General features: G+C 40.1%; 1 protein-coding gene across 5 annotated transcripts; it reads right to left on the bottom strand.

Annotated features, from left to right (window-relative positions):
• Positions 1–19280: 19280 nt before the first annotated feature.
• Positions 19281–66845, bottom strand: epha5 (EPH receptor A5). Of its 5 annotated transcripts, none has more exons than XM_029516597.1 (18): positions 66786–66845; positions 58130–58850; positions 45120–45275; positions 44657–44999; positions 37159–37267; positions 36483–36572; positions 36217–36295; positions 35953–36055; positions 33351–33418; positions 32093–32218; positions 30823–31008; positions 29553–29614; positions 26213–26280; positions 25976–26117; positions 24618–24767; positions 21435–21662; positions 20098–20201; positions 19281–19505 (listed from the first exon to the last, which is right to left on the bottom strand). In XM_029516597.1, the coding sequence occupies exons 1-18, from the start codon at positions 66822–66824 to the stop codon at positions 19394–19396; spliced, it is 2886 nt and encodes a 961-aa protein (XP_029372457.1). In that variant the 5' UTR covers positions 66825–66845; the 3' UTR covers positions 19281–19393. The 5 variants fall into 5 exon arrangements, with proteins under 5 accessions (XP_029372457.1, XP_029372455.1, XP_029372456.1 ...); XM_029516595.1 differs by having other exon boundaries at positions 20098–20262; positions 21469–21662; positions 36208–36295; positions 37159–37283; positions 44661–44999; XM_029516596.1 differs by having other exon boundaries at positions 20098–20262; positions 21469–21662; positions 36226–36295; ... (1 more) ...; positions 44661–44999; positions 66786–66839.
• Positions 66846–69785: the final 2940 nt, after the last annotated feature.

Raw genomic sequence — 69785 nt, 5'->3', positions numbered from 1 at the left:
AGTTATCCAGAGCATCAAATTAATGTGGTAACCCTTTTTGTGTTTAATTCATACATTTATTAATTCCCTGACTTTCATAATATCATTATTTTTCGCGAAATGCAATAACGATAGTCAAAGTCCACAAATCATTCTTGGCTGCCCTTGCACTATCTTGCCATTACAATGAGCTGTCATCTTTTTTCCCTTTTTAAGAACAGTTAAAATCTCACATCAACCAATAACTTATTCACTCATCCAGACCGACTACAGCCAAGCAGGGAAAAAATAAAGCTGAATATAAACCCACAGCCTTCCTTTCCAGACATCGTATCTCTCAAAGAAAAAAAATAAATAAATAAATCAAGGGGAGATGATGAAACCTGGACTGTTGAGCACAAAGCTTGGCTGCTCCAGGATGTGGTGTCAAGGCTCATGTCAATATTTTTGACACTTAAAACGAATGTATGAGGGTTTTGGTTGTTTTTTTTTTTTTTTTTGGGTGGGAGTATGAGAGATCATTTCAGATGTTCACCTCTGGATGAACTCCCTCAATTGAAGGCATGATAGACGTGAGGAGGAGGAGGAGAACAGAAGGTAACAGAAATAGAGGAAGGATGAGGAGGAGGAGGATGAGGAGGAGAAAGCGAGACTCAGCTCCATGTAAATCATCTGCATTGTTCTCCTAATGCTGCTTGTAAGCACAATACACACACATGTATTGAAGCTGAAGCTGTCAGAACCCACACACACACACACACACACACACACACACACACACACACAGCCAAAGAGATTCTCAGCCTCAAACTTCCTTGTTCCTGTCTTGGTTTGTCCCTCATGGTGATGGCTTTTAATGCAGCATAATCCCTCTCTTTCCCCAGAACACATAAAAGAGATATCCTTCTATCTGTGTAAGTGGTTCTGACGGCCACCCGCTCGTCACAAACACACACACACACGCACACACACACACTTAGAGCATCCAGCTCATCAACATGCAGTTATTCCTTTGGCGCTGGATTGCAGGTTGTTAATTGGCTGCCAAGCAGAATGTGTCTGTTTTTGTGTGTGTGTGCGTGTGTGTGTGTGTACTGCAGAGCTGGGGTTGCTTAGACATTCCCGTCACGTCTCTGAGCCTCGATTAAGACGTTGCTCTAGTTTCGAACAGACAGACGTGTGGGGAGGAGGGGAAGCGAGGTAGAGAGAGGGGGAGAGAGGATACAGCGGGAGGGAGGAAGATGAGAGAAGGCGAGAGAGAAAGAGAGGTGATGAGGCGGGACATGGCAAAGAGGGAAAGAAGTGAAGGGCGAGTGAGAGAGAGGCAGTGAAATGCTGCAGCGGTTCTGTCTGTAGGACCTGCAAGTGATAACTCTCCTGTACTGCCTTCCTTGTCTGGGCTATAGTGTAGCACAGTAGGAGGAGGTATTCCAGACATGTACACCTCCACCAGTTGAAGTTGTTTTTGTTTTTCTGCAAAGGCAGTGTCTGCATTTCATCATGAACTTCTCCTGGTCTTACCTTCGTCACAAAAGAACAGCGTCTTTAACAGAATCCATCTGGTTCTTCAATTAAAAAGTCAACATTATGAGTGTCTGCATAAAATGTAAGCAGCCAGAAATCCCCGCTCTGCTTTAATTTGGCACAAATCCAGCAACTCTTCCAGTGTTTTTTTTATGCTTTGCTCTCAAAAGTTAACAGCAAATTTGCTCTATCGCTGACTCGCTTCTCTGTTGCAATTGTGACCCATCGGCAAAACAAACTGGTGGCTTATGACGGGACCGAAAGCAATGACAGCATCAGACAGTTGTTTATGTCCATGTGATACATCCCTCAAGCTGTTTGAGTAATGGCACTAGTCCACTGAGAGTTACAGCAGAAGTGTTGCGGCGGCATTGACTTTGCCTAAGATTGCCTGATTGGTGGTCAGTGGTGACTGCATGGGCGGAGCACGAGAAGTTGTACACGTTCTACTTCTGGAAGCAGGAGTTATCTGAGCAAACTTCCATCAAAGCCGCAGGTCAAAAGCTACAACTACAAAGCCTTTCGTTTTATTTACATGCAAGAGTGCTGCCCTTAGTATTTCAGACTGCAAAACCCATAGACGCAGTTTACTCATCCACATTCTGAGACATCTGGCACAAGTTCATGTTTGTTTGAAATTAAATTCGAGTCGAATCTAAGTACAAGGTAACATTTTGTGTTTCTTTTAGTTTTACTGACTGATTTTAATCACTAAGGAATAGTTCCAGAGAAGAGAGGTGCCTTGCTACCAGGAGCACGGGAAGAAAAGGAATGTAAATAGTCTTAAACCTTTCTTGCTGCTTAGATATTACAGTGCTGGCTTGCTGTAAGAATGAGAAGCTCAAGTAATCTGCTGTTCAGGATTATGGGTGCTGGCAAAGCCCAGAAATGGAGAAGCAAGTTGGTTGGACAGCTCACCAAATATTCAAACTTTTGTGTGTTTCTGTTTTCTACCAATAGTAATCAACTGCAACCATAACCACAAATTACATCAACCTTGACAAAGTAGTTTGTCCTTTTCTGTGCGTAAGCTTAACAAATCCTTAACCGTGCTGTGGCTCTGCTAACAACTTCAACTGAACTTCTGACTCATAGAAGCTGTAGAAGCGTTAGGAAACCATCACCAACCAGTTTCCAAAAATCAACCAGTATGAACTCTTGAACAGGCAAACATCACTGATCATGCTCAGTTCCGGCATCCGCACGTTCCAGGTTACATTTCTACTTTATTTCTTCTTTATGAATGGATAAGGAATGAATAGGTGGTAGTTGAATAATAGATCAAATGTGTGCAGCAGGTGCTGAATGAGGCAACGGTTTGCAATGCTGCAGATGAACTTTGCATTCTTGGCCACACCTAAACATATTTCTCAGAAATAGGTTGAAATAATTTAAACTAATGACATAAACATAGTATCTATAATAAGACACGAGACTGTAGTATCGAGCAACGCAGAGGACACCATTTAAAGTTAAGATTGGAATTCACAGAGGGGGAAAAGCACTTTCACAACAAGCACCTTTCCAATTCTTGAAATTTATAAGTGGCAAAGAGATGAGGTTAGAGGGGGAAAGTAAAAAAAAAAAAAAAAAAAGCAAAATGTAGACAGTGACTTCAGTGCATATCACCTGTTATGTAATCAAAGCAGAAAGAGAGACAGGGAGAGGGAGAGAGAGGACAGGAACCCCGGGCTTATCAGACACCAACAGACACACACAAACATGCACACACATTTCTCACAGCTGTCTGTCAGAAACCGACAGCAGCCATGTTGCTCTTTCCCATCTGCAACATCCAAGCGGATTGTTTTGATTTGGGGTTGTTGACAAGTCATCATCTCTCTAGATATTTGGATTCCAACCAGAAAATCGTCAATATTTGTGCTCAGTTGCTTTGTCATAGCTGATGAGCTGATGATGGAGCAGCATGGGGTTAAAGGCACTGTGAGCCTTCATAATCTTAACAAACACAAACTGAGCATCAGTAAGGGATTAAATAAGAGAAATCAAATAATGCAATTTTGCCTAATTGGCCTCATTTGCTCCCTTTTTTGAACCTTTCTGTTTTTCACTTCAGGTCAGGGGATAATTAGAGTATAACCTGCTGTCTTTGCTCCTTTGGGAGTCGATTAGTGTTTTTCTCTGCTTTGGATTTGCCTTCATTTTTTGTGACAGTAAAAGTGACCCTGCGCCTTTTGTGCACTCTGTCACTGTGCTTTTCGGTGTGTGTGTGTGTGTGTGTGTGTGTGTGTGGGTGGGTGTGGAGCACAGCAGTCTAAGTGATCTCAAGGTGCTATCATGTTTGTTTGAGGGAGGATAATCAAATAGGTAATAGAAACCAGCCTGCTCTCATCACTATCGACTCCTTTTCAACACACATGGGCACATGCAAGCACACACATACAACGACACACACACACACACACACACACACACACAACGCACGCACACATGCCTGAATCTCTTAAGCCCCTGGTCTCTAAGAGGAGATGTCTGATACTCCCACGTCAGCTATCAGCAACCTTTCATGTTTTAATGGGCCTGTTAAACCTAATCCACACTGGCCCCCATCCATCAGCCCCTTCCTCAACAAATTCTTGACATCAGTGGCAAATCCATACGCTGAGGCCCTCTCTGGAAAGTGTTTGTTTGATGAAAACCAAAGTGATAATCCTGCAAAACAGCATCCTTAACCACAAGTTTTTTGGTCTTTCTCTAAATCCTGAGGCTAAGCAGAGCCACAAAGAGGTGACTGAGACAGAGAAGGAGGATTTTAAACACTTTCACTACAAATGAAACTGTGACATCTCTGAGTAATAAGCTCAATAATTTTGCATTTTTTGAGCTGCTTTTGATTGGCATAAGCTATTTTTTTTGCAGAGAACAAGCACAACTCAATTGTTTGATTTGATCTCAACAGGTGCCTTTGAGAGAGGAAAAGAAGGGAAACTCCTACTTATCTTTTTAAGTGCAAATATTTAAATAATCATCGAAGTAGCACAGAATAAATTTGCCTTCCTCCCAACTCAGTGTTTAAGCCTTACATTTCTTTACATTCATACATATTTATTTAGAGTTTATATCTATAAATTTAGCATCATCTGTTGATGTGATGAAATGAAGCGCCAGTTTGCCTTTTCAAAGTGCATCATTTGATTTTACACAAGCATCACATTTCCCCACTCCATGTGCACCTTTGTCCCAACATGCTAGCGCCTTTGTTCTCCATAATGTGTATTGTTTGTCCATGTATCTGTATGACAATGATTAGCTGTGATGGATGATAGTGACCCAATAACTGTGACAAGGACACAACATTAACATTGAAACAGAGACAATGGCAGTGCAGCTGCATGGCCGCTGCATTATTCAGACAGGATGGATGGATGGCGAAGAAGGGGAGGGGGTGGGGGAGTGGGAACAAGAGGAGACAGGAAGGAGGGATGAGATGAGTTGGAATGGGAGTGGAGCTACATATAGAGCGATTTATGGAAAGAAATAGAGGTGTGGAGGGAAAGAGGGAGGGCAGATGGATGAATAGCAGTGGGGTGTTTGTAATGGCGAAGAGGTCCGGGGTGCGCCAACAAAAGCAAAAGAGAAGTGGACATGTCTGGCGTTGAGTAGGACGAGCAGCATCTGTGCAATTTTACTGAAAGCATTCGCTATATGGAGGAAAAGGAACCAGCTGTTGCATTTTTGATGGTTAAATAGCCCATATATGAATTCTTCAGGGATGATTCAGCACACGCAACTGAAGATTTACTGATAGAATATAAACGATCAGTTATGTAAATGTATAAACATGAGGCTTAACCTACCTTCTATCATTTTGAGGATACAAAAACAGAACACCATGGGATTAAACCACACAAAATAATTCTCAACTAACTAACGGTGGGTAGCAGTTAGTTTTTTTTCTTTTTTTTTTTTGTATTTCATGATTTAAAAATACACCTCCTCTAATTTTGGGCCATTGTGTGATTCTCAGACAGGAAACAGACTCGTTAGCGTGATAAGCTACAGCTACTGTGGCAACTCATTATTTCACCTAATCACCAGCGGTTGGCCCACACATCATGAGAAGATGTATTAAGACCACCACATGCCCATAGCACCCATCCCCCACCTTCCCTCCCTCTCTTCTGTAGTAACTATATGTAGAAACACCACAGCAACACATATACGATGGCTCTCAATACTAGAACACTGATCTGTAACCATCAATGTCTTTAACAACGAATAAGGCAAACAGGGCCTCGGGCCTTGGCATGTTTACTGAAGTCTACACTTCAGTTGCATGTATTGTATCCCCAGTTTAAATAGCCAAAGTTTAGAAGACCACTGGCCAAAGAGGTCAGAAGGTTCAAGATTGCAGCTCCTGTTTTTGGTCCTATCATGGTCTATTTTAAGTTTTGCTCTATGTTAAAATGTGTTCCGTCTTGCCTTTGGTGTCAGCGAGCTGATAAAATATGCATGGTTTGGACTTTTCACCTTTCCGATTTTTATTCCTTGTATAAATCAAAGGAAAATGGAGCCTTTTATGGTTGGAGCTCATCCATGTTTGATGTGCAGCCAGGAGGGAGACCTAGATAATAGAAGCTATCAGAGACATACAGTGTTCTGAAAATGTGTGTGTATGTGCGTGGACGTGTGTGTGTGTGTGTGTGTGTGTGTGTGTGCATGCATGCATCTGGGTGTGTGCACTTTTCCAGATTCTGTTTCATTCCCAGGCATTAATGGACTTGAATGTATTACGACACACACTTTCAGAGGGTCTGACAGCGAGCTAAAAGGGTTCACACACAAATGCATACACACATACTCATGTATTTAATGAACATATTAAAAAATTGACTACAGTAGAATGCAACAACATGAGAGAAAACCAACAGAACTGAATGAGGTCAAGCTGTCAGAATTTCTTTCCTGTCAGGCAGATGTTAAAGAACAGCGTGACAATTGAAATCTGCTCTAAAATGTATTTCATTCCTTATCCATTCAGACTCAGACACTCATTGAGCGTACAAAATAATATGAAAATAGCTTGAGGGGAGCATCACTAAGGGAAAGGCAGAAGGTGATCAGCAAAAGTAAAGTCATTCATCACAGAGAATTATGACTGATCATCTGTAAGGATAGTCTTTGTAGAAACTTCGCTCACATTTCCCTATGTGTCATTTAGTCAAGGCCCACGGCACGATCACTGTGGGATAAAATCAATAGTCGTTTTAGGAACATGACTTAATAATGACCTATTACATACATAAATGAGCACTACTGGTAGAGAAAGGTCAGTCTAAGAAACACTCCTTTGAAGATTTATGATCATTTGTAACTATTTTGCATTAGCTATAGATTTTTTTTTTACTTTAGGAATTTTTCTTAACCCATATAACATAATAACTTTCCAATTTCAATCAGGAAAGTTATTTAATAAAGACTGTTGTTGAAATCATCAGTTGAAGAGATATACAGAACAAGTCAAAAGGTTGGACACACTTTCCCATTCAAATTAATGGGAATATGTATATATATCTACCCTGTGGTAGATTTAAATGGGGCCTTGACACCAATTGTGGTGAGAGAGGCAAAGGATGCAATAACAGAAGAGCGAGGGGATATTTGTGAGGAGGTTTAAATATTGTATAATGAAGAGGATCAACGAATGAACCTAGTAAAATACTCAGATAACAGTTAAGATGGTTTCTTGCTGCTTGAACATGAACATGAACTTTCAGTTTCATCCAAGAGTATTGTGAATGTGGATAGGGATGTGTTTTCACCAGTGAATGATGTGAACCAACATTAAATTTAAACGTGTTCTGCCTCGGCCCACGCCCCATCGTCTCGCTGAGTTTGGGGGAGGTTGGTTCAGTGATCTTTGTGTAACTCTGCTTCCAAACAAACTAACCAACAAAAGCATTACCTGCTTTTGGGAAAGTTAATAAAGCCTTTAACGTCTTTTAAATTCCTGCGGTGTCAGACTTTCAGATGTTGATCTCACAAAACTTAAGACTGAAAGTATCTGCTACATGGACGGTGTTTGCCACAGCCTTTAAATATCGAAAAAGACAACGCTGATTTCTGAACACTCATGATCAGATGTTAAAGTGGCATAATTAGTATGTCAGCTCATCACACATTCATTTTTTCCCACGTCACATGATGTGATAGACATGCGAATTAGCCAGTGAGCATACCCCACAATTCAAAGTGAATGCTCGTCCAAAATCCAAAGAAATTAGGTTTAAATGTGAGTCGTTTCATCACACATGTATGATACATTACACGTTATATTAACAATTGTGCAGCAGATATAGAGGGAGACTGGCTGTGGAAGAAAATCTGTCACATAATCAAATCGTAGACACGCACACACACACTCACAGAGAGAGAAAGAAAGAAAAAAAAACAACAACACATTTTTATATTGAAATGCAATATCCAGGTGATGCATTGCAGTCATTAGTTTGTCTATGCAGAGCACAGTGAATATGAAGACAAATGGGCTGTTTTTTACAAACACCATGATATTTCCTCAGCCATTATCTCCAGTTTATACATATTTGAGGAAATCCACAAATTTGACTTCTCTATGAGAAGTGCTGGAATTATCCTCCGATGTTTCCACTTTATTGTAAGGGGAAGGATTTTCAGTGACCCCAAAACTGAAAATTATTTTCAATACCAACACTTTCTGGGATCAAATATTTTGTTATCTCGTGATATGACGTGGAATCAACTGTGAACTGATTGGATTATAATGAACAGACATTGACCTACTGCACTCCACTGTATTTAATTAAGCAGCTCTAAACTAAAATGAATTGAATTAGTTATTCATGTGTTGAATATGCAGATTTAAATGTCTCAAATGATGAAAATGAACAGATTAATTACTCAAAATGGCAATGTGCATGTCAAAACACAAGATTTTTAACTTCGCAAATCACTTGATCACACTGAGAGGAACATATTCCCCCTCCACTCCCTCAGGACTTTTTCACTGTGGGTTGTTGCCGCTTTGCATTTGCGTATGCAACATGTTAGACCCAGTCAGAATTATGAGTAGGTGAACTGTGCAAACCTCACTCTGAGGGATAAGGTTAATAAACAATCTTGTGTGGTTTAGCATGCAGAAGCAGCAGTGTTGAAGCTGCTCTGATGTAGAGGAGACAGCATCTCTAATGAAGCTCTCAGCCCCGTGTTTTAGTGAATTTTCTTCCTCACATGCTTAACCAGAAGATCCTGCATCCAGGACACGGTGACTCTGCAGCACTCCAACCACTGCTCTGTTGCTTAGCTGCCTTACTCCTTACCAAATAATCGACACCACTCGTCACAGTATATTTCTGCTGCATAACAAAACAAGTGTGCTAGGGTCATTTTAGGTTATTATACCAATTCATTTAGCAGGGAGAGCAGTAAGACCATTCCTTTATATTTTAATAAATAATACGGTGAAACTGCATTTCAGAATATGTTCAGTAAGTGTTATATGATTATTGAACTGAATCCTGCATCATTATTACAGCAGAAAGTAACATGTTATCCTCAACACATGTTGTACTCAGGCACTGTGCACGCTCAAACATATCCATGCATGGTGGGGCTGATTGAAGCAAATGTATGGCGAGCAGACGCTGTGGAGGATAATTCCCATCCAGCTCTCAGTTGGCAATGTCAAAATAATTATCAGAAGAGACAGTTCAGTAGGCAGGCAGCACCTCTTCATTATGGAACAAGGATGAGGGGGCTCACAAACCTCTGATGTGAAACTCTTCAAATCCTTTTTATCTTTCTCTTTAGTTTTTGCTGCTCTTTTCTTTTTTTTTTTTTTTGCACTGCTCCTCTATGATCACTTCATGTAAAGTATTATCTCACAGCTGTAGACCTGTGTCCGTTATAACTTCTCATGGAGTGTTCACCCCCACCAAAAACTTGTTCGTCGAGTAAAGTCAGCGCTGTTGAATCAAAGGTGTTGCCAGGTAATTTTATGCAAAATAAAAAAAAAAAAGACATTGAGATATTACTATCTATTTAAAAAAATACACACTATGAATACATATTAAATTATTCTGGGTCTTAAAAAAAAAGACATATTAGCAATAATTATTTCTTTACTCACTATCATTGGATATGCATTTTCATGAGGTCATTGCAATTGATTTCATCACTAGAAATGTAAATGGGTCTGTGAACATTCAAATGGACTTGTGTTAGATAAAGAAGCAGCAATTCTGTTTTTATGGAGAAAACAGGAACAAAGAGAATGTGCCCAGTGAAGCCAGTGAACATCTGTGCATGTATATGTGTGTATACGTGTGTGCGTGCCATACTGACAGGTCTCATTAGGCCAGAGAAATGGCTACTGTATGTGAATGTGTGTGTGCGTTTCTGTAAATTGCAGTGTGTGTGCAATGTATTGTAGTCGTGATTAATATATCCCAGTGTCTCAGGTTAACTTAATTCTCATCTCACCTTGACCGACCTTCCATGCACACATGCATGGATGCTCTAACACGAACTTAAACACACACATAGAGCCATTGCACCCGAGGGATTTCACATTAGGGACATTTTTGCTCACGTGATTGACTGCTTCGAATAAAGGACCTTGGAAAAACATCTGGGCAAGTGACAAATACGCCCCTCTGGCTGCCTTTCTATGAAGGAGACAGCGAGAGAGAGAGAGACAGACAGAGCGGGAAACCAGTGCGTGTATGTTGTGTTATCTCCAGTTCTACACAAAGACAAGTCATTCTGCTACTGGTAGCGAGGTTTCTCTCTCTCTCTCTCTCTCTCTCTCTCTTTCTGTGTGTGTGTGTGTCTGTGAATGTGTGTCCTTGCCAGCTACTTGACATCACACAGCCCTCTCATGGCAGGCTTCTCGGATCAGTAGCAGAATGGATAAGGCTATTTACCAGACGCTTATTTGGTCTGGGTCAGACCTCTAGTAACAGTTTAATGGGTGTTGAGGGTGGCTGCTGCAAGGAGGGACAACAGCTTTATCTGTCCACATGCAGCTGGAGGTCTCATCTGCATGAAAAGTGATTTAAAAAAAGAAAATACAACCTAAACAGCTAGCAACTGGACCTGAGAATAAAAATGATTTAAGGAGCATATGAAATAAAATGTTTGTTTTTTTTTTCCATTAAAAGTGAAAATTTTAATATATATCAATATCATTCCACTGAACCTACCCATGCAAAAACTCTTTAATATTAATAGATGGAAAGTGGACGATTCTGATATTAAACTTCCGAGATGCTTCATCTCCTCCTTCACCTCATCATTTGCTTCCGTGAACATGTTACATAAACATTTTGTGCCTCAATTTGCATACTCTTGTGATTGCAACGTGTGGTAAGTGCGCACCACATAGTCCCCGACGTAGTGAACAAATTCAGACAGGTTAATGTTGTCTCAAATCTAACAGAGCTGTGCTGCAGTGGCCTGAAATGATGATTACAACATTTCACACTAAAAACTGACCACTCTGAATACGCCATCTACTTACTTCATGTATGACAACAGGATGGACATGTAAAACCTGTATGTCTAAATATATGTGAATGAAATTGTTGAGATTTTAATTTTGAAATGTAAATGCAAACTTTGTAAAATAAGTAAATATTTTTCTAATAGCAATACTATTGTGAGTCATTTTAGGCTATATAAAGTGATAAGAACTGTGTAATTCATTAATATACATTACGATGAAGATTTTTTTTGTTGAGGAAATAGCATTAATGGGCTTCTCCATAATAATTGACACAGTATGAGAGCACAGAATCTATTTCAGCTCTGTGAATGATTCCTATTTAGGAAAACACGGTGACAGTGTGAGGTTCCTGTGATGCCATAAAGCTTACAGTTGTCCGTACAGGTTACGGCACTTTTTTAAAAGGCAGCTTCATAAAAGCACTAGCATTGTAAACACTCATCACCAGCATCTGTAAATAACTTCAGAGCGCTTCCTGCTCTCCTTCGCTATTGGGCTCTTTTCCTTCAAATTAAGAAACTAAAAATGAAAACATCCTCTGTAAAAAGTAACATCAACTCCAAGACAGAGAAATGCCTCCTTGTACTTAGAGACAAGCCCACATTCAATCATGCTTACACAAAAACCCATAGATTCCCAGACACCCATGAAATTGCACCTAAACTGACAGCGAAGGTTTTGCTGAAGGTCATTCACAATGATTAAAGAGGTGTTTCTGCAATGATTTTCAAATGACCCTTGGGATGCCTCGACCACTGACACCTCTTCAAAAGAAAATTACTTTAGTGTGCCCTGGGACACCTGACTTTAGACTGACACAGTGACAGTCTAATACACAGTGAGAGCGTAAAGAGTGGCAGACTGGGAGGGAGATGTAAAGGCAAACAGAAAAGCCAGACAGGGAGGACCTAATAAAGTCACAAACTGAATGGCATGCGGATATGAAGATGTACCGTACAAGTGTATAACAGTGGAGCAGATGGAGGCGGTGAACGCAAAGAGAGCAAAACATGAAGGTGGGTATGTGAAGACATGCATCCATACATTAAGAGAGACAGTCGGGCTAGCCCGAAGCCAGAAACCTGTCCATCCATCCAAGAACAATCCCAGTCAGCACCACTGGGAGTATGGCCCCAATGCAATCTCAACACACACACACAAGCACACACCCCCTACAGCTCTTTTCTTCAAGCCGCTGATACAGAGGTTTTGGTAATAGCCACGCTCATGGTTTGATGGCTAATTTCACCTTCATACACTTTATGTGTGTGTCAGTGTAGTAATCACCTTGAGCCATGAAGGCAATGGATTCCTCCAGAGATCAGATAGGCCTTATTGGACATCATCACACACACACACACACACACTCTCTCTCTCTCTCTCTCTCTCTCTCTCTCTCTCTCTCTCTCTCAAATAAATAAATAAATAACTAAAAAATTCAGTGATTATATTTACATACAAACCACTGTAGCAGCCGAAGAACCGAGCATCACCTTCACACAAGATTCAAGGTTACTGAGCATATCATGGAAAGATGTGTGAAAGATTAACAGTTATTTTTTTATGTATTACACACACGGGATTAAGCAGATGGTTTTCTTTTATAAGTAAAAAAAAAAAGAAAAATACTAATGAATGTTCACTTCTGTGTATATTTCCTGAAAACAAAACCAGGTATTGCCTTTTATAACACGCTAAGCAAAGCTCTCACTTTATTGCGTCTTTTTTTTTTTATATATAAAAGGTGATTCCTCAAATACACAAGCTGCTGACATCATCAACTGATTCCCCTCCATGTGACAGACACACTATTGCTGGGCCTTGCATCATCTGCCTTTCAAACATCATGCATTTTACAGAACCCCGCTGTAACCCTGCAGTGAACTGTACTCTACTTTTACTCAGCAACAATGCACCACTGACAGGGAGTTTTACCATATAGCTTGGCATGAGGATGAGAACAGTGCCTTTTAGTCTAACTTTCGTGTGTTTCTTGTGTGTCATTTAGCCCATCTGTCTCCGTCTATTCCTCCCTCCCTCTCTCTATCAGGACAAACAGAAAAACTGCTAACTAGCTCCCTTGTTACTCTGACAATTGGTATCTCAACCAATAAACCACGTCTAATTGCATTGCTGGGAAACATCTTTTAGCAATTAAATTGTTTGGCTAAAGTAGCTCATTAAGTAGAGCCAACCAAGGGATATGAACACAGACAAAAACAAATAACAAATTCGTACACAGTACATTACACTAAAGTTCCCAGCGTGTAGTTTGGTTTATTAACTGAAGATGAGTATGCTGCTGTACAGATTAAATGTTTACTAATGGAGATAAATTTAATTTCCTCCTAATATTGAAAATGTAAGTTTGCTTCTGACAATTGTTCCTTCCAACAGGCCAATGTCCACATGCAGATATGCCAGCAAGCTCACATTTTTGTTGTGTTGCAGATGCTGACAATTATTTTCAATGTGTTTAAATGCCAACATTTGCCAACTAGCACCAGCATCAAGAGGTCTGAGCATTATTCATTGACGTGTCAAGGGCAGGTGTCAGCTCGAGCCAGGTGGAGATGTGTTTATACACGTTTATGGCTTTTTAACACTAAATGATCTCAGCAGTAAATGCTTCCTGCTGACTTTGGCAGCATTTAAGTTGTGTATTTCCACATAACACAGGCATTTATATTGGTAGCATATTCACAGTAGGCAGGAGAACGTGAAAGGTTTTTGCATTTCGGACTCAAGCACAGGTGTATGGCTGTCTGGTGGAGGTAGCATGTACCAGTGTCACTATCAGTGCTAATTAGCTCCACAGTACAAATGTAACTAATTGCAATATTGTTTTGCCAGTAAATATATGCAAATATAGTCATTTAAGGTATAGGACTATTGACCTGATACCTGTAGGAGATTTGAAAAACAAAATTAGTGCATCACTAAAGTTATTTCAGTTCAGCCTGAGGATCGGTTGAACCAAATTTCATGGTAATTCATCAAAATCATGCACTACTGTCATTCTCATTAAGATGCTGGACAAAGAAGTTAAGAGATTACTTTGCAATGATTGGGATTTCAACTTCTGGCTAAATGTGCATTCAAGAAAATAATGCACTGTGCATCTTGGGTAATCAGACAATGAAAACCTGATATCAGAGTTGATATTTTAAAAGGTTTTATTGAAAAAATATAGAATTTGGTAACACACTACAAAAACATCAACACAAACATAATACATGACAGTCTCAAAGACAAACCAATAGCACATTAATAGCTAAGTATCTTTACTGTGCCTTCAATGAATCACAAAACAGTTATTCAATTGTTTAAAACGTTATGTGTGAGTTATTGATGAAGCGATCATTGTCTTTGACTTGGGGAAAAACCTAATAACTACATACCTGCTGTTGTATGTTGACACTTTGACTGAAAACTGCCCATTTCCCCCCCTAAGATCACATCTTATGTCCCAAATGAATGTACCTATTTACCACTTCCTGAGAAGTTAACTGTACAGTTTCAAAGTGGGCGAGGCCATTAGTAAGAAGTATGTCTCCCACTGAAAAATTTGCATTTGAAAATTTACTTTTAATGAAAGAGTTTATTTGCCTCAGTGTGGTTTGTCAAATGGCACACAATATTAACAACACCCGCACGCCTCATTAGCTGTCGTTTTAATGGAGATGTTGGCTAAAAATGTCAAAACAGTTCAAACTTATTCCAAACATCCTGGGGCAACAAAGGACAAGACTCTTGATGTACAAAGTCTTGTAGAGTTGACAGTATCTGCACAGTTGCTCTCAGAGTTTATAATTCAACTGCCCCCCCCCCCTAAAAAAAGAAAGATATATGTATGATATATATATTATCTAAGTATCTGAAACCCTCAAAAATATTCTTCAGCTCAGGTAAGATGTATTGCTATTGTGCATTTGCTAGATTCCAGTTAAATGCTCTCAGGTGCCAATTTCAACAACAAAAAAAAAAAAACAAACAAATGTGTGCAAATGAAATTTTCTTTGTGTGTGTGTATGTGTTAATAAATTAGATTAACTCCAGAAAGTCAATTTCGGAGAACAAAGTTGTTTGTTGAAATACTAAAGCAAAAGTCTTATGTTATTTAATTTGACATCATAAAATTGATTCCTTCATACACACAACCACTGTCATGGTTGAGGTAATTCCAGCTCACAGCTGGTTTGCTGTGCTTTATTTCTTCCTGCTAAATGACAATTGCGTCAAAACCATGCCTGTAAAAATGTTATATATCAATACATTTTTGTCCAAATGCCTTTCACTCATCAGTGGTAATGCTGCAATTCCACACACACTGTCAAGACAAAGATCTGACTGAAAGCTGCTCGACATTGAGGGCTCGTGCTAGTGACCTGTTGAACGAAATCGCATCATCTACTCACTGTCTGTAAAGATTCTTGTAAAACCTTGTGCTTGCATTCTAAAGGTGTAAAGTTGTGTTGGACACGAGGAAATGGTGCTCTACATCAGTGATGCTTTAGTTTTTCAGGTATGTATGTGTATATATGTACACATACACACGCACGCACGCACACGCGCGCGCACACACACATACACACGCGCGCGCACACAAGATAGATAAGCCTTGATTTGTTTTCAAAAATATGACCAATGCCTTGTGCTTAGCCGTTAAATTTTACATCATGGGAAGCATTGAGAATATGTAGTGATATAATCAACATCAGCGAACACATTAATTATAGGTTTGTTAAGAAAAACTTTGACATGTAAGAGTCATTTATAGACATTTTAGCCAAACAAAAGGGCAACAGATTTGTCATAAAGTGCAAATTAAATTAGTTCCAACATACACATTGTCTGACATTCTTCTTATTGCCTGTAGATAGTGGTGGCGAAAATAAATACATACCGTAGAAAGTTGGGGCACAACAGGGGCATGGCAATTTTGGCTGGGAGGGAAATAACGGCGCTCGAAAGATGAGAGGCACTTATAAGGGTGTACTTTTCACCAATTGTTCATGCCCCAGGTTAAAAAGTCCAACTGAAAATGGTAGTTGTCAAAAAGCCAATAATATGGGGTTTGGGGAGGGATCAAAACATTGTGGAACTTCATCAAATGCCTGTGGTGTCATATGACTGAGGGAACTTTAATTGAAAACATGCTGGGTAGTAAATTAAAAGCATCCAGTCCAGTTACTTTCACTGTACATGCCTTATATTGCCGACTATCAAAAAAATGCACCATGTTATTGACGCATTATTTCCCAAAATTACAAATCTGCATAGTCGCAAAAGTCCACATGCAGAGGTTTCACTGCCAAAAAAAATGTATCTCAGGTCAAAAATAAGTTTTGCTTGAATAGAAATAAATAAATAAATAAATAAATGTGTGGTTTCAAAAGGTGCAAAACAACACACTTCAAAGTTCCAAAGTGATAAATGCGGACTGAAGAGACTATGCAGATATTTATCAGTCAATCAAACTTTTGCTTTGTTGGAACATCTTGACTTTTAAAAACCCATAAAGATGATCAACTGTGACTATTTTCCACTGCCGTTCTTCATGCAAGCGCTCAAGAAGTACGATCTTGATTTTGACGCCCTGTGGAAAAGCTTGAGCGCCAACCTAGGCGACTTGCAGGCCGCTCGCTTCAACTCTGCTCGGGCACAGAGGGGCGCCTGAGTATTTAAAAGGCAAACATGTTCTCCACAAAAAGTGAAATACCCCTTTAAAACCTTACATTCTTCTTGTGTGCTTCGCTATGCTTTTCATAGTCAGGTGATACCATCCTTTACAAAACTAACTTTACAATCTCATTTCATTGCCACTCTTATGCCATAGCAATACCAGTACTCTGTATAAACAAGAAAAAATATTAGCATGTGATCTGAAAAGAGGATATATATATATAGTAAGAACTGTTCCCTCTTTAGGTGAACACAATAGTGAAAAGGGTCAGGTTTTTGCAATAAAGCACTGAGTAGTAATGTGTAACATACCATACCAAAGAGAAGTAAAGCAAGGGCTTGATCATTGACATCATTGTATAACTTGAAACCATACAACACACTGGAGACTCAAAAACCAATCCCTCCTGCTTTCAGAGAGGCCTGTTGAAAATATTTCTAGGTGTTTCACCAAAACGTGAAATAAAACACAATCGACAACAACATAATATGAATATTTGAACTGTCTGCATACCCAGTTGGCCGTCTTAGCCGGAGATAGATGTGCTGGTTGCCCCCACCTGACTGTGGCCCATGACTAAGTAACAGGGATGCTGATTTAGAATATTTGTTACTATTTACTAATGTATACTACTCTGAGATGCTTGATCAATACCAACTTGTCCACATGATGGTAGACAGAAGAACGATGCTCCCTGCTTTAAATATATAATACATTATATACATGAAAGACGTGGGCAGAGCCGCTCAGTAGTCCAAGAGAGTATTATGAGGAAACACAAACTGTCTACATCATTTTTGCTTTTTAAACAAGTATAAATAAATAAATGATTATCAAGTTAATCAATATTGCCTCCTTATTTCAACAGTCCTGTGAGGTTTATTGTGGTGTGGCAGGTGCGTGGGGCAGGCAGATTCTGCAGCATGGTGAACTGATTGAGGGTTTTGCGGTACCTGAAGGTTGTTGGTTCGAAGTGAAGGCTCCATGAAGTTGCGTGCACTCGTGAGTGAAGGCTGCGTTGGATTCTCAGTTGAGGTTTCTTCAGAATCTGAGTGAAGGTTCCATTGGAATATCAGAAAATGGTCCCACCAGAACCTGGACAATCCCTTTCATGAGAAGTCCCCTCATTACTTGAGCACAGTTTCCATCAGGATCGACTGAACTGTCTTGGATTTGAACTTCTACTGGATTGAATAGTTTGCCAATCCTACTAAACATGATGTGATATTTCCATTAGAACCTGTGTGACTGTCCAAAATGGATGCGTAATGTTGCCCATTATAATCTGAATGAAGGTTCATCAGAATCTTAGTGAGGGTTCACCTGTCTGGGCGATGGATGCAATAATATCCAAAGAAAGAGTCCAGTTGAATCTCAATGAACAGTTCTGTTCGGCTAAGTGACGCTGACAAATCAAACCATGTTAAACCTGCTTGAAGGTTCCTCAGAATCAGATTGACAGTTCCATTAAAACTTGAGTGAAGCATCAAGTATATGGTTTGACTGGGTTCTGTGGGAACCCATGAAGATCTTAATGGAGATTAATAAAGATTTACAGAAGTCATTGACAGAAGGCCTGCTGAATCTTATATACACATGCACCTTCATTCAGAAGCTGGTTTTAAAGAGCTGAATGGTTCTACTGTCACATTCTTTCCGTATCTGGCAGCATTTACATATCAAACTACAACGTTTCGATGCTGCAACTGAGTGTTGTACTCCTTATAGTGCTATACATTCAGCCAGAACAGATGTAGAGTATCTCTGAGCCTAAAACCTAGCATCTTTTCACCCTCTTCCTATAAGCTCAAAAAGACCCACATTTTTAAATCTAAGCCTCTTCATACAGTGAAGGCTGCATTATGTACTCTTGTCTTGCATTGATTCGGAAGACAACAAAGTATATGATGCTGAATAGTCTGGACCTTCTGTGAGTTTCTTAGCTAGATCACGCCAGTCTTGTGGCATGAAGACCAGCCTATGACAGGTCAAAAACAAAGCGTAAAAGCACTTCAACATGGAAAAGCAAACATTTTAAGCGAATGAAGAATTTGCTATTGAGCATTATTACATGTATACACTGACAGAGTGGTGTTGAATTCAGTCAGGCGAGAAAAAAAAAAAAAAAAAAATTGTACTTAATAAGCCAGTCCTGTTCAGATCCACTGGGCTCAGATCTCCTGAGACAGGCTGAAAAATCTCAGCCCGCTGCATGAAACTCCCATGTTTGTGAAACAGTCAAAAAGTGCTCGTTGCCCTCTCTTGCAGATGTGTCTATGTTTTGCGCGTAATGTGAGAGAATCTGAACAGTGCGCGAGATATCAGGATTCCCAAGATTCACACAGATGTAATAATTAAACTGAAAAGTCTTTGCTTGAGTTTAATGCATTGAAGTTCATTTGTCTCACCACCATCTTTTCCTCCGTGTAGCACCACTCAGTTCAGTTTGGTTTTAGCGCTGCAATGTCAAATATCCCCAGTGACACCACCACCAAACTCCACACAAGGGCCACAGAAATGTGGATCCTCCTGATCAGATCCATAAACAAAGGGTGTCCTTGTCCACAGAAAGTGCTAAGCCGTTCTAGGTCCAACAGTAAATCGTCACATACTAGGTCCATATACTATGTGTGTGTGTGTGTGTGTGTGTGTCTGTGTGTGTGTGTGTGCGTGCGTGTGTGTATGCCTGTACAAATGCATCAGATGTTTACTGTAGAGTTGGTGCTGTTCATATGGACTCTCATCTCCTGAATGTTTGTGATGATTTTTTTCTGATGTCCAGCCAGATTCACACCTACTCTCCGTAAATCCCTGAAAAAAATAAAAAAGATAAATAAAAAAGACAAACAATGGGCCATTAGTTATCAAGCTGTCATCTGCCAAATACTGAAATGTATAGCTGCTCTCAAATGAATTTCTTATCTGCAAACTTGCTTCCAGATAGGTTCTATTTGTATGCTCACTTGTCTAAGTTCTCACAGGCAGATTAAAGAAGATAAACAAAGGCGCTCTAAAACGGTTATGCTGTCATGCTCTAAATTGATACACATAAGTCATGCAGACTTTTCAGCGATCGAGCGGCTTTTTTTTTTTTTTTTTTTATAATCCTGTGCTAAATTTGTCATTCTTATTTTACCCTGACCTTCGCAACTTTCAGATATGATATTTTTCACTTCTCTAAATAAAAAAATATCTTAGTAATGAGCTTAGTTTTGCATAAGGGGAATATCCTTAAAGCTTCAATGGATGTTTGATAGTTTCAATTTTAGTCTGAGTCAAGTTATTTTACAGAGTTTTGGTCAGTCTGGGTAAGTCCTTGTCTGCATACCAGGTTTTGTGGATGCAACCAATCATTAGCATGAATAAAAGTTGCAGTGCTTGAGACATATTTCGGTGGCCTTACTCTGATGTCATCTGGGCCACTGTTTCCAGGGACGAGTATCCTCCTTCCATGAAGAGCTCAGTGTAACGGCCCATCTTGATGGAGTCCAGCCATTCCCCTACTGTCTGAGTCCGAGTGCTGCAGTCCCCTTCAACACTGGCATGCTCCACTAATAGGTTGGAAACCCTGTTATGTGGAGAGCGGGCGGGAGAGGGAGGGGGGGGAGAGAGAAATGAGTAGAAATTAATGCACAAGATTTATACATATATTTCATTAAACAGTGTCCGTGGTCGTTGGTGTGTTTCACATCGTTATCATTCATGTAAATGAACGGGATCCACTGTGAGTTACACTGCTTTTTGAAGCTCATGCTTAGCTCCTGACAGCTGCCAATGAGGCCTCATAATGCTAATTATGCACCATCATGCAAAGTTGAAAATGCAGTCCACTCAAAAGTCTTTGCCATTCAGCTCACTCTTCGTGCCAGAAAACAGAGCTCTCCATGCTATCAACCAGGAATGTTCATGCTAGTTAACAGCATTCTCCATGCTATAGTTACAATGGACTGTCATGTGGGCGGAGGACTGTTGGTGTCCCTTTAATCTGGCTAACCGTCATATGTTATTGTGTGGGCTGTTAGATATGGCAATGAATCATTAAGTGGATTCCTCTGTGCGTGTCGGTGTGTGTGTGTGTGTGCGCACACAAGTGATAGGGAGAGAGAGAAGACAAACTGCCACACATTATTTCATAATCTCTGGAAAGAAAATAAGGTAATGAAGGTGTTTGACTAAATGTCTGCTTCACAGCACTTAAAGCAATTTAAAGCCATTATACCCTAATGCAGTAAATGTATATAGTGTGGAAACGCTAACTGGATGTTCCAAATGTTACGACTATCAAAGGGCACTCCACAATATACAATTCAGAGTAATGAGTAACACTAAGAAATTCAAACTTCGCACATTCATTTCTCTGCTTGTATATGTCCATCCTGATATAATTAGGTTGCCACACACCAAACGGTGACGTGTCTATTAGCCTGCAGAGCTGGGTTTAATTCACTTAAAGAATGTGCCGATTGGAAACACAATGCATTCTCAAGCCAGAAAAAAATATTGTAAAAAGGATCATTTTCTTGGCCGACACTTGGCGTCTCCTTGAAAAGAAAAAAAAGAAAAAAAAAGAAAACAACATATTTAAGTGAATATTTATATTCCTTTTCACAAATAACTGTCGACTCGGTTAGATCCAAACGTGGCAGTTTGTATGGTCATAGTCAACATCATCATCGATTATAGACACTTTCTCAACAACAACAACAACAACAAAAAGAACAAACAAACAAATAAACAAACAAACAAACAAAAAAAACAAACCCAGAGGTCCCACCTGTGTGAAGAGTTGACCAGCTTTTTTAATGAACTGGGGTTCCGAATGAGTTTGTCCAGTAGACAGACAATCTCATCAAACTTGGGGCGGTTGCTGCGTTCTCGCTGCCAGCAGTCCATCATTAGGTGGTACAGTGCCTCGGGGCAGTCCATAGGGCCCGGCAATCTATAGCTCTCCTCTATTGCTTTTATTACCTGCAGATAGACAAAAGGTGGAAGACAGTTTTGTTAAAAGCTACGAGGAGAACACCTCAGGACAGTTCAAAAGATCCTTTGCTTTGGATTTGGAGTAGAGGAAATGAGGGAGATGGAGGAAAATAGTGACCAATTTACACAGAGTATGAAAGGGTTAGGATCAGCAGCTGGAGACTAGCTGGAGAAGTGATACTCCCCACGTTGAGAGGAGCCTGCTTCACCATCACAGGCTCCTCCTAGATATTTAGTCTCTGTGTCTTTTTTTGACAGAACTTTTTACCATCTCTCTTTACAGTTAAAAAAATGTTATACTGTAAAAGAAATACATGCTTTATATGCAAATTATATATATATATATATATATATATATATATATATATATATATATAAAAAACCATGATTTTATGCTGTTAATGTATACATTTAGAGTCATTCATTTTAACTATAATCAGAGAATGGCATACCTCCACATCCACCAAAAACAGTAGATAAAACTGACATTCTTTCACTTGACAAACATGAAGCAAACATCAAGATATCTAAAATCAGCAACCTGTTGTGACCTGCGTTAACATACCAACAAAGCTACCTCATAAAGCATCTCTCCGCTAAAAACGATGCTCAAAGCGGGGTAACCTAGCTCTATTTCAACAGCAAGCAACAGCATAGCATCAACGCTGCAGTTGTCCTCACTGTCATTCACCAATGTGAGGACCAGGAGGACCTTCTTAGCATTGAAACTTAACAGCATCACGTGAACGTTGGAGTCTTGATTAATGGTGAATGATGACTTGATCTGATTTGTTAGAGACAGAATGACAATTAAAGATGGACTAAAAAGACAACCACTGACAGCCAACTGTGAAAGTGGATCAGTGTGTGGGGAGGACACTACGTTTTGATGCCCGAATGTGTACTGACTTTCTACATAAACACGATGACATGCTTCATTCTTGAAGTGTTGAGTTTTCTAGAGTGAGAACCTGGATTCTGGTTCTGATTTAGGGATGCTCATGCTTCTCTATCCAATCCTAAACTACTAACTTCCATGAAATTATCAAGAAACTCCACAAAGTAAAAATTTGTATTTGTTTATTTAGATATGCTGCAGAGGCTAGTTAATCATTTCCTAAAGTAACAGAATGCAGCATTCAATCACAGGGGTGCTCTTTTTTGGAGGGGGGTCTGAGTTAGATGAATAATAAATAAACCCAAGCTCCGTCTGACCCTGCAGCGGAAAGCGGGACTTGAGTTTTCAGCCTAGTTCTGCCAGTGTGAGACACTGAAGGGAATTGATTTGTTGAGTTCATGACAGCCTTTGCTTCTGTCAAATTCACACAAAAGACAGCAGTGGTGGCACTCCAATACACATGCGTGCATGAAAGCACACATACGCACACCAAAGAGAGCAGCGCAGCATCGAATCATTGATGGATGCTGAGAAGAAGAACTGCATGGGGGAGACTGGCAGTGAAGGCGAAATCAGAGAAAGAAAATGAGAGACCTGAGAGAGGGAGGAGGTGGATTTTTTAGAGATAAAAAGGAGGATGAGAGTGAGAAAGGGAAGGGAGAGAAATAGGTAACAGAAGGAGAGAGCTTAGGAAAAAGTGTGAGAGCCTGCACTTTCCTGCGCAGATCAGAGAAAATCCAGCATAACGCTTTCAATTAAACATCAAACGCCTTCTCCTCTCTCTCCCCTCTCATTCTCCTCTCCTTCTCGAGACAGACAGCCTAATAACCAAAAGGAGGAGGGAGGGGTCTGTAGAAGGGGATGAGGAGGTCACTGTAGGGCTGTGCGTGCATATGTTTGTGTGTGTGTGTGTGTGTGTGTGCGCCTGTAGGTGGGAAGCGAACGCGTGTTGATACAGCCTCACTCATCGCCATGTGACACTATTGCAGATCTCTCCATTAAAATTACCTCTAGGCTGCACCTGGAAAGAGGTGATACTCTCTCCATCTCCCTTCTTCGCCCTCATCCTCACTTCCACTGTGATAATCAGAGAGGTCATTGCTGTACTTGCTAAAAGACCTAACTCATGCTTATTACCACCCTGTTATCACTACACAGCCACTTATACGTATACAATGTTGCCTTTGTCCAAACAACAACAACAAAAAGTACTTAAATAATGGAGAAATGAACTATAAACCTTTAAAAGTTGTAGGTGATGTATGGCTAAAGCAAACTTGCTATTGTCCCTGCTGCATATTTTTGCTTAGATCTGCCCTTTCATGCGTATTCATCTGTTTCACCTTTTTGCTTATGTACACCTTTCTGTACATCCTCACTCCCTACATTCACTGTTATGGCCCACACTATACAGTAATAAATTTGTAATAATAGGTTCCTCCACAGGCCTCCCTATATTAAACATGAATTATTTGCCTAGATGTTTTCTCTTTTGATATTACAATGCCTCTTAATGTTTTCCCAGGGATCAAAACATTTTATACTGCCAATGCAACTAAAGACATTGTACGCAAATTCAAATGCAGCAATATTATGCCATTAATTTGTGGATGTATATAACCCATTAATTTACTCATATTGTTAATTTGAATGCATAGTCATACCTCCCAAAAACAGAAGATGATATGGAAATTCTTTAATGCTCTGAAGAGCTCAGAAATTTACCAGTTTAATCTTAGCATTTATTGTCAGTCAGTGTTGTGAATGAATGTTTTCGTGCATTTAAATTACAGACTTGTGCCCTGACAGTTCCCAGGCAACCGGTCCAGTTACTTGTTTCAGCCAAGAAACAAGCTGCCTTCCAAGGTAATAACAGCTAATAGCCTAGTTTTTTCTACAGCTTGGTTTTGATCCGTATTAAACAAACAGGACAGCCTCCAAAGCTGCCTTTGGTTGAACTGCAAATAAATAAAAACACGATAAACTGACACAAAAATTACTGAGCGAAAAAAGTGATTTCCATAACAATGTCACATCAAACTTACATCTTGATTGGACATCTCCCAGTAGGGTCTCTCTCCATATGACATCACCTCCCACATGACAATCCCGTAACTCCACACATCGCTGGCTGAAGTGAACTTCCTGTATGCGATGGCCTCCGGAGCAGTCCAGCGAATAGGAATTTTGCCGCCCTGTCCCAAAAGAGAAGGCATATAAATGTAAACTCTGAGGTCTGAAATGCTTTCCACATGTTTAGCAGCTTTGATATAAATAACCTTGATATGTTTAGCTCAACAGCAGCTCAGTGCCACACTTGCAAATGACCTTCTGGCGTATAAATACAGCTGCAGCCATTCAAAATTTGTACATTTTCTTACACAAGAAGGGAAACCAGGAGCAGACCTTAATTGAGACACTTCTGCCACATGTGGTCCTACCCACAATTACACTAATGAACACCAATTTAGGAACACATTCATGATACCGAGTTTCACTTTCTTTTACAAATTTCCTGCCTTAACTGTCGGGGGGCCTGAGATTCCTCTCTGCCTTTCCCCCGTCTTCATTATTGCGCTTTCATTGCGGAGATAGCAAAGTTCACAGGATGACTGCTGAGTTCCAGAGGAAAATGTGTTTTCGGCTGATGAGTAGTGAAATTAGCTTGATGCAGTATTGATGAACACAGCAGCAGGATATCTCAGGGTCTGATTATTTGAAGGGTGCAAATTATGTTATTCTCACTGCTCTGTCAGGGAAAGAGAACCAGGCAGTGCGACAAAGAGGGAGAGAGAGCGGGAGAGCGTAAGAAGGGATATAGCCTGGCAGTGAGAGGTGAGTGACAGGATATTTGGCGCTAAGGCAGCAAGACTCAGTGCTAATTGAGTGTTGTGGAAACTGAGCCGAGTACTAATTGGCCTTCCTCCTGCAGGAAGCAGCCCATCTCTGGTTGACAGGACTCCACTCAGCTTGGGACACAAAGCTCAATTTAAACCCCACTGCTACCGTCTGTGTGTATGCGTGTGCGTGCCCTTATGCAAAAATTTATGTGTGTATTTGGTTTAAGTGAGACACAGTTGTGTGACAGTTTTCTATTCTTAATCCAAATCTTAAAACACCACTATTGCTGTGCACACAGAGATACACACTAGATTAAAAGCCTTCAAAGACACAACAGCACGCCTTATAGATGTGACTTCCTTTTCCTCTCCATCTCGTCCTGAATCGGAATTTGTTGATCGATCAGCTATTATTTGAGGGAAAATATAACCCTGATTCATAAAATGAATGCATTATTATGTGTGTGACGACACTCTAGATCCGATGGCTAAAAACGCTTTAAATGAAAATGAAAATGTTCCTTACTTGCACTGTTAGCACAAAGAAACATTTGCAATCTTACCCGTGTGGTGTAAGCTGCCTCTGGATCATCCTCCAGGACTCGGGACAAGCCAAAATCAGACACTTTACACACGAGGTTACTGTTGACCAGAATGTTACGGGCTGCTAGATCGCGGTGGACATAGCCCATGTCAGACAGGTACCTGAAATCAATCAGCACAATGAAGGTGATTAAAAACTTTGCCCTAAAAGATGTGATCGGTAATACATGTGTGTTTGTGTGGACTTGTATGCATACCTCATGCCAGAAGCGATGCCACGCAGCATACCAACCAGCTGAATCACCGTGAACTGACCATCATTTTTCTGAAAAAAGAAAAAAGAGGAGAATGAAATACCGCACATCAGATAAAAATAATATAATATTCTGAAAATAAAATGAGATGAAATTAGATTCACATTTGATATCATCTGTTTTGGTTGGTTGCCTGCCAATAACATCGTATATGATGGCTCCTGATCAATGATGCCCTTTAAATTATGAAGCATATGAAGCAGTCAATGCATTCTAATTATGTATGCACTAGTTCCATAATGATCAACACACAGTTTAACATTAAAAGTGAAACATTTTTACTGAAAATGTGGCTCAGTCCCCATCAACTGGTCAGTGAAGTTTAAAAAACCCATTTCAAAGTTTTGCTTTTGCTACAGCCAATGTTATGGTTAGAGCAACAGCATTATCAGGAGTTTACATATCAGTCTAGAAGAAACATTACACAGGCTGAAATGTTATCCATTCATTAAGAGCTGTCTCCACTGGTTGAAAACAACCCCCTGTATTGCTTCTATTTTTGAATTGCTGTTAATGGTAATGTTGGCTACACAGCAACAGCAACATTTGCAAATAGCTTCTTTAATGATGGTTTAACCTGGAAGTTGAAATCATGCAACTAAGTGTTTAGCCTTTAAGGTGTGTAGCCCACTTAACAGGGACAAGAGAGAATATGTAGAGTACGTCCTCTGCTGTGAGGTCGCTGCAGACACCACAATGGCTGAACGCTCTGGTGAGAAGTGCAGTCGCCTTATAGCGTGAGAGCCAGGCAGCAGCCAAAAAAACTATTACTGGAACCTGCACTACACTGCAATAAAAACAATGTGCACCCAGAAACTTTATTTCAGTTTTGCGTCAGTGGCTGATTTTGATGGTAAGCACATTACATCGCGAACGCTCATTTACTTCTAATTGTTGGCAATATCATTTCCAGGTAATTATCACTAATGACGGCTATTTCCTCAATCTAATATCAGCGATGATGGTCATCCAATCATTGCTCTTGCTTTCTAGTATCACCTGAGCACTCTTGTAGTGAAGGTTATTCCTCTCATGCATTCAGATGTGTTCCTGTCAATAGAGCTCCTGGCCTATGGATAGGCCCAAGCCGAAATGAAGGCGAACTTAAATCAGGGCTTATTGCTGCCCTAAGTCTCTCAATGTTTTATGAAATCACAGTCTCTTCGACAACACAGTAGTTACTCCCTCCGGGAAGTCACGGCTACTTTTTCACTTGTTCACTTTTAGCTCTGACTCACCCTTTTTTTTTTTTACGAGACCTTCAAATTTCCATACCTCTATATTCCTAATTAGGACTTTCAATACCCCTCTCCCAAAAAAAAAAAAAAAACAAAAAACAAAGAACAAAAACATTATCTTAGGGCAAAGGTAGTTTGCCAAGGACAGACTCTGGATTCTCTCCACCGGTGCATACCGATCAGGTGGTAGCCTCTTGAAAAAACAAGCAAAACCTGATTCAAGTCACAACGCCGACCAGCCAGCCCACAGTTTAAAACTTTTAGTACAACATTCATTGCAAGTGCCTGTTGTTGGACAGCTACTGTCTGACTCCCTCCCATATGCATTAAGAGTTTAAGGAAAACTTTGTGACTTCATCTTTTCCTAAACTCAACAAAGTGCACTTATTGTATAAAGAAGCTTTAACCAGATTAATCAGGATGTAGCCGTCAAGCATGACTGTTAAAAATAATAATAATAATAATAATAATAATAATAATAATGATAATAATAATAATAAATTGGCAGTACAATCTACACACACAAAAAAAAAAACAAAAACTAAACAAAACTGTAAAATATAGAGTGCTGCTCGTTCTTGCATGCCATCCTTCCACTGGGGTCCTTCTTACTTTTCTCCCAGTGACAGCTCTCACTGTTAGTTTAAGCCTCAGCTCCTTCCAATCCACGTGTAAACTATCCAATCTTCCTTTTTCTGCATTTCCAAAGAGAAACACATACTGTAGCTATGGTTATACACTCCTCTCCTTGTGGTTTCAACCTCAATTTCCATCAATGCTACGACTAATTTTCTCTTCCATCCACTGCAGAACATCCCACTTACACGTGAAATGAGATGTTAAGCCATAGATGTGCATTATGATCCTTATGGTGCAATGTCCATAGCTGTGACGCTTAATCCAGGAGCCAGTCCAGCCCCTGGTTTTTTTCATGACTCTGTCATTTATACCTGTCTCAGTACACCAGCCATCCATGTAATTACTTTGCAGGGTTTTCTGTCCTGATGGTTTCCCAGCTCCCCTGCCTCCCCTTTGCCATCCAGGATCATTCCCCGAAGCGCAGAGTACAGTCATGTCAGCATTTTCTACAGACAACACAGCATATCTCATCCTTTCTTCCTCCATCTTTTGTCTCACATCACCCTCTCATTCCACACGGGCCGAGTGAGAACATCCTGTGCAAGTTTTTTTGGGGGGTCTTTTCCATCTGCAGTGCCTTTCAAGCATGTCTAGACCCTCAAAGTGTACTGTATTGTTCTCACCTTCCATCTTCCCAAACTTCCATAACTTTTATTCTGACAAACTTCACAATCTTGCACCTCAAAGACCGTATTTTATTTAATATTTCCTTCCGGTTGGAAGCCTCTTGTGTCCAACTCACATTCTAACCAGTGAACAGTACTCAGGGGAGGAATCACTTAGTTCAGAGACTTGCCAGCCTCCCTCTTCATTACAGTTAAAAAAAATACTGTTAATATTTTCTGCCAAGTGACTCTCACATAGGACTACTCAACATTTAAAAATTAGAAATTTTAAAATCTAAAACACACAAACACACAAATTTGAACTCGTTTGTGTATTTTGCCTCATTCATTCTTGCGCCCAATATTTAATATAATGTAACTTGGCTTTCCGCTTGAGCGATGTCACTGGAACAAGATTTTTCAGAAACACTGAAAACAATCGCATACTGTTGTTTTGATAACTTCTGCTCCATCATGTAGAATGATGAACAACTGAATTGGAATAATGACAGGGTTGGAAGACATATCCTGATCCTCTTTGCCCAAAGTTGTGAATCTCCAAACACAAACGCCGCTGAAAAATGTATTTTCCTCTCCAGAAGATTAAATGTTTTTCCACCTCTGTGAAAATTGTCCTCCCACTTTGGCATTTCAGTAAGTGGTTGCACTCCACTCTTGTCTAACCCTAACCACTCACTGAAGGAACTCAGCACAACACTCATCTACATTTGCAAGCTGACTCACTTCTTTTTAATGAAGCCAAATGTCCAGTTTAAGTATTCTTTTACCCCCCCATCCTACCTTAAGAAATGTATCCAGTGATCCATTTTCCATGTATTCAGTAATTATCATCACCGGCTTACCTGAGAAGCACAATTTGAGAAAAAACTTAAGAACAAAATAGTCATTCAGTGAATGACTTCAATTCACATCAATAAACACATCGGTGGTTTATTTAAACTCAAACAAGCATCCACAATTATACAAAAAATGTTAACACAGTATAACATTGTCTGGATTTAACGAGTGTGCTCTATGTATAACATTTGAAAAGCATAAATATAAATTCCAATGCAAAGACTTCAGAACTATGTGGCCTCTTTTAGGTCTCATCTTTCCAAATAGTTCAAGTGCCAATTGCACCATCTTCAAAGTAAGCTGTACTAGTCATTAGTTTTCATAATTTACTGATGTTAAGATTATTTCATCAATTAAAAGATTACTCTATATGACAAATTATCAGAATTGTAAGAACTAAAAGAAAAGCTTTCATGTTCATTTGATATGTTGCTTGAAGGCTTATTTTTTTGAATGATTAATAGAAAATAAACATCTCTAAGTTTAATGCAATGCAACTCAATACTTGAACGATTTCCACAGCAATCAACAAAAAGGACAATTACAAAAATTATTGAATGTAGCACTTCAGTTGTTGAAGACTGTACTCAGTTTGTGTATTTAATGAACAGAAAACTAAGTATATGTCAGTATCAATGTTGCTCTCTTTCTCACCTTTGACTTAGAGAGCCTTTCTAAGTGATGTACCCAATAAATGCCAATTAATTCGGCACTACTTCTGGATTTGGATGAAACGCCCAGCTGATGTGAGGCAGTCATATGCTTTTCTTCTGTGTGAGCTGTTTATTGCCAAATTAAACATATTGGACATTTCTGAATAATATGATATTGCTGTTTCACATTAGCATTTGAATTATGATATCAACTGTATGTGTGAGTCAGGAAAAAGTTGAAAGTAAAACTCGATGAGTAGATGTGTGCTTGAAAACTCTCAGCTGCAGCTGTCAAGCACATTGAATCTGATTGATCAGACATAGCTGAGTCTGATGGATGTTGAAAAACCTCAACAAAGTGCAGCTTTAAGGCTGCAGGAACTGGAGACTTGAACCTGACAAGTTGAGCTTGAGCTTCCCAAATATTTACACAGCAAAACGGCCATACGAGTTGCCCCAGTAATGCATTGCGACAATTGTTACGAATCCTACAGGGTGCCTTTTTGGATTCACAACCTAAGTGTCAAATTAGACTTGACACAGAAACATTGAAGACTCACTCTTGGTGACCACCCCCTCCAGGCGGATGATGTTCGGATGGTTGAACTGGCCCATGATTGAAGCTTCCCAAAGAAAGTCCCGTCTCTGCTGCTCAGTGTAGCCTGCTTTCAAGGTTTTTATGGCAACCTGGATCTCCCTTTTTCCTGGCAGCCTCAGCGGTCCGCTGCACACCTCGCCAAACTCCCCTGAGGCAAAAACACAGACCTTGAGGGTGCCCTCAACACCTCAACCTACAAAGCTTGCTGAATGATGAAAAAAAAAAAAAAATCCAAAATCCCAAAGAAAGACATTGTGAAAGGGGATATCTACGACGTTTCCTGCTGGGAGCAGGTGGTGGTGATGGTTGCTTTCCAGTGCTGTCTTTATAAAGCAAGAAGGTAAACAATATCAATTGAGCAGTGCTGCATCTGAGTGATTTGCTATTGGAAAGTGAAGAGCTGAAAAGGCTGGCTAGTGTGCAAATGGAAGTAATGCGGTTCACATTGGCTTTGCTTTGAACCATTAAAGAAAGGCCTAAGGATTTAGCCATACGGACACTTACAAATAGTCCCTTTAATGATATTTAAAGCAGAAAGTTGAACAGATGCATCATTTTATAGTGATTTTCACAACTTTTTTTTTTATTTTAATATTTATTACTTTTAGTCTTAGTAACTGTTTCTATTTTTTTTTTTTTTTTAGATCAATAAGCAATGCAATCATCCATGTATGACTACCGGGAAAGAATCATTCCGCATTCAGGGCTCATTATCAAAATGAATGAAATGCAACAAACCTTGAAAATGTGTTACATGCCCATGCCATTGCTGTACAGATATAGTTTGTGGGGTTAACAAATGCTACAAATTAGTGTGTTTGTCAGCAGAGAAGAGCCATCATTTATAACCATGTGAAGTGTCATTCCTAGCACTGTGTTCAGCTTAATTGACTGTACACCCGTTTCTTCACAATGCCATGTAATTATGGATGTTGCAGATTTATGCAAGTTGGGGAGAATATGAGGCAGCATAATAGAGGTAATAAGAAAATGGTAAAATCCTCGGCTATATAACCAAATTAGGCTGAACTCATTACCAATACTGTTGTAGTATGAAAGTGTTTTCCTTGCAAAGGATTTTACCTGAGGATGCTTGACTGGACATCTTCACTTTAGCAGTTCAAAGCAAACATAACGAATCTTTGGTATAAAATTTGGTAAAACCAGCCCCAAGCTCATACTCAGAATAAGAACGAGTGTATCTATGAGACAGGCACAATGATTGCACTCACCAGCTCCGATGATCCGCTCAATGGAGATGAAGGACACGTCAATCTCCTGAGCAAATTCATGCACAGCCTGGTTGGGATCTTCATAGGTGAGGGGGTCAATGTAGGTACGCACTCCTGGGAACTTAACTGCAGAGGCATATGCATGACATCATTAGCATTTAGATGCCATTTTAACATTTTAGCATCGAGTCAGTCTTGTATGCTAAATTCAACGTATGCATACAGAACAACTCAAAAATGTTATTGGTCCCATTCTCTCTGTATTTGGAAACGTTTCACATTTTGCTACCTTTCATTCAATCCATAGTGAGTCAAGAAATTTTTCAACCAAGATTATTGTCCTCAACTGTTTTCTTACAGATTTTTTGAGATTATTTTGTATTCATTAATCTGTCTACCAGAACATTTGAAGAAAGTATTTCAGAATAATAATATAAACAGTATTGTATTAAGTTAGTTGTATTAAGTTTATTGTACATGACAGCAACGAGTTCAAAAAGTGAGAGTCTGAACATTTTCTAAAGCAATTGCATGTTTTGTATTTATGTATACTGTGCCAGAAGATTTTATCCAAATTCCATGGACCAAATCAACATTAGTTCAGTTTATATATATATCAACACAACGGCTATTACATTTATTATAGTGTCACTGTTAATCCAGCTGATTTAATGCTCCTCCCCCTGAGACTTTTATCATTCTTCTACCTTTTAGCAATCACCTTCAGCTGCATTTCGCCAAAATACAAGGCTTCATACCTTTAATGTAGACATAAAACCCCACTTTTGCATAAATAACAATAAACATCTTTTCTTTTGAAATATCTTCGTTCATGGGTAAATTAATATGACCACATATGGCGGCCCACTGGCTATTGTTGCTGAATTTTCCACAGCTCATGTTTCTGTCAAACTCGACTCCGATGCCAACAAATGGATACCGGAACTGTGACCAAATATATTATACTGTCACAATCTATAAATCATCAGAGTCCTTTACCAACCTTACTGCCATGGAGAAGATTTATAACTGTGTCATTCAAAGAATAGCTCCCAGTACAAAACAGTCACAGTTACTGGTTTTTCTCTCTCTCACACACACACACGGGCCTACAGAGTTGGACAAACATGCACAGACATGACCGCTGTCTGAACCCTCTGCTGTACATGAAGTTTAAACTTTCGATGAACTTCCCCACTCACACGTGCGCACACACAAATACACAAATGCACGAACTGAATCGGTTTTCTTAACTTACTGTGACCGTTGTGGAAGTGCATTTTCTCCTCTTCAGGATCTTGCTTCGCTTTACTGTAGCCACAACGCCTAAGAGGGAGGAGACCCAAATGCACCGCTGTCATCATCATCCCATGCGCATGTAAAAGCATCAAGATGTGTTGACACCAACAATAGATGACATATATGGTATAAGAAAATGTTTTTTCAGAGATGAATACTTGCAAATCGAATTATTTAGCAATGAATGTACACATTTTAGAGTTTTTAGAATACAATAACAGAAAATATTGCATGGCCTTTGTCATTTTACCTACAGTTTATCTATAAGAAGAAAGCTGTGACATTTACAGACAGAGACAAGAAAGAGTGACGGACAGAGATCATGGTAAAGATACGATAGAATAGTCAACACGCTAAGCAAAAAGCAGCCAACAAAAGAGAGACTCACACTTGGATCCAAGTGCAAGATAAGGCTTTTATTTTCCTCATAGGATCTGGTAACTTACATTTCAAGGTTTTTGAAAATAATGCTGAAAATGCTGAAAACTACCAGCCTTTAAGATGAAAGCAAAGGCCTGCAGTTTTCAAATAGCATCATTTTCCAAGAAAGCCCCTGTCAACAGATCAACTCTGGCTTTTGACACGGGGAAAATAGCCTCGCACTTTTTGATAAAGGCCTTATCCAAAATGAAAGGCATTTTGTCCATTTGCTAGAAAAAAGAAAAAAAAAAAGATACTTGGCTAAATTCTTTAAAGTGTTGGCTTTTGTCATATCATCACATTGCATCATATTCTTTTCTCTTATGTGTGGCTGCTTATTTGACCCAATGACTAAAACACATTGTATGTTGTGTGGATGTGTGTCAGAATATGCCACGATGAATCAAAGCGTATGCATGGGTTCAAAAAGCTACTGTCAATATTTAGATGAGTAACATCAGATTTAATCACAGACAACCGAGATTACACAGCAGGGCTGACTTTAAACTTGATCCTGCATGTAAGCAAACACATACACACGCATGTACAAACAGACGCAGGCAAGCAATTGTGTTACAAGCACAGATTCACTCAGAAAATGTACGGCTAGGAGTTTCATTTTTTAGTTATTTAAGACAAAAAGTGCCGAGACACACAAAGAGAAAATGCACACACACACACACAGGGGTAATGTCCAAGTCTTTCTAATCATAGAAAGTCGGGTTTGGCTAGAGGGGTTTAGTATGGGCAGTTACATAGTCAGGGGGATGGGAGTCTGTCTGTGTGTGTGTTTTTTGCACATGTATGTCTGCCTGAGGGTGTTTAGTTTTGCTGGATCTGTTGAATCAAGAGGTTAGAGCACGCTCGGTACGCACCCGGCCCTCCAACTTCCTGCATGTGTGCATCTGTGCATGTATTAACTCATGCATGCATGCATCAGTGCGTATGTGTGTCTGTGCGGCTACATGTGGGCTGTGTTTGGATGTCTATGCATGTTTGTGTGGTCATTGCAGGAGGAAGGGAGGTGGTAATACAGTGGATGGTGATAAACTTCACCAACTTCACCAGCGCACATGTTCACGTGACCAAGAACTAAATTGTTCACCATTTTGGTGAATGAAATTTTAAAGAGAACTTAATTACTAAAAAGGCAGCCTAATAGTTGAAGTGATTAAAGAAGAAACAAAGTATGTGTATGGATGAATGAAGATGATTGAAGAGCTCCACGGGTGGGTGGATGTAAGTGTTATTATTATTACAGAGCAGAGTTGTGAGAAGCAGCAGGCCATCAGAACATGGATATGAATCTGAATTTACTCTGAGCTTTATGAAGCTGCCCTCAGCTTTGTTAACTGTGGTTCAGTAAAAGGACACAGACACAGAATATATAGCTTGTAATTAACTTACTGAGATACATTTCGTCTGTTTAACGAAGTAGAAATCAGGCCGAGTTCAAGGCTCGAAGAAACTTTTACAGAAAAATAAAAGAGTTCAAGTGGCATTTTATGAGAATGTTTTGATTCAATAAGCTTTAAATCTATCTTAATCTGTCCAGTGAATATAGGCTTTGCATGGATTGGATTTCTAGCTCTCCTCTATATCTACACTGATATAAGACTGTGTGTGTGATACTAGAAAATGCATGTAGCAATTATAATTCAAGGTTATGTTAAGGTCATTAGGAGCCCAAAGGCAGGCAAACACAACATTAATGTATAATGTATATGGAGGGCAGAGGACCTAAAGGCGAATAGGTAACAGAACAAAGTTGTGTAACAAGAAACTATGTACAAGTTTTGATATTACCTCTCCAACGCATTAGCCAATGTTAGCATTATTGCATTTATAATATTAGCTGTTTCACCCTCTCATCAAAGATTATTACCAGCCAGACTGGATGCCACTGACCCAGTATCAGAAAGTATGGCGGCAGGCTGACAGGCCTGGAGCTAGTTGGTTTGCATGACAGCTTTTGGTGGAGGACAAGAAGAGATAAAAATAATATTGTTCGCTCCTTTCAATTTTAACTTTATTTTGGCAGCATTTAATGACTTATACAAAGAGATAGTACCAGTATATTTCACACGCATACCCGTTTGTGTGCGTGTATGTGTGTCTTCAGGTGTGTATTTATTTTTTACCGTCCACTGAGCAGAAATCCGGCTACCACTGCCAATAGGACCAGAGCCAGTGTGATGGCCACCGCGACTATTAAAGCCTGAGTACGCTCACTGGTAGCAGTTACTGCCAAAGAAAGACGGTAAATAAAGTGTTAGATACACACACACATCATACATGTGATAGTAACTAAGGCATCTGTTGTTGATGCAGCCTCAAAAAAGCCGGTGTGAGTCGCAAAAAAGCTCAACTTCATTGCACTTGTAATGTTCTCACACACACTCGGCTGTACTCACAGTATGGGCTGGTCTGGAATTCAAAACGACGACTAAAGGCGCCATAGCCTGCCGAGGTCCTCGCCCGCACCTGCAATGCATTATAGCCATGTGTAAAAACAATGAACATCACATCATAAGTTGAAATACATAGATATTTGCAACACAAGAATTTCTGAGGTGTAAAAAGAAAATGTTGAGTAAAAATGTTGAGTAAAATTCATCCCATTATTATTCATCAATGCTTTTTTTTTTTTTTTTTTGACCCCATGTTTAACCTGGAAGATGTAGACTGAAGAGGGCTTCAGGCCCTCCACCACCATCTCCGTCTCCTTGGATTTTATTATAGTGTAACTGGAATCCTGCTCCTGTAGTAAGAGAAAATAGAAGGCGGGGGGGGGGGTTTACAGGAATTAATTCACAGGCTTTCATACTTTTCCGTGACCTTTATTAGAATAGTTTTGTTGCTGCAATTATTCAAGCAAATATTAAGCTTCCTTTCCTCAGCAACCCCCCCCCAATTCTGCAAATTTCTGTGGTGAACCCACCTGTGTCCCAGGATGTATGTGAGTCTGTGCAAGTGCATGTGTGTAGGGATCAGTTTCCCCAACTGTAAAGACATCAGGTTTACACACAGCTAAATGCCCCCTCCATTAGCCAGAAGCCATTAGCTAACCACTGACCACAAATGCTGCTTGGCTCTCCTGTATTACTTTATTCTGACCTTTTCCGAAAAGAAGACAGAAGATGAAAGGGAGGAAAGAGGAAGGGCATGTGAACAATGGAGATCAAATTGCTGAATCCATCCTGTTCCAACTTAGAGGGGAAAAAAAAGAAAAAGCTTTGGATTCAAGTAGGGGAATTTACCGTGTGTCACCTTTCTGCAAATGTAGTATGTAAATGTAGACAGTTTTAAAGGATTTAGTGCAAAGCCATGCAATTTTTTATTTTTACCTTTTCAAAATACTTGATTTCGTACTCCAGGATGATACCATTGGGGCGATCTGGTTCAGCCCATGAAAGGGCAATGCTGCTCTTCTCTGTGTGACCTTTCCTCACCACACTCACCGGGGAGGGCGCTGCCAACAAACACACGCACATGCACGCACGCACACACACACACACACACACACACACACAAAAATAGATAAAGATAAAGAGTACATACTCAAACATTGATTTGCTTTCCCGATAAACATGGTTAAACATGAGAGAAATGGTGCCCAAGTTGTAAAGTCTGTTGGATACTATCAGATAGCCATCTTTCAAGAGATGACCTAACCCAACCGGTCGAGGTAGATGAGGAAGAAGAAAAACAAGAATCTTGAAAACTAGAACCAGGAATGGTTTTAAAATGGTGACATGAGGTGGAGGTTTGTTTCTGTTGGTCTGTGCGGTTATTTCTGAAATGCTTGCTAAGGAAAAGAAAAAAAATGATCTGACTTTTTTGTTAGATTTTCTGCTTAGGAATTCAACTTTGATTGCCACTGAACTGATAAGGTTTTTCAACTCAGTCCACTGGGCTTTTGGTCACCAATTGAGATATTATTTGGTTCCAAAGCAGCTCTGCCTCTAAAAAAAAAACAAAAACGTCTGCAGTCTGATCCATGAACTTCTCCTGCACTTAATTACACCATGCCTTTATATGTGGCTATTGAGCACAGGCTAGTTGAGGAGTCTGGGAGGTCACACAACATGCTGAGGCTGCCTGCATAGAACACAACACACATTGTGAAATTGTTCTAATTTAATTCCATATAGATTACATTACATATTCATGATACCACCATAAAGATTAAGTGTTGATTATTTTCAAAACTCTTCTTGATTTCTACTATTGTGTGATTATACAAATTGGAAGCTTGAAGAAAAACCACCACTTTGCCCCTTCAAATGTTGCTTTATGGCTTGATCTGAGAACATTTCTAAAGCTACTATAGAAAGAGAAATGCTCCCTTGGTCTGAGGGCTTTGCCTTTTGTTTTAAGCACTTTGCAAAGTGCCTGCTTTCATTATAGGATCTTTTTTTTTTTATTCTGTAAGTCCTAAAGTCAAGTGACCTCAATTGTGAGAGTTTGCATCAATCATCGAAGCCTCCTTTTGTAACCTGAGCTCTTGGTCCTTGTCTCAGAGGGACAGTTGGGGAGTCTTTAAAGAGCTTTTAACCAGGCAAAACGGTCCCTCAGGCAACTGTGTGTAAGCGTTAGCCTCTACTGCAAATGCTAAACACTGTTTAGGTTTCAATAGCCTCAGCAGAACTCCACAGGGAATAAATCATCGCTACAAACACAGTAACTGTATCCTGAGTGGATGGTTGCACATAAGTGTTATCTGCAACATCTTAAAAGCCTGAAACCAGAGACCGAATCACACAGACACACACACACACAGACACACATCTCTTAAATGGTATGAAGGCTGGGATGTGATGATAAAAGCGAGGACCTTCTTTCCCAGCAGCTTAGCGGGTAACAATACACCAAACTCTAAGTTTAAATCCTCCAAAAATGGCTGCACTTTGCCATGGTATATATAATTAAAAGTGTGAGGGTGACACATGAGGTCTTACAGATTGTATACCCCTGTGCCATTACAACATTTTTCAATTAATGATTGTTTGTAAAATGAGGAAAAAAAAAAAAAAAATCACCAAAGCTTTCCTATTTTGTTCCCTGCTTGTTTTACCAAAACACAATCTCCATTTACAGTTGGAGGCTGTTTTCTGTAATTGTTGATTCTTCTTTTCTTAGGAAGTCCAATGTAGATCACTTCCTACATATTAAACACTAACTGAGTCACAGTAATAGTGTTAGAAGTCTACTTTTCAAGGTTCCATCTCCACTTTTATCATCTCTTCTCACCAAATACCAAAGAAATCAGTCTCAAAACATCCCAACATATGACACTCCTGGTGGTATTTTAGCCAATAGAAGCACCTTCACATTCTTGAGTGAGTGTGACAACTCATCTTTTGAGACTAAACAAACAAGCCTTTTAAAATCTAACAGATCTGAGAGACACCAACGCTGAAAGAGAAAGGCAAGTGAGGGTGACGGAGGAGAGGGAAGGGGTGTTGAAAGAGGAGCAAAAGAAAAAAGTGAGACATGGTGAAAGAGTGTAGACAGGGACCCAGCAACACTTTCATTTTAGAAACAGCGAAGACAGTTCCCGGTTAAAACACTTCCAGTGTGTGTTAAATCTGCTAATGAAAAACTATGTCACAGCGACATGGAGCAAAAAACGAACATAAACGCCTAAAAATTTACGTCAGAGGAGGGGCATTGCCTGATTTCTCAAACTGCAGCAGGAGGCCATCTTCTATTTCATGAGGAGTGAGGTCAGAAAAGGCTGTAAAAGTTGTCTGGGGGAGCAGTGCAGCCCGTCAAGGCCGTGGCCTAAGATAAGCGTAACACTATCGCAATGTCAAACATAAGCTCCTAAGATTGCTATCGCTCTGAACCATCACCAAGATCAATATGTGCCTTCAACTATCTGGTTTATTATCCTTTAACTACCCTCAGATACAAACACAAAGCTAGAGAGAGATGGGTTTATTAAGGCTGTAAAGCATCAAACTTTCTCCCATTTCTTACGTCTGCAAATTATCATCTACCCTTCCGACCGCCAGAGTGACAGCCTGATCCATCTTTTGCTGGCCTATCCTTGATCAAGGACTGACATGCAATGGATTGTTTTCCTATGAGCTGAACAAACTCATATTTCAGCTCATAATTTATTGTGAAGGTACAGGGCGTCTCTACGGCATGGAATAGAGGTTCAGGGTGTAGACCAGACCAACCTATAAAACCCAGTTGATCCGCAGTTCAGCTGGCGACCTTAGTCGCCCGATCATCTCTGCCCTGCATCCTGTTGAATGATAATGATGTTAAATTCAAAAATGTGTTTTTGAAAGAATACTGATGACACAGAGTTGACCAGGAAGAAGGCAAATTTGTAATAGAATGCTCAAACTGGGAACAAGAAGGATTTTTTATTGCTACTTTATTTTTGTTGCATTCAAATTTTAGATTTTTTTTTTCCATTGACAGGGTTTCATTAGATAGTTATCCAGATAGCGTGATACACTCAAACAAAACCATTGATAGCCACATTCAAAAAATACTACCAAAATTCACCCATTTCTTGTCTTATGCCCCGCATTGAAAACCTTCCCAACATTCTCTCTGTATCCTCACAGTTGCGACCTACTACACATCTCCCGTCTTTAATCCCTGCCTGCTCAAGTTTCAGTTCAATTAATGTTCTGAAATCTACCCCAGCGTCCCAACTACTATACCGTATTTGCAAGCAGCAGATTGTGCGAGGTAATGTAGGCATTAATTAATGACCAGCGAAAGAAATAAACAAAAAGCCTCACAGCTCTCCCAGACTTTGATTAACAACGCTGTTTTTAAAAAAATAAATTAAATAAATAATTTTGATCAGAAATGTAGAAATGATAGACCGGAGTTGCTACAGAAATGCATTTATTGAAAATTATTTTCATCCAGCATGGGCTGAATGTTCTGCGATTGTTGAGCATTAATCGTGAAGTCAAGCCTTCACAACAGATACCACTGCGCATGTCTTGTTTAAGCGTCAGCTGAGTGATTCAGTTTTAACTTTTGAAACCACGTCTTCATATTTATTATTATTATTATTATTTAGTGGCTTATAGCCAGGTATTTCATTAAAATTATATGCACTGGTGTGAACAACATCAAAGCAGCAAAAGAGACACAACTTCCTGTTTTAAAACTGTTACTGCATCAGACTCTGAGCCTTTTTAAATGTCCACTACCTCCCAGCCATACTGTATTTCTTCTTTACTTCCCACAACCCCTGTGACACCCCTGTTCCACCCTATTGTTCCATTTTTGCCTTTCCTCCTTCGCGCCTGCCTTTCACCTCTCCCCCTCACAAGCACCAACACTTCATTATTCAACAGGGCTTCACAGGGACACTGTGAAATCACCTTTTTCACGGATCCCCTATCAAGTGTGACATGTCCCACACATCAAACGACAGATCCTCTGACTCTTTCTCTCCGTCTCTGTCTAGCCGAGTCTCCCTGTTGCTCCCATCTCTCTGTACTTTTGTTTCTGTGTCTCGCCTTTGCCTTTATATCCTCACAAGCATGATACACAGTCACACACAAGCGCAAAACAAAAAGACAGAATTGCAGATGCTTTCAATGCCGATCAAAGTCCTCATAGGGTAATTACATCTGCAATGCAGAAGCAAGGCCAGATCAGAGCGCATTAAACTGTTCATTATAATCATAGCTTCAGGATTATTGTTAAAATTATTCTTCTCATTACTTTGTTAAGTCAATTTACACATATGACCTGCAGTGGTTGAAGCTCTCCCCATGCGACAGTGAACAGAACCTGATGGGGGAAATAGCCAGATCTAGTAAATGCAGTCTAGTTTAAGTGCCACATTTCATGAGCAGTTTGGTTAAATGTTGCATAAAGAAGATACAGTTTGGTTGTATTAGAACAGTGGTTCCCAACTGTTCTGCATAAGGACCACTTCAAAATGAAGCTGTGCACACATGTTGCAATGGCGGTGAGCAGAGTCCTCATTTTAGCTTAAGCATTTTTGGAAAATATTCTGGTGCTGCGCAAGAAACAGCAAAGGTTTGCTGACAATTTGACAACAATAAATACCAAGTGTTTTTTTCCTGAGAGAAAATAGAATTTGTGTCATTGTTAGGAGAGCCAACCGGACTGAACAATTACGCACGATTTATACAACTACATTAGTTCAACAATCATGTAAAGTTTAAAATGACATCAGGAAAAGTTCCATCCTTCTTTCATTTGAACTGATAATAACATAGGAAAGTTGTTTGATGTCTTTGTTAATGTATGATATTTGGACTTTACTGTAATGAAAAAGTGACTTAATTTAATTCATTGGAACATGTTTGCACATACGCTGTGTAATCTGCACTGCGGACATTAAATAAGAATCATACCACCATACTTTCATTAATTCTTCTGCCATATTTTTTTGCACAAAAATATGATGCAATAGCTCTGATTTTGTCTTTCACTGCAGGAAAATCCATGAGACCACAAGTCCATTCCTTTGGTGGCACACTGAAGTTTACTGCAGCATCACAGTCCTCATAACCGTGCACAGTGCACGTGTCAATTGTCCTGGCTGTTCATAATGTAAATTTACAATGTAGTCTATTCTGTGCATAGAGGATCCATTGCATGTCTACCTATGTAGTAGAAGGAATTCTACCTGGGTTGTTCTCCAATGTTTTTCCCTATTAAAGGTTTTTGGAGGAGTTTTTTTTATGCGATTTGCCGGTTTGGGGAAACTGGGTGTTGCATTCTGTACAGACTGTAAAGCCCCTGAAGGCAATTTTTTTGATCTATGATATCTGAAGTTATTTTGACTTGCTGGTCTTAAAAACAACCTGACTTTTAAATATATTATCTTTCAAGAAAAGTCGCGCGAAAGAAGAAGAAGAAGAAGGAAAAAAAAGAAAAAAAAAAAAGACAATTTTCTTCATCAAAGTCATCAGTAGTTCAATAAGTTAAAATGAAACAGAAATAAAACAGGAATGCTGCTGCTGTGTTCAGTTCCAGGATGGTTTATATATATATATATATATATATATATGGGTCCCAAACCCAGGAAAGGTCTTTTCTTTTTCCCAGTTTTTATTTTTCCATCACTTTCACTAATCTTTCACCAATTGGTCCAATGAATCAACTGTAAAGCATTTCAAAAAGCCTTCACAACCCCTTAACATGTGCTGCAATTCCAAGTTAAAAATAAGAACACACACTCCCCAAAGCCTGTGCCACATCCATGCCAAAGAGCAACACAGTTCTACTTCCATGTGACTCTGACAGCCATGTGTAATCTACTGTAATCCCTAATCTCCATTTGGTCCACTGACTGTCTCACTGTAATCCGGGCACGACTCCAGTAAAATGAATGTGAGTTGTGCAGTCTTGTGTTATCCACTCAGTCTGCTGACAGCAACAGTGACAACACAATTGAAGGGCCATCAGCACTCGCAACTGTCAGACAACCATCTGTCTGTCTGCTTGCCTCTTTTCTCTCCTTCACAAACTGTATGCTTCCTATTACTACTACTACTACTGCTACTGCTACTGCTACTACTACTGCTAGTACTACTACTACTGCTACTGCTACTACTACTACTACTGCTAGTACTACTACTACTGCTACTACTACTGCTACTACTACTGCTACTACTACTGCTAGTACTACTACTACTGCTACTTCTACTGCTACTGCTACTACTACTACTGCTGCTGCTACTACTACTGCTGCTGCTACTACTACTGCTGCTACTACTACTGCTACTGCTACTACTACTGCTGCTGCTGCTACTGCTACTACTACTACTGTTACTATTCCTTGACTGCCAATAAACCATCTGCTCAACAAAATGGAGCAAACACGCTTCTTCAAAACTGCTTTTCCTCTAGCTGTCCCTCCAGATGGAAGGCTTGGGGAGGAGTGCATTAATCTCATATTTTTCTCATTTCATTACACTGTGTGCTTTCCAATTCATTACAAGCAAATAAAATAAACTACACAAGTGCATACCTCCCTTCACTATAAAAATTGTTTCCCAAAGCAGATATGAATTCTTATCTCCATTTAAGGAACAGCTAACAAAGCACCACATATTTACAGCCATGGACTGTAGTGGGGGTCTTTCATTGTCCAATATTTGTGTAGTGTTTCATGGCTGCTCACATTCCTGCTGATCAGTGCCTTGCCCAAAAATAATTTACAGTTCTTTGCACAGATCTTCTACGATTCATTGATTTATACGACTGCTATTCTCCGATGACATAATGACATATATAATGACATATTCCAAGACATTTACAAGTGAAAGAGATTATGTTTTCTTCTACAAAACAGTCAAAAGTTTGAGCCTACAACTGATAACATTAACAAAAACTGCTTAAACAACAGATTCCTGCAAATCTTGTTGATGATAGAGAACTGCCTAGTTAAGGAGACCAAGCTGCTTTTTCAATTACATTATCTGGATGCAAAAGGCAAAAAAAAAACCAAAGAAACAAACAGAAGAAAACCAAATAAACAGACAAACAAACAAAAATTGACATTGACTGCTGAGATGGTGCACGAGGGAAAATGAATACAACAGACTTGTTAGACAAACACTGCGATGATTTGATTGTGTCTTTGTTGATCAAAGTGAATGTACAGATAGGTTTGCGGCAGTTTTAATAAGGAGGGCAGAAAAAAAAAGAGAAGAGTGACAAATTGGGAAATTCAGAATAAGTTTGAAGACTGTGAGGGGGAAAAAAAAAAAAAAGGACAGCTGTCACAGGACATATGTGGTGATCGGATCACACACACACTGGGCGGCTGTGATTGTCAAAAAACTGTATTGACGTCTGAGACAGATCAGGTGCAACATACCTGCCTGATTGGTTGTCACGTTCAGTGACACGTACTGCTTGGCGTGGTCTTTGGCCAGCTCCGACACCCCGTTGACAGCCTCCAGCAGGAAGCTGTAGTTGGTGTGTGACTGCAGGTCGGCCACCATCACGGAGGTGTTTGACAGGGCGACGCGTCGCGGCAGAAAGCGTACGTTGGGGCCACATTCTTCCAAGCCCCTTCCGTCTGGCAGGACCCGACGACACAGGATGTTGTAGCGAACGTCTTTCCTTCCACCTGTCTCCATGGGAACGGACCACTCCAAGAAGACGCTGGTCTCATTGACATTGGAGATGGCGTTACGTGGAGCAGACGGAGGACCTGAACGAGATGGGCAGAGTTTAGAAGGAGAACGTAGTGAAATACAACATGTTGAAACAAATTAAAATGATCAATAAAAAAAAAAAAAGAAAAGAAAAGAAAAAAAAGTTGTGTCCTCACGTGTGCAGGCCATATTGGGAGGATCGGAGTCAATCTTGTAGTATCCATCCTCACAGCTGCACGAAGTCGCTCCCGTCTGCCTGGCGACACTGTGGGGGGGGCATTTACTGCAGGCCAAGGAGTCCAGCAGCGAGCGGTAAAACCCCATTTTGCAGACTGTGAGATGGGACAGAGGGTGCGAGGGATGGCGAGGGGGAGTGTTGTTAAGAGATGAGATGATAAAAGTAGACATAGAGACAGGAAAGGGAAGAGAGTCATGGGGAGAGAAAAGCAAAAAAAAGTGGGGGAGAGAAAAAAGCAGGACAGCGTGGTTATTTCCCTTAAAAAAAAAAAAAAAAGGAGGTCAACATCACAGCAGTAGAAAAATCTCTCTGGGCAGTTGCAGCTGTTTTTAGGTTCTTCATCAGAGATACTACTGTAGTTGCAGAGTTAAAAAAAAAAAAAAAAAGCATTTATTGCCAAGTTTTTTTATTTTTGCCAGATTTTTTTTTTTAAGTCTCATTTCTTCTCAGAATTGTTCTTTTATCCGTCCTATACAACCATGCTCTGTTTTTCATGTTTTCTTATCTTTAAAAAGAAAAAAAAAAAGCTTATTTCTCCCTCTTGTGGGGTTTCCTTATTTCCATCCTTTTAGTCATAGTCAGTGCTCAGTTCATATCAGTGATCTGTAACCAGCACCTGATTGAGAGTTCGCACTTGCATCTGCTGCAAAATATTGTACCCACCAAGCCCCATATGTGCATCAGTACAAACAAACAAATAGGACAAGCCCGGAAACAGACGTAATGTCTCTTCCCCACATTGAAACGCAGCCTCAGATGGCTGATCTAAGCGGGGCAGGTAGACCTGAGGGTGACACAGTCAGAATGTTAACGCCCGGGAATACATCATCAACCCCCGTCGCCATGGCTGCAGCCCAAAGCCAACCAATCACTCACTTGTCACGTCATCATTTTCATCTTGAATTTGCTGTTACATTCAGACACAAACACACGTAATGGAAGATAAAATTCCAATTGGACTTTGTAAGCACAGTTTCATTTATTATGAAATCATTATCCAAATTTCTGTTTCATTGCCTGATGTTTCCAAGAGGAGACAAATGATGTGGGGGAACGGAGTTGAGGATACCAGAGGGAGGACTATAGAACAAAAGAAAGAGCTCTAATGTTTGACACTGTTTCACCTACTGCTCCTTGATTTGGCCGTGGTAACGCCCATTCAGACTGCAGCTGTGACTGAAACTGTTTAATTAAAGTTCACCTAAGAGGATGGGGTGATAAATAACAAGGAGAGTGGAAATTATGGGAAGAAAAAAAGAGATAACGCAAGAAAAGGGAGGAAGAAAGGAAAGTTTATGAGGGGAGATGAGGAGAGAGGATGAAACAAAGGAGGTGATGGGGAGTGTGTGTGTGTGTGTGTGTGTGTGTGTGTGTTTGTGTGTTTCAGGCGTTAGGTGGTGGTGGCTCTGATTCACCTTGACGGAACCTTGGCCTGTTGTCATGGAACATTAGGCCTGAAAAATTCTCCCTCTGTCCTGGATCGCTCTGTCTCACCTCTGCACCCCCCCCCCCCCCCCCCCCCCCCCCCACACACACACACACACACACACACACACACACACACACACACACAGGAAGCTATGTGCTTGGCATGTAGGATGCCACAGTTATGCCACCTAATTTTGAGCTCAGGGCTGAAGATGCTTTTTAGGCATTCATGAATCTGGCCTAGTTTTGACTGATCAGACTGTAACATCTGATGACATAATTCATGGTCGCATGAACAGAGCAAAGGCTCTAAGGGTTTATCTAACTTGGATATCAAAGAAATGCTTTTCTTTTCAGCATTTCATAATGTTACTTCACTTTGGTCACAAAGGGATACATGTAAAAAAAAAAATAGGACCCATACCGATTGCACTGATGCGGTGGATTAAATGTTATGTAATGGACCACTGTCTTATTTCATTGGACATGTGGGTTCAGCATTCAGGGCAGTAGGACACACCTGAGCCTTTGTCTGCTTCACGCCCAAACACACATTTATGGCTGCATACAGATTTATTGCTGTTGTCTGGCGTCTAGCTCTCCTTGACTTCATCCTCCAAACCGCCGTGGTCAAATCAATAAAAATGTGGTGGCTGCTCTTTTCACACGCACTGACACACAGGCACAAATGTGCAGAGTGAGGTACAGCAGAGAAGAGCAGAGCGGAAAGTGATGCACTGCATGTGTAAATTAATAACTTTAGATACAATGTTCAGATATCGTGGTAGTGTAACTATGGTTACCTTTATTTATTTATCTATCTTTCTTTTTATCTTTTTATTTTTGGTGCTGAGATCTCACCGCCTGGTGGGCCTGTGCTGCGCTCCCCAAAGATCACCTGTCAATCAAGCAGTATGGCATTGGCACAGTACTGTAATGTAATGACTTCCTGTTGATCAAATTTTGAGTGTGCGTATATATAATTTCTCTCTGTTTTTCTGGTTTTCTGTTTTGTGTCTGTTGGCCACGGTTATTGCAAGCTGTCACTGCTGAGGAACTCAACTTTTCTATTTTACCTACCCAAACTTGGAGTACATATCTGTTAAAGTTCACTCACATGCTCATCTGGGTTTTTTTGTTTTTGTTTGTTTGTTTTTTTGGTGGGAGGGGTTACGATGCTCTTCGACAGAAAGAAAGATGGACAGTAAGGAAGCCAACATACATTTGCATACAGTGGTAGACATTCAGACAAAATGCGATGTCAGATTAGATTAAGCGTTTTGATTAAATTAAAATAGTAAATGGAAATGGCTTCCCTCTGGTTTCTGATGATGATGAGAATGATAAATAAATATTTGTAATTAAAATGAGGAAATTGGTGTGTGAAAAAAAATAAGAATAATCCATTGCATGCGACTTTGATGCAAGTCAATTCCAGTTGACTAATAAACGCTGAGAGAGTAGACGGTAAGGTATTTATTATCATCAAGACGAGCTCATTTCCATTTAGGGTAAATAGATTATCAATGCCCCATGTTCTACATCCATGCTCAACAGGAAAAGCAAACAGAACATGTCTGGAAATTAACTACATGCATGTCATGTTGGATATAACACGGCAGCCTGACTGTAAATGATGGCTGAGTGATATCATGCTGGATTTTTTTTTTTGTTGCTTAATTATATGTCGAAGGGTATCACCACATGTTAATGGAAGGGGCTTTGAAGGTCAGGATGGCCAACTGAAGGCTGAAACTGGGACAAAGCAATTAAAATGCCACAGAGAGTAAATGAAAATGTATGTTCAGTCTGAAATCATAAAGCAAACTACAGCTCGGGGGCAGCGTTACAGTCCACGATGTGGCTTTAAGGAGAAGAATGAAAATACATGCAAACTGACTGAATGCCACTTAAATGCCAACCTTTTTTGTACTTGGGCTTTAATGAGCATTGCTTTTATTTGACCTTTACACACTACATGATAAACCTAGGGATCATTTCATATGGTCAATGGCAAAGACGTTACATTAACATACATGGAATTAAGAAAACAAGACGGTTTACAGGTTAGTTTGGAGCTACATTGCATTTCTGTAAATGTAGTTTCAGAGACTATTTTCGACATTTAACTTAATACTGAATCTTTATAATATGTCTCATTTGATGCTCGTCAGAGAAGGACAGGTACTTGGTCAGATGTGGATCTCAGGATCAGGTGCTTTAATGGTTTAATTGTCTCGAAGGGACACATCCACTCATGAATGTATCGTTATAACCGATTACACACAGACACACACATACACTCCTGTGGCGAGATTAGTTATGGTCATGGCTGGCTGACTGAAATGGCTCACTCCTCATTGTGAATGCAACCTGAATAGACGCTGTTGGTGGCATTAGCTGTGTGTGTGTGTGCGAGAGATTGCATGTGCATTGCCCTTGGGCAAGCTGTCTTCCTGATGCCACGCAGCTCTTAATGCACAGCACAAAGGGTAAGAGGTAATTAATATGCAATACACACTAATGTGCCCGTATGCAATTGTGTGCGTGTGTTTGTATGAGGTTAATACGTAATTAATATGCATCACACACAGGCATCCCAGGCAATTAAGGATCCAGTGGTATCCGCTGATGCTTCTTAATGAGCATCCTCTTTAAGTGGAAACATTTCACTCTGAACATGTTGATTTATATGACTAGCTATCATTTGGTGGGATTAAAGGGAGTAAACGATTAAGGCAGTATGAGAGATTCATACTCTTTTTCAGGTGTGTGTGTGGGGGGTGGCTAACTGCACTATGCTCATTGGCTTTGTATAAAGCCACCGTTGAGATTTTTTTTCAGTAGTTATTGAGACAGTATATACGCCGATATACAATGAGATTGATCAAATTTAATTTTAAGTGCAAGTCATTCATTTAAAAGTAAAGGGACATTTCCAGCTAATTCCACTATCAAATAAATATCCTACACACATTATCGCTTTAGTGGAATGTCGGAATTCAGACATTAGAGGAACAAGAGGCCAAATGCTTCATCCCAACTGACAGCCACTTGCATTTTCACCTTTCCTGCCACTCTTCCAACTGTACACAGATTCAGCAGGATTGACATGAAAGTAAACTTTGACAGAACAAACACAAAAAACCCTGCAGTTGAATTTCAGTACTATGGCTGAGTTGTTAAAAGATACCATTGTGAACTAATAAACCAGCCAAGGAAACAAGGTAAATATCCTGTTCCTGTATTTGTCCCACAGTGAGCCACTGACCTAAGGAACATAAATAGACTGTCTGTGTGTGTGTCTGTGTGCGCGTCTGCTTTGTGAGTGTGTGTGCACGGATGCATGAGGGTCTCAAGTATTTCAAGTATTATTTTTGCATTATTGTATTTGTGTGCATGCCTCTGGCATGGTGTGCATGTGCAGCTTTTGTGCCGAGGAATAGCTCATATTTGTGTATACTTGTATGTGAACACAAACAAAGTCAGATGATAATACCATAATAATATACAATGAAGTGAATGGGCTTTTCCTGTCTGCTGGATGACAGAGGAGGTCATTGTCTAGCAGCCATTTATTCTCACAATCAGACCACAAGCAGAAACCAACAGTTCAAGAAGGTCACGACACTGGTCCTTTATAAACCAATATATTGAACCAGTGAAAGTCTAAGGGGGAAATTAGACATGAGCAATACATCATAATGATAGATCAAGTGTTAAGTTATGCTGACCAGATGTGATGGGAAATGATTCAACCTAGTGAATAACCATAACACCCGACCAAATGTTGTATTACTATTCAGCACTTAGTTGACACTAATTTACTAAAAAAAAAAAAAGAAAAAAAAAAAAAAAAAAGAGTCCTTAGCCATATACGAACAACAGTGACAAAAAAAGCAAACATCCACAAATTGGGTGTGCCAGGGGTCAAGATCCCAGTGCTATTACAATACTCCTGAGACACATGATCTCAGCTAAAGGTAGAGGAGGGCACATGAAGTGATTGTGCATGAAATTGGTTGTGAATCTAATAAAATTTCTTCTAAACCATTTGAATAATAGTAAAAAATAAATAAAGTACACAAAACATTTATGAGCCGTTGTCTTTTATTTTCCCCACTGTATGAATTTAGATTCCAAAAATGGAGTTATAAGAAAATATCGGTTCATTTGTTAATTTAAAGAAATTTTAAGGGTTGACATCGCATTTTTCAGGGTTTCTCTAGTAGTAAAGTAAAGTAAAGATAGAGTAAAAAAAAAAAAAAAACAACAACAATACATCCCTGTCACAACACTGCTATTCCTTGATAAACCACACCATATGGGAAAATCATTACCTGACGTCAATGTATTATAAGGGTCCATAACTACCAGCCTATCACATCATATGATGACTTGATTCATGGAAAGCTGAATGAAGCATTCATTCATTTTCTACTGCTTATCTGTTTCCAGGTCGCAGTGGGTGCTGGAGCCAATCCCAGCTCACACTGGGTGAGGGTGAGGCACACCCTGGACAGGTCACCAGTCACAGGGCCAACACACAGAGACAGACAGAGACCAACAACCAGTCACAGTCACATTCAGACCTACAGACAATTTAGAGTCACAAGTTAAGCCAAACATGATGTCCATGGACGGTGGGAGGAAACCAGAGTAACCGGAGGAAACCCACGCAGGCAAGAGAACATGTAAACAGAAAGGCCCCAGGCTGGGAACCGAACCTGGGACATTCTTATTGTGGTGCAACAGCGTTAACCACTATGCTGCCATGCTGCCCTGAGTGAAGCATTTTATGAATATTTCACCAACTGCAGGACTGTGTGGGTCCATGTCTGTGTGTGTCTTCTTGTACTTACATGTCTGTGGGGACATTGAGAGGGTTGGGAAGATCTGGAATAGGTTTTAGGGTGCAGGATTTGAATGAGTCAGACTCAGATTTAAGTTCAGCTCAGGGCAGTAAAAGGGGTTATGAATCTATTTATGATGGTTGTGGCTGGAATTGAGAGGGCATCACACTGTGTCATTTAGGGTCCTCACAAGTATAAAAAAAAAAAAAAAAACACAAGCATGAGTGTGCACACGTTAGTGGGGGGGAGTTAAAATGGAGGAAGCACTTCTGGGAAAGTCAGTTTACCCAACAAGCACTCAGGAAGCACTTTAGTTGTCATGACAGCATCACCACGTTGAGATGATGGGGTGATGGAGAGGGGGTGGGGATGATGATAGTGAGAGAGAGATGCAGACGCTACAGAGTGAGAGAGCGGACTGCAGCAGTTTCCTATTGAAGAGGTAAAAAGATGAATGGTTGATTCATATTTCAGGAATTGATGGAATCAGAAAGGTTTCCTGCCACTTTCTGCACCATCATTCACCATTTAGTCTCCATAGCGATTCAGCAATGTAAAAAAAAAATAAAAAATCTATTTATATGGGTTAGCATGGTTTAACTCAAACTGTAAAATTTTGAAAAGACATAAAAAGGAAAAGGCTAATGTTGTAGAGCTATATATATAAATGAAAAAGTAAGAAAAAAAAATTGCAATGGAAAGTGTAATTTTTAGTACAACAATGACTAACAAATGGTGCGTTAGTGATGCTCAAGGTTAGCGAGACAATAAAAAAAGGTTCCTATCAAAAGCAAAAAGAGGTTTTTCTTTCTAGTGAATATAATGTTTGGGGGTCACTACTCAAAACAGAGAGTTTTGACATGACATAAAAGCACAAATGAGCAAATTATCGAAGGAATAAGTCCAACCAAAGTCAAGACAGTTGCGGAAGTCTGATCCTTGTTAGCGCACGTGGATAATCGTGCTGAACTGGCAGATGACGGCACGATCACACGTGTCACTGTGTTCTGCAAGCGGCTGTAATACCCTTGTCAGAATGCCATCACCCACACTGAAAAGTGTGAGCCCAATAATTCCCAAGGGGGGTGAAATGGCAGAAAGCTTCCTCACATTACTACTGCAGTGAGTCACTTTCTGATGGCAGCACCACCGGCGTGACCAGATCGGGTTTGACATATGCTGCAGTGACGTCTGACAGGCAGGCAAACACAGGGGAACGTCGGGGGGAGTCCTTGCACCGAAACAAAGTATTGTCAAGGGAAATCCAGCTCTACCCATTACACACTTTGACTAGACGGCACTCGCTGAATGAAATGCTCCGCGGCTTGTATTGTTCCACTAATGAGTGGCACTTTATCATTCCGAGCGTTTTTTTTTTTTTTTTTTTTTTTAATTGATAATACCAACAGTCTTCCTCGTTCTCATTTCTGCTCATCTCCTGTCATTTTTTTGGCACATCTCTGCCCGTCCCTCCCCTCCCCCCACATCCCCTCCTCTCCTCCCTTGGCTTCGCTGCCCATCCTGCACCTCCAAGCCTTTTCTCTTTTGTCGTGTGAATTCAGCGCAGTGATGAGTCCTGCCTGAAAGCTGCCAATCTCAGCAATCCTTTCAGCCTTGAATTCATCTTCTCAACATGGCATTCGTCTCTTATCCTGTCATTCCAACGTCCAATTTAGCCCTTTTTTCATTATTCCAACATTGAATGCAGTTTTTATTCCATTATTCCATCATAGCAGTTTGTCATTTAGCTCTTTTACTATCATTACAGCGCAACACTTAGCTCAAAAGTCATTATGCCACCATTCAAGGAACTCTTATTCTAGGCAACATCCCATTCGGTTTATTTCATTTCAATGATTCATTTAGTAATTTTTCCATTAAAAAGACACTATTTCATCCCAAAATCCCATAATTTAAAACAATCATTACCCATTTCCCTTATTAAACCAGCACAGCCTTCCCAATACTCAGTATGTGCTACCCGCTAATTCTGTTAAGTGAGTTTATACAAAGTGCCAGAATTCTCAGCCTTTTATTACAACATTCAACCCTGACATTGTTTCAGCGCTCCATTCAGCCTATGTCTCATATGTGAGTCTGAAGTCAATCTGAAAGCCCGCCCCCCCCCAATTCTCATCTCTCTCCATCCATCTGCCCACTTCTATCCTCAGTTATCCTTCCTCTATCCCCATCACCCCAGAAACAACACTCATCCATCTCCATGTCTTTGTGGCCTCCATTCCTGCGCCGTGAAATCCTCAATTTATCTTGCATCGCTTTGTTTGGCCATCTACCCTTTCTGTGCTCCTCCAATCCTTCCATCTATCTGTTCAACCCTCTCCTCTCTTCAGTCTTGATGGGCTGACAGAGCTGCAGGCCATTACCAATTATCCCTGTTAAAGATGTGCCTACATCAATACATCCAACACAGTCACGTGCAGTCTTTAGATGTCATCTGACAAAAATACAAAGACATTTACTTCTAAAGGGATTTTTTTTTTTTATCTGTCCTACCGACACTTGAAAGAAAAAATTAACACATATTCCAGCAATATTATTACCGGCATTCCCGCACATGCAAGGTACTGTCTTTTTTTTTTTTTTGCTACTGAAGAATTTCCCCGCTGTGGAAACCACTATTACTTTGATCATAAACTTGAGGCTGAACGTTTTCCATAAATAGATATACATGTTACTTTTGAGATGTGTGCATAAAAGGGGGGGGTTAAAAAACAAACAAACAAAAAAAAAAAAACAGTGCTGCATTTTTGATGGAAAAAGATGGACAGATCTCTAAAGATGGGGAAGAAAGAGAAGAGGAGAGAGGGGGACTGGCAGGAGTGCAGAAGATAAAAAAAGTGCTAATGTAGTTGGCAGCATTGGAAAAACATGAGGTGGGGGGAGCGGGGTTCACAATGAATGATAGGCAGTCAGGGGAAGCTTAAATGAGACACAGAAAGAAGGTGCAAGAAGCAAGAAGTACAGATGTGAGAATGAGATAAAGCTCCATATAGAGAAAGAGAGAAAAAGACAAAGAGGATGAGAAAGAGGTGTCCATAATGAGTTCTGTCCCACATTCACAAAGGCTGTGTTAAATCATGCTCTACTAGGCAACACACCCAGCCTGTACAGGCAGGATACAAACAGACTCAAACATTTACACTGATGTACACACATTGTACTATACTCTGACCCGCAACCCACTAATTCAGTTGACAGACAGACAAGCAAGCTTAAAACAAACAACACAACTGAAGAGGCTGAACAGGCTATCAAACTGAATCTAGTTATAACCAAAGCTCCATCTCTTTTTTAAAAGCAGCTCTGACTCTTTTTCAAAATGCACTGACATTCGCAAAGAGGGCAAAATAGACATAATGGGGGAGAATTAAACCACTACATGCAATATAGGTTGTCCAATCCAGCATGGCAGACATTCCACAATTGAAAAGCAACCAGAACCACATCCCAAAAAAGAAGATGCTAAATACATAGCTTCTCTCAGAATGGTGTCCACGCAAGTTTTTCAATATCTACAAAACAGAATTCAATACTTCAAACACCAATGTGAGTGACTGAAAGGCACATGAAAAAAAGTGTTTGCTAAGGCAGTGAACACATATGGTTACAAAGCTGAGGGGAGAAACCCTGCCATGTTTCTCTCTGTAGACCGTTTCAAAAGCTGTCGGTTTAACACTCATCTGCATATGAAACCACAAGAGAAAAGGGGGGGAAAAAAAAAAAAAAAAAAAAAAACAACATCCAGTAGTTTTTCTTCATTAAAGAGAAAGAGTGTATTATTCTGGAGAAAGATTATTCATATTTGAACTCAGCAGCAAAACAAATACACTCCTCCCTTCAGTGTTCCCTCAGAAACTCCACTCCCCAAAATAATGGGACATGTATTGCCATGGCAACAACATAATAGGTGAAACCATAATACCTTATATGCCATGAAAGTGGATACCAATGCAAGACAAGCCATACAATATAAATCGTCAGCATCAAAAAAGGACAGACACTCAAACTAGGGCTGGGCTTATAAATAAAATCTTGGATTTTGCCACACCTAAATCAATTTGCAATTTAAATTGTAATAGATTATAATAGATTTTTCCTAATTAAAACAAAAAATATAATAAAAAATAAATAATTCAAAACAAGTTTTGCCTTTAATTTATATACCCTGGAGGGGTTCGGGTTCGAGTTTGCATGTTCTCCCTGCGTAGGTTTCCTCCCACCATCCAAAGACATCATGTTTGGGTTTGACTAAACTGACTTTAAATTGTCCGTAGGTCTGAGTGTGAGTTGTCTCTGTTTGTCTTTGTGTGTTAGCCCTGTGATGAACTGTCCGGGGTGTAACCGGCCCCTCGCCTGGAATGTTGGCTGGGATTGGCTCCAGCACCTCCAACGACCCGGAAATGGAAAAGTGGTAGAAGATGGATGGATGGATACCCTGGGGGTTAAAGTGACAAAATGAAAAGAGTTTTTTTTTTCCTTCTTATTTTGTGTTTTTACCAAGTGGAGTTGCCATACATAGTTGTCCAAGATGGCAAACCTGACATAATATCCCTGCGCTTGTACGACTCACATCCGGTAATGACAAGCTCAAGCCACTCTGAACTATGGGAGCCCATGGAGAGCTTTGGCAGCAGAAGTTAAAGAGAAAACCGATTTTAATTAAAAGCCAATCATCCTAAACAAATTCGACTTAATTGATGAAATTGATTTATTTCCCTATATTCATATGTTCAACACAAAACTGATAAGCAAGCTGAAGATGATGTAAAAAATGACAGTGACAGAAGAGTTGGCCTCAGCTCTGTAGCTAAGCTAGAGTTACTAACATTACTTTGCACTGCATTTTGAACCATACAAAGCTCCACTCTGGCAACCACCTTTAAATATAAAGTTCTATAATACCAGCTGCAGGCATCCATATATTGTAACTTCTACTAACTAACATCACAGCACCAGACTCAAAAAGAAGCTGAACTTTTCCCAGGAACGCAAATGTGACACTGGCATCTGCCTGATAACTAACCACTTAGGGAAAGATGTTGAGACAAAACAGGACCCATTCCTCCTCTCCTTAATTTCTCCACATGTTTGAGGATGAGAGGAAATCTGAATATTGCCAATGATGTGGAAAGTTCTAAGCATACAAGCAACAGAATTTGAAAAACAAATTTATTTGCTTGAAAAAGACGTATTAAAACTCGAGCAAAAAGAGTGAATTATTTCTGGATGAAGTGACTGCACATCTAATGTACTTAATATTCTCGAGCAGACTTCGGCTGACCCAACTGATGTGACCATATTAGTCAAAAGGCAGAAGTCTGTAAAACACAATTATCCGTGCCATAACTGGGCAGAAATCAAATGAGTGGTAATCAGAGTAATATTCCGATGTGCACACATCACATGCATGTGCCTTCTGAGTTCAATGTTCATATAGTGGCACACTCACGTGCCGTACGCAATAACCTTTGAGTCTTACCTTTTCGAAATCACACAAAATGCTGATAGACAGCAGAATGAGCTCCCAGGTGCTGTTGCTGAACAGTGTTTTAGAGTCTTGAAAGCCACAGTACTGTAACAGTCTGGGTGACTGCACGCTCTGCTGCAGTATGACTCCAGGCAGGCCAGTGACCTACTGACAGCTATTTCCTAATGATCTCCCCACAGAGACTCCACATCTGATGAGGTAAAGCTAGAGATTTATTTATTTATTTCCATAGCAACTCTGTTTTACCATTTTGGTTACATTGAAGTGACTGAACTGATTGTCCAAAAAGGGGTAGTGTTTATTAATGGCTTTCATGGAGGTGCTGTGTGATGGCACTACTGCCCTACACACTGCTAACCAACTTCCTCAAATGTTCAAGCCAGTTTCCAGTGTGTGTCATAAAAGGTCAGAAATGACATTGTATGTATGCTTCTTCTACACCAGAAACACACAGAAATGCAATGAATCACTGGAGAATGAAACTCGATTAGAAGCATATTATTGAACATTTTAGTAGTCTGTAGCACAGATTCATGCAGCTAGTTTAACCTTGCCGTGGAATTCTTTCTGAAATTCTGCCACACCACTCCGGGCTGCGGCAGGTTTCGCAAGTAGAATCTAGTGTGCAAGGCTGAAGATTGAGTAATTTTAAGACAGCACAGAGGATGATTGGACTGGAGTGAAGGAGAAAAAATTAGAGAGACCCACGGTGCCCATGGAAATGGCAGTTAAGGTCGGAGTGGGAATGTTTGGGCTTGAGAGGGAAGCAGAACAGTGGCTGTGTGAGAGCAGCAAAGTGCTGCAGGTCTCAGGGGAACACCCTGCACTAAGCTGGGGAGAAACACACACACGCACGCACACATACACAGTAAAAATCACTCTTAGTAAAATAATAAACAGATCCATGCACACTCTAGCACACAATACTAAGAATAAACATTTGAAAGTAAAAAATAAACATGCAGGGTTTAACCCAATAAAAGAGCAAACATGAATGTCCTCAAACTTCTAAAAAGAGCAGAAATGTGAAATCAGGACAACGATATAAAAAGCAAAAAGCAGCAAATGTTTGCTTGCCAATGAATCAATGTTTTTCACTGTTGCTAGGTAATTTAATATTTCAGCATCAAATTCAAACACAAAACTCTCCCATCTCACCTTTACAGGATCCGTTGATTTCCTCAAAACCTGGCTGGCATACGCACTTCCCGATAGGCACCAGCCATTCGCCCTCTGTGCTGCAATGCATCCTTGGAGGCTCGTATAAAGGCAGGGAGTTATTAACGCAGTGTCCTACAACCTCCACCAGCTGCGAAGCCTCTGAGCCTGGGATGGTGTCAGGGAACTCAGCCAGACTCTTCACTAGAAACGGGCAGCGCTTGTAGAAAACTCTCACTGAGACTAAAGCAATGCAGGCCCCCAAATCCTGAAATGCCAGATAGAAGCCTTTCCGGGTCAGAGGTCCTAAATCACGAACCTCAGTGTTGAGCTTCATCACACGGTCCCCCAGGTCCAACTCTGTGAAACTCTCATCGGCTGCTATGGTGTCAATTTTGATGTACCTGCTTTCCTTCATCAACCTGTCTTCCTCCTCCGTCATCCCTGTCCCGTCTCTCATCTCTCCGTCCTCAATTTCCTCCTCGTCCCCGTTTGTTTCATAGTAATACATGTTAAACGTCTCCTTGCAGGTGCCAACCCCACCAGGCAGGCTGTTACAGTCTCTCAGGGTGAACTTGAGCTCAATAAAGACCCGCTGCGCTCCCTCAGTCAGGATCCAGTTGGTGTGCAGCCAGTTGTTTTGGTTCTGCTCCATGACCCGGCACACTTGGTAGGTGTGGATGGGGGCGTAGTCCTCATCTACTTCACCGATCTCCTCCCACTGAGGTATATATATATATATATAAAAAAAAAAGACAGATTAATTAAAGGGGAGGGAAAAGACAACAGGATCACTTCTCTTTGACAGATCCCCAGTCCGACAGATCTGGAAATAATTTATCCGAAAATGAATCAGATAAACTTTCAATTATTTTTGAGCCTCGAACAGAATAATTCATCAATTAAGGAAAAGTGCTCACAAACGCTGGCTTAAGCTTGGACTTTTATACAATTATATGTTTGTGTTGTGTTCAAAGTTCAATATTAAAATTTGAAATGCCGTGAAGGAGCACGAATGAAGTGGCATAAAATAGAACATTGTCAAGTACGGGAGGAAATGGACTTTGTCTCTCTCCACCACTGCTGATTGACAAGATGTAATAATTGAGAACATGAAAAAAAATAGGAAGGAAATAAGAATAAGAATAATAGAATAATCCTCATCCCTTCCACCTCATCTCCTGTGACAATGAGCTAGCTTTATGGATTATGTATGCATTTACCATAAATTAGGGGTTTAGCCCTTGTCAGGGGAAAAAACAATTAGCATACACTTCCAGATGTGGTCACCTTTGTGTGTTGTGGAGCCATTCCTCTATTAGGCACGTGTGTGTGTGCATCTGTTCCTTTCAGTGTGTGTATGTGCATATATGTAAATGATTCCTTCAGTGTTCAAAGCTTGTGTGAATGTGAGCATCTGCATCCATGCTTTTGTGTGTGTGTGTGTGTGTGTGTGTGTGTGTGTGTGTGTGTGTGTGTGTGTGTGTGTGTGTCAGACAGCAACATTAATTCACTCTGCAAGTCTCATGGGACATGGCTATTACCTGCATCACTAGCATTCTCCCATGGCTAATACAGGCGCTTCATCATGTCACTGTAATATGGCCAGAGGGACCAGACTATGATCTGGTGTTATTGCTTAATAGCCCTTATTAATCAATTCTTGCTGTTGCTGTTCTCCTTCTGTCTTTGTCTTTCCTCACTTTTCTCCTTCTTGGCGACCATCTGTCTTTTTTCAAATTTTTTTTCTTTCTTATCCCTCCCTGCTTTAGTTTTGTTACTTGTTTTATGATTATCATCATACAGTCTGTTGCCTGGCTCCGTCAAGAGTTTTTGGGCATTTATTAAATGTTGTTAACTGACATTCTCAGCCTGTGTTTGTGTGTTATTTGTGCAGTGGTGTCTTTTTAGATCTGTGTGCAGCACACTTTTTTTGCCCAGCCCTTCCTTGCTACTCAGGAAACATAGGGCTGCTGTGTGTGTGTGTGTGTGTGTGTGTGTGTCAGAAATGAGCCCACTGGTAACTCACAAACTGCAATCAACTGACCACAAACAGAATTTCATCATGAGTGAGACATTGCACAATTGTAATTGCAATCTGCAATTATTCTATGTTATGTGCAAAACACTCCCGTGATTGATTAGGATATAAAGGACAACCCTTTTAAATCACGTTCTTGGCAGACAAGCTGTCTTCTCTGCCAATAAAACAGCAAAAGGGATGTGAACATGCACTTGCGCCACATGCTTTCAACTATGTACTTTGGACTGTTTGAATAAAAGTGTGAGTGTAAAGACATTTTTAGAAAGTGAAGACATGTTCATCGTCAATTCTTTGTTTGAGGTTTCAAACAAGCTTATAGTGAGATTTAGGATTACGTTCAGGGTGAATGCATGTATTGAGAAAGGTCCTCACAAGTACAGATACACAAATCTATCTGTATGTACGCCTGTGAGAGAATCCCTATCGCTCCCAGACTCCAGCCCAGTCAGTCCCAGCGCAGACATTAAGCCTCTTACTGGTTAGATCACACAGATCCAACAGCCTGCTCTAAGCTTTACACAGCTTAATACACACACAGACACACGCACACACATGCACCATTATTGTTATCCCAGTAGGGAGTTGAGCAGATGACCTTCTCCAGTTTTGCTTGGAACCAAATGAGTTCAGTTTCTGTGGATGATGCGCGGTCACCATCGTTGGCACTGGAATGTTCCCCCTCTGCAGCTTGACTGCATTAATATTGCCATTGATTTGCAACAGAAATGGCTCGTGACATATACATAAGCCAACCCTTGAGTCATCAAACAATGATTCACCATGAAAAAACAAAGCATTACTTTGCAAATATATTCCGTATATAAAATGTAATTTTTCGCTTGACAAAAATGTTGTCCTAATTTGCCTGATGTGCCCGAGGCTTTATTTTAAAATGGCACTGACTGATGTATGAAATAAAGGTCTTTGATTTGCGTTTCACTTGTGTTTCTTTTTCCCAGTGCTACACCACGATGACACCACTGAGCATGCACGGTTTTATAGGAAGTTAAGGGTTCCTATTTCATGGACTCTCAGAGCCCAGTACATGGCAGGGTCCTTAGAGGTCAGACATTGCTGAGACTGACACACCAACACCTCAGGGTCACGCCCACCCGTAAAACTAACTATGATTCTACTTGGCCTCATTATCTCCCATTCATTCTGTAAAGCAGTTCACCACCATTTGTTTTAAAAAGTCACACAACCTCTTCTTAAAGGGTCAGTTCCCTCCAAGTCCAAGCAAGACTTTTTCCCCACTTATCCCTTGGGATATTTAGACAGGCGGATACACCTAATGATTGTAATTGCCTGCTTAAGTTTCTGAATAGAATTGCGATTTCTCTCTGATGTCTTTCCTTAAAACAACATATTTTACTCAGAAAATCCCCATTTCTGTGCACAGTTTATTGGAACCACTCCTGTCAAAGTTTCTTGAGAGTTTATTGAGAGGGAATTATCTTGAGAAATCAGGACATTGTTTTCAAAATGAGCTGGTTCTCTTGTGGTTTTTAAATACATGTCTCCCGAAGCTTTGAATGACCCTGACCCTGCGTATTAGAGTGTTTGTAGAGGACTGAATCTCAACACCGCGGCACAGAATCCCAAACTATCCGAATGTCTTGGCACCATGACCGGACGACTGCATCTGATGCCGTTGTCTGAAAAAGCCAACACAGTCTGACAGCCCTTTACCCTTAACTCTTCTCTGCCTTCTGCCCTTCTTCCACTTTGCTCCTTACACCAAACAATACCTACTGGCATGCTCCTAGCTTCTTATTAGTGTGCATTTGTTTTGTAGACTGTTGTGTGAGCGGTTCTGCTCACCAGTCCACGCTCCACATCCGTCAGCAGACCCCCTGTGGCTGTGCTGAGTGCCCTCCTGGCTCCAAGTCTATAAAGCTGTCTGCAACTCATTATTACCCCCCATTACCACTGACTGTCATGACACTGTAATAGATCTGTCCTTCTCAACCATACAAGCCAGACCCCTCCCCCAACCCACACCGCTCCCCCCCATTTCTTCCACCATCTCATCCACTCTAACAACCCTCTTCTCATGCCTCATCCCTCTGCCTTTTCATTTCATCCATGTCTATCATCATCATTTTCTGTGTCCTCCATTCTTCCTTTAATTATCCAATCTTAAGTCTAACCCAGAAACACTGTTCGACCACTTCCCCCACTTCTCCATCTCCCCTCGTTCCACTTGAAGTTTCATTCTTCTTCATCTTTGTCCCTGATTTCTCCTAGTTAAGTTCCAACACACGACCACTCTACCTCTCTTACCGCTCCCTGTGTTTGCTGTCTTCATGGCACGATAATGATCCAATGGTGAAGCAGAGGATCCGCTGAACAGCCCAAGAGCTGTGACACAACAAATCTCTGAGCAAACATCTCCTTCGACTGTTCAAACAGTCGCTCCCCTCCCTTATTAGGGACAGATAGTTTAGAGCTCTGACACACTGAGCCAACTGTTAGCTGTCACGGAGCCATTGTTGAGCGTCTGTGCCGGACCACCATGCAGAGTTTTTGCAGTGTGTTCAGCACCTTTTTCTGCTTGCTTGCCCTTATCGTCGGGCAGGTGACATGCTGAAACAGATTGGCCTCTGAGGAAACAGCACTCTTGAACTGGCTGATCAGCCTGGTGGAACACTGATTCCATCAATTTATATAATTTATTATTTTAGCCCCCTTCTTTTTTTTTTTTGGTTTCTCTTCATGCACTGGCATCATTTCACAGTGTGAGAAAGGTACATTACTGTACAGAGCTGATGGAATCTGCCAGTTACACTTTACTCAATACACTGGACAACCTAAAACAGTTCCTCCACCATAAGGAGGCATAATGATCGCAATTTATATAACTATCTCAAAATTAAACTTAACTACATAGTGCATGTTTGGGCTGGCTGAGATTCTGTGATGGGAATTTGGTGGGGTCTTTCTGCCATTCCAAGTCAAGGGATTTTCTTCTTTCATACTTCATCTCGCAGCCTCAGAGGGAAGTGCATGTCAGCCATCAGCTGCAGTCTTTGTGCTTCCTTCTGATTTAAGTTTACACTGAAGAACTGAAGTGACGCAGAGCGACAGTGAGGTTTTCGTCAGCCAGTTTTTGTCAGCGCTGGCTTCTTTGTGGCTGTGGCTTAGTGTGTCAGGGCCATTAGAGACCCAGTAACCGTTGGCCATTAATGTTCAGATAAGAAGAACATTAAAAAGGCTCATGGATTCAACAGAATGTTGGGAGCTAATAGGGACAGATGGATTTGACAGCAAAGTAATCCAACTTTAGAGATTTATGCTTTTGATGACACCTTCCCTCCTGGCTTTTCTTGCTTTATTCTTGTCCCTTTAGAATAATCCATCTGATGTGATATGATCGGGGCCAACCTACCAGCACGCCTCCTGATGCAGTGACATCAGAAAGTGATGCAGGTATTAGATGACAAAAGAGTTGACAGCCAAACAGTCATAATGGGTAGAGAACCAAAATTCCTCCAGGCTTTTTTTTTTTTTTTAATCTCATGTTCATCCACAAGTCTTTATACTGAACTAGCATAAATTCTAATGATGCAAACTTTCATTAATGAACTGAAATACTGATGATGCCATTTTAAATACCAGATAAATGCTTTGTAACATTACTCAAAAACCGGGTTCTAGATTACTTTAGCCAACTTTACATTTGTTGTGCTGGGCAAAAACATTTTTTTAATAATGTCCAATACTCTGGCTGTTTGCAAGTGTTGATTAATTGCATTGAGGTCTGTCTTCAGGTATTTCGATCTATTTTTCTGCCTCCATCCCAACACCCTCATCAAGCTCATCTGCTCTGCTGCTGTCAGACCCCCACAGTGAGACATGGGGAGGAGACAAAAAGTAATTATGCTCCAGAGACACTTTAAATGCCACACACTGTCTCCTCTCCCTTGTCTCTTTCTCCAATTTATCTTTGTCTTCTTGACTCCCCCATTTGCCTTCTTTCTTTTTTTCCCCCTACCTTCATCAGTAGTTTTCACTCCTCTACTTCAAAAGAGGAGGAGACAGGAGTATTGTTCCTGAGGTCACAGGAAGTCGGGTTTCTTCTTTCTAAGCGTCTGTGTCAGTCTTGGCCTGTCACGGTGACTGTCTGCGGTTCTCCACAGCTCTCTGACTCACACAACATCTCCCTCCATGTTACCAGAGTAACCTTCTAGCCGGTCACCTAAAGATTAGATTTTACACTACTGGAGAGTGCTGGTAACATTTATGAAAGCTATAATAGCAGCAAAATATATTGGAGACATATTTTTCATGCCCTTAAGGATTGAATGATGACATCCCTTGACACATCAAAGATGCCAAATATTAATAAATCTAATGAATGCCTGATGGCAGCTTCATAGCAGACAGATTCGTTTAATAGATTGCAATTTCTTAACATTTTGAAAATATGTTTTGTAAATAGATTTGCTGTAGGACTTGGAAAGTGTGATTAAACTTTTCACTTTTGCTTTATATTTTTTCTCCTTTTTGTGTAGAATATGATATGAGAGAGAATAACCTAGGGCTCTATCTATCTTTGTGAGGACTGTTTTAAGTACCTGTGGTAAAGGTCTTGAGAGGCCCAAGCACTTTTCAACACACCTCCATCAAAGATATTAAGATGTTCAAATTTCTTTGAGAAAATCAGATTTTAGCAAAGGTGCTTCTGAAAAACTTTGTAATTTCAGTTTATCGAGTGCTGTGTTCATAAAGAAGAGAGGGAGACTTGCCTCTAAACACTGAAGTTGAAGGATTTTACCTCAAATAAACAGAAAAACTTTCAATGAAATTAAAATATACAAGTTTCTCAAAAAAATCTGTCCTTAGTTTTAAGCTATTCTGTAGTGTTATCGTCATGTAAACATTTCAATTTCACACATTTAACCCATTTGACCACCCATCCTCATCCAGCTGAAACAAGTTCAGGGAACTTTGGATGCATATGAACACTTTGGAAAATGCACCCACAGTAATGGAGAGAGAATGGCAAGATAAAATTTAAAAATACATTCAGACGACAAGAGTGAAAAGGAGCACGGAGTCAAACAAATATTTGGAGGGCATGGAAGGATGGGAGGAACACAGATGAGAGCTGAGCCAGAAAAAAGTAAGAAGAGAGCTGATGATGGGGACTGAAGGGAGGAGGGGAAAACATGGGACATGGGAATAAACTAACCCTAAAAAAACCATCTGGAGCATGAAACAAAATAAAACCCTTCAATATCTTATTTAGCAACAATAGATTGCTGCTGCCAAGTGTGAATGTTTGCAGAAGGTGCAAGAGTGTGCTGCAGATTGGACACTTTTGTATAATTAGAGAACATGATAAGAATTCCAATTTCCAACATGGGTAACTTCTGTTGCCAAATGTCAAACAGGGAATAGATTATTCATTTTAGCTGATGGGTTCGTCAATTTAGTGTCAGACAACAAGTTAAATAGAGAGGAGAAAAAAAAAGAAGAAAGAAATTAAATCACCTGAAACTGTAGACCAGCAAAAAAAAAAAAAATGTCTACTAAGATGGAGCACCTTAATGAGAGCCTTCATTTTCTCCCCGTCAGTCTGCCCTGAGTACAGTTATTTATGCAGTTTCATTGTCGAAACCACACACACCCCATAATCACATCTTCATTAATATGATTGCGAACACGGCTGCTTTTGTCAGCACTATCTCTCCCATCTACATACAGCCACAGAGTGGGCTCAGTGGGCTGTGATTTGAATACCCGCGGCTGAGAAAGCGCTAAAGTCAGCACTATTGGTCCGGCGTATGTAGCTTCATGTTCACCAACAGGAGTTGTGACTATTTGAGGGATTTTTACATGCGGCTCGAATGGATGCAGAGATGAATTCCTCTGTGCTATCGGGCCCATTGAAGTTAGGGAATACAATTTCTCCAAAGAAAGGTGACAGATTGGGGTGTGAACTGTCTCCCGAGAGGAGTTTTAAAACTCTATAGAGAGGATTATTAATTGTTTTTAAACACCACTTTTTTCCATTACAATACACTATAATTCCATGAAATAACTATTTTCCAACTCTAGTAAGTCATTCTCTAATTAGCCATTGCCCTGGGAATACTTGGAAATGGGTAACCAGTTCCTGGCTTGAGAATAATATATTCCATGGTGACTTTCAATGTCTTATTCATGAATTCAATTTATGCTGATAATGAACTGAGAGTTCTTGGAAATGAAATGACCTTTAACCTTGATAAAACAAATGAAGTACCTGCACCACTGATATCTCTCTGTCATTCCCAGACACTGTGAGTTTGCCTCTTAGGCAAAGACAAATATGCTCAATAGCTATAGCTGCTCATTCATTTCAGATGGACACATGTTTAGTTTTACGTTTTGGGTTACTGACTCCTTTGGTTACTTAATTTTTTTTTTTTTTTCTGATTAGTAGCTGGGTTTAAAGAATTTTTCCGATACAAGATATTTAATACATTGTGCAGACATTTTTTTGGGTCAACAGTCTGAAAAGTCACGTAATACATTTGAGTGAAAAAAAAAAAAAAAAAAAAAAAGAAAAGAAAGAAAGGACATGAGAGCAGGTCTATACATCTAAGCAATAAACCTACTTACCCCATTCTTAGGGTAGGCCACCCATCCTAGGTCTCCCATCACAGAGCGGGAATCCAGCAGGTTCACTGGTTTAAAAAAAAAAAAAAAAAAAAGTCAGTCCAAATTAATTAATTCATCAAATTTGAGAAATGGCACAACTCAAAATTTTAATCACTAAATCCTAGAGGTTTATTCATGTGACCTGTTCAAGATAAAACTATTAACAGATGAAGGTCCACGTTTGCTCCAGGTGCATCATAAAGGCTTAATGTGTAGATTCAAATGGGTTTTGTGAACTGAGGATTATTTCACTTCAGTCAGAAGCAGTGAGGTGCAATGGCACATCACTCCGCCTCCTAAAATACATTTTTCGAGTATAAGACAAAAAATGGATTGATTATTCTCAATGTGTGCACTAAAACATACATTATCCAATTGGCAGCAAAGATGGAAGTTTTTATAGCTATACAACACAGCTGCTCATGTGGAGACTCCGCATCCAGATGTTACTCAGGCAGAGATATTAGAGACAATGGTTCAGCACCAGAGAGGGATTTGCATTTTACTATTGTTATTTTTTGTGACCAAACACTGTCCTGGAATCTGCCAACCTGTTCCCCTTTTCATATTATTGAGGGCAGCTCAACTTTTCCAGGTAGTTTCTGATTGTCTGTGCCGCTTCCTGTAGGAATCCGCCTCTCCAGGGCAGAAAAAAATGCATTTCAATTCCAGTTTTTACCAAAGTGTGGGTTTGCAATGACTGACAACTCAGTGCTGTCAGTGTAGTTACCTTGATATCATCTGACATACTGTTATTCAACATCACAGTACCATCAAGGTGTGATGTGAGTAGAAATAAAACTCTAATGCAATGTTTTTCGGGATATATTTAAAATAAAGCAAAAAAATTTAACTGAAAAATGAAATAATGGAAACAAATCATCAATCCACCCCTAAATTCTTTAATTCTGAATTTGTAAGATTTAAGTGGAAGTTAAAAGTATTTTACGTTTTAAGTCAGGTGTTCATCTAAGAGGTTTTCTCTGGCCATGGGGCTGAACACAGCTCTCGACTCAAACTCATCCATTAGAATCTTCCTCTCTGAGCATCTCAGCTGAAAGCTGTCAAGTGCAATTACCTGACCACTGCACTTAGAACATGTTTCCATATTCTTGAGCAGCAGCGGTGGCAGTGTAGCCTTGTGAATCTTGTCTCATCTTCTCTATCAGTGTGCCCGACTGCTTTTTGACAAAGAAGAAGCCACAAACGTCTTCAGTGAGCGACTTCACAGAAGCTGTTTTCACTCTGATAGTATATATTAGATTTTGAAAAGGTCCAAGCAGTGAATGCATCTAAGCTGCAGCGTTTCCTTTGCTGTCTTAAATCAGCTTTAGTCCGGTTCATAACACGAGTCCTTACAACATCGACATGACATTCAGATTAAGGTTTGCATTCAGTGAACAATTCCAACACAGCACTTTCACAGACACTGCATGCAGTAAAACACATGGGTGTGGTATATCTATCTCATGGCTAGAAGTTGAACACATTTAAATGCGTTTGCCAGGACATGACATGCATGGCCATAAACACGAGTCAGCTTATGTTCAGGCCAGAGTTCAGTTTTCTTTATCGTGTCAATGATAATGTTTGACTTGTTTTCTGCCCGACACATTGTGAACTCAAAACAATAAAAAAGTCAAACTGAAAAATTTGCTGGAATACCACCGGACTTTTTAGCTGTCATGCAAACGATTAAGAGATTTACATTTGAGGATTAATATAATTGAAGCCATGTATAATCTGTGCTTGTGTGTTTATTCTGCATTTGACTGTGGAAAAGAAAGTTTGTGAAAATATTGAGACCGGCGGCTATAGAAGATTCAGTCGGCAGTGAAAGTTTCATCCAAAAATGTGACTCCGAACTACAAAAATGGATAATTAATAACACACAGCAGTCGTGAAGGACATCTGACTGAGGAACTGCTCAGACTCCAAAAGCTTATCTTAGTTTCAAACTTGCCAAAGATCCAAGTGATGGTCCAACAGCCAGATCACTGAGCGTTTGTAGCTTTTACAGCCAAAATTTCAGCCCCAATTAGACAGAAACTCTGAAATGACCTTTGTGGTACATCACGGAATACCATTGCTGGGAATTTTCCATTTGCTGATGAGCCAATAAAGATAAATATTCTGAGAACTTCAATAACAGCTGAGCAGCCTATGAGATCCATGCATTTCAGACAGTTACTTCAGTTGAGACTGTTCAGGCTGGTCTCCATAAAAATAATTCCCATCTGGCACATGCGATCTTGTCCAACTACCATCAGTAACTTCATTCAGAGGTTTTGGGGCTCCTCCACTTATATATTCAGTTAAGAGGTAAGGTATCAGTCTTTTGTTTACTTAAGTGGAGTGAAAAATAAAAATTGTTAAAAATATTCTACGTTCTTTGGGCAGTTAAAAGTGCATAGAACTCTGCCCAACGTAGTCTGGTCAAGCTGGCAAATATTGGGATATAATGTAATTCCACTTAATACGTGGCAATCAAAAATATTTGTTCATGCATATTAGAAATCATTCCAAAAATCATTTAATGCTTTAGTTTTCTCGCAAAATCCTCTTTGCATGTAACATTTCTATGCAGATAACTGCTAACCTACTTTTTTGGATGACGACAGAAGTGAATTTGACACTTTTTACTGAGGAGAAATTCAGGGATTGGATATGTCAACCCCTTTCCCCAGTGCAGGACCTGATGAATTAAAAAGGAGCATGAGTGTGTGCTAAATGCTCCAAATAATTAGATCTTGTATCATCCCTCAGGTTTAATAAATAATCATGGACCAGGTTGGCAAAAGCTAACACGTGCGCTTCGCTGACTTCACCCTGAAGAGTTCAACTATTTCGGTGTTAAAGTGCTTCTTCCTGCGTTTCTGAGCGACCGGCGACTTACTTCCTCAAATGCAACATTATTCCATTGAATAATCATCCCAAAATGTAATCTCATAAATATTGTTC

This window comes from Echeneis naucrates, chromosome 12, assembly GCF_900963305.1.
Source record: "Echeneis naucrates chromosome 12, fEcheNa1.1, whole genome shotgun sequence".
NCBI classification, from domain to species: Eukaryota; Metazoa; Chordata; class Actinopteri; order Carangiformes; family Echeneidae; genus Echeneis; species Echeneis naucrates.
The sequence above is the reverse complement of the archived record's forward strand: the minus strand, read 5'-3'. Positions and strand labels throughout refer to the sequence as shown.

Bases quoted from the DNA above. Each gene is read 5' to 3' on its own strand.
- epha5 (XM_029516595.1), bottom strand. From the start codon at position 66,824: ATGGGAGACCTAGGATGGGTGGCCTACCCTAAGAATGGG. The intron at 37,284-44,660 runs GTATGTTGCACC...GTTTGTTGGCAG, and splicing joins CGTGACAACCAATCAGGCAG to CGCCCTCCCCGGTGAGTGTG. The intron at 26,118-26,212 runs GTATGCATACAA...GATTGATTTCAG, and splicing joins GGCATCGCTTCTGGCATGAG to GTACCTGTCTGACATGGGCT.